General features: G+C 56.7%; 21 protein-coding genes across 21 annotated transcripts in view; 7 read left to right on the forward strand and 14 right to left on the reverse strand.

Moving 5' to 3' along the window:
• Window positions 1-504, forward strand: part of N657DRAFT_676133 (Nop domain-containing protein) — a gene marked incomplete at both ends in the record, with an annotated part of 1,947 nt that extends 1,443 nt beyond the window's left edge. The window contains one exon of the mRNA XM_062795874.1: window positions 1-504. This exon is cut by the window's left edge and continues 993 nt beyond it. Within this exon, the coding sequence (XP_062652102.1) occupies window positions 1-504 (504 nt within the window).
• A 101-nt stretch (window positions 505-605) lies between these two features.
• On the reverse strand, window positions 606-1,423 carry N657DRAFT_14797 (uncharacterized protein). The gene has a single exon (XM_062785952.1). It carries the CDS (start codon window positions 1,259-1,261, stop codon window positions 707-709), a length of 555 nt encoding a protein of 184 aa, XP_062652103.1. The 5' UTR covers window positions 1,262-1,423; the 3' UTR covers window positions 606-706.
• Window positions 1,351-2,202, reverse strand: N657DRAFT_14867 (uncharacterized protein). The gene has a single exon (XM_062785959.1). The coding sequence runs from the start codon at window positions 1,918-1,920 to the stop codon at window positions 1,456-1,458; it is 465 nt and encodes a 154-aa protein (XP_062652104.1). The 5' UTR covers window positions 1,921-2,202; the 3' UTR covers window positions 1,351-1,455.
• A 2,481-nt stretch (window positions 2,203-4,683) lies between these two features.
• Window positions 4,684-5,469, reverse strand: N657DRAFT_14762 (uncharacterized protein). Its single transcript, XM_062785951.1, has one exon. It carries the CDS (start codon window positions 5,275-5,277, stop codon window positions 4,738-4,740), a length of 540 nt encoding a protein of 179 aa, XP_062652105.1. The 5' UTR covers window positions 5,278-5,469; the 3' UTR covers window positions 4,684-4,737.
• Window positions 5,470-5,994: 525 nt separating this feature from the next.
• Window positions 5,995-6,501, forward strand: N657DRAFT_543490 (uncharacterized protein; the record flags this gene model as incomplete). The annotated part of the gene is made up of 1 exon (XM_062787838.1): window positions 5,995-6,501. A coding segment is annotated over one exon (507 nt), but the record flags the coding sequence as incomplete, so codon positions are not given.
• A 1,767-nt stretch (window positions 6,502-8,268) lies between these two features.
• Window positions 8,269-9,549, reverse strand: N657DRAFT_676135 (acetate kinase; the record flags this gene model as incomplete). Its single annotated transcript, XM_062795875.1, has 1 exon — window positions 8,269-9,549. One exon carries the CDS (start codon window positions 9,547-9,549, stop codon window positions 8,269-8,271), a length of 1,281 nt encoding a protein of 426 aa, XP_062652107.1.
• Window positions 9,550-10,306: 757 nt separating this feature from the next.
• Window positions 10,307-11,789, reverse strand: N657DRAFT_560654 (uncharacterized protein; the record flags this gene model as incomplete). Its single annotated transcript, XM_062787989.1, has 4 exons — window positions 10,307-10,539; window positions 10,611-11,303; window positions 11,368-11,492; window positions 11,581-11,789. 4 exons carry the CDS (start codon window positions 11,787-11,789, stop codon window positions 10,307-10,309), a joined length of 1,260 nt encoding a protein of 419 aa, XP_062652108.1.
• Window positions 11,790-13,093: 1,304 nt separating this feature from the next.
• N657DRAFT_562561 (MFS general substrate transporter) lies at window positions 13,094-17,961 on the forward strand (the record flags this gene model as incomplete). The annotated part of the gene is made up of 12 exons (XM_062788147.1): window positions 13,094-13,306; window positions 13,394-13,622; window positions 13,707-13,873; window positions 15,367-15,455; window positions 15,524-15,628; window positions 15,689-15,848; window positions 15,915-15,936; window positions 15,998-16,024; window positions 16,174-16,697; window positions 16,846-17,290; window positions 17,387-17,702; window positions 17,775-17,961. The coding sequence occupies 12 exons, from the start codon at window positions 13,094-13,096 to the stop codon at window positions 17,959-17,961; spliced, it is 2,484 nt and encodes an 827-aa protein (XP_062652109.1).
• A 915-nt stretch (window positions 17,962-18,876) lies between these two features.
• Window positions 18,877-21,986, reverse strand: N657DRAFT_564118 (uncharacterized protein; the record flags this gene model as incomplete). Its single annotated transcript, XM_062788257.1, has 6 exons — window positions 18,877-19,803; window positions 19,855-20,761; window positions 20,813-21,082; window positions 21,137-21,214; window positions 21,278-21,611; window positions 21,692-21,986. 6 exons carry the CDS (start codon window positions 21,984-21,986, stop codon window positions 18,877-18,879), a joined length of 2,811 nt encoding a protein of 936 aa, XP_062652110.1.
• A 1,881-nt stretch (window positions 21,987-23,867) lies between these two features.
• Window positions 23,868-25,257, reverse strand: N657DRAFT_562325 (WD40 repeat-like protein; the record flags this gene model as incomplete). The annotated part of the gene is made up of 6 exons (XM_062788131.1): window positions 23,868-24,025; window positions 24,093-24,137; window positions 24,191-24,566; window positions 24,628-24,866; window positions 24,962-25,035; window positions 25,130-25,257. 6 exons carry the CDS (start codon window positions 25,255-25,257, stop codon window positions 23,868-23,870), a joined length of 1,020 nt encoding a protein of 339 aa, XP_062652111.1.
• A 638-nt stretch (window positions 25,258-25,895) lies between these two features.
• N657DRAFT_563713 (RIC1-domain-containing protein) lies at window positions 25,896-29,402 on the forward strand (the record flags this gene model as incomplete). Its single annotated transcript, XM_062788234.1, has 3 exons — window positions 25,896-26,321; window positions 26,395-28,569; window positions 28,632-29,402. The coding sequence occupies 3 exons, from the start codon at window positions 25,896-25,898 to the stop codon at window positions 29,400-29,402; spliced, it is 3,372 nt and encodes a 1,123-aa protein (XP_062652112.1).
• A 956-nt stretch (window positions 29,403-30,358) lies between these two features.
• Window positions 30,359-33,265, reverse strand: N657DRAFT_638793 (uncharacterized protein). Its single transcript, XM_062791656.1, has 2 exons — window positions 31,461-33,265; window positions 30,359-30,496 (listed from the first exon to the last, which is right to left on the reverse strand). The coding sequence occupies exons 1-2, from the start codon at window positions 33,115-33,117 to the stop codon at window positions 30,477-30,479; spliced, it is 1,677 nt and encodes a 558-aa protein (XP_062652113.1). The 5' UTR covers window positions 33,118-33,265; the 3' UTR covers window positions 30,359-30,476.
• Window positions 33,266-33,288: 23 nt separating this feature from the next.
• On the reverse strand, window positions 33,289-33,872 carry N657DRAFT_15846 (uncharacterized protein). The gene has a single exon (XM_062786005.1). The coding sequence runs from the start codon at window positions 33,766-33,768 to the stop codon at window positions 33,460-33,462; it is 309 nt and encodes a 102-aa protein (XP_062652114.1). The 5' UTR covers window positions 33,769-33,872; the 3' UTR covers window positions 33,289-33,459.
• Window positions 33,873-34,453: 581 nt separating this feature from the next.
• Window positions 34,454-35,614, reverse strand: N657DRAFT_638794 (uncharacterized protein). The gene is made up of 3 exons (XM_062791657.1): window positions 35,042-35,614; window positions 34,743-34,941; window positions 34,454-34,663 (listed from the first exon to the last, which is right to left on the reverse strand). Exons 1-3 carry the CDS (start codon window positions 35,157-35,159, stop codon window positions 34,537-34,539), a joined length of 444 nt encoding a protein of 147 aa, XP_062652115.1. The 5' UTR covers window positions 35,160-35,614; the 3' UTR covers window positions 34,454-34,536.
• A 1,423-nt stretch (window positions 35,615-37,037) lies between these two features.
• On the reverse strand, window positions 37,038-40,245 carry N657DRAFT_561936 (uncharacterized protein; the record flags this gene model as incomplete). The annotated part of the gene is made up of 3 exons (XM_062788095.1): window positions 37,038-37,524; window positions 37,586-38,826; window positions 38,908-40,245. The coding sequence occupies 3 exons, from the start codon at window positions 40,243-40,245 to the stop codon at window positions 37,038-37,040; spliced, it is 3,066 nt and encodes a 1,021-aa protein (XP_062652116.1).
• Window positions 40,246-43,183: 2,938 nt separating this feature from the next.
• N657DRAFT_15868 (SFT2-domain-containing protein) lies at window positions 43,184-44,753 on the reverse strand. The gene is made up of 4 exons (XM_062786007.1): window positions 44,196-44,753; window positions 43,828-43,951; window positions 43,442-43,592; window positions 43,184-43,384 (listed from the first exon to the last, which is right to left on the reverse strand). The coding sequence occupies exons 1-4, from the start codon at window positions 44,416-44,418 to the stop codon at window positions 43,232-43,234; spliced, it is 651 nt and encodes a 216-aa protein (XP_062652117.1). The 5' UTR covers window positions 44,419-44,753; the 3' UTR covers window positions 43,184-43,231.
• Window positions 44,754-48,012: 3,259 nt separating this feature from the next.
• N657DRAFT_16325 (uncharacterized protein) lies at window positions 48,013-50,067 on the forward strand. The gene is made up of 2 exons (XM_062786041.1): window positions 48,013-48,151; window positions 48,297-50,067. Exon 2 carries the CDS (start codon window positions 48,432-48,434, stop codon window positions 49,980-49,982), a length of 1,551 nt encoding a protein of 516 aa, XP_062652118.1. The 5' UTR covers window positions 48,013-48,151; window positions 48,297-48,431; the 3' UTR covers window positions 49,983-50,067.
• Window positions 50,068-50,172: 105 nt separating this feature from the next.
• On the reverse strand, window positions 50,173-53,433 carry N657DRAFT_695516 (uncharacterized protein; the record flags this gene model as incomplete). The annotated part of the gene is made up of 4 exons (XM_062797315.1): window positions 50,173-50,917; window positions 50,960-52,053; window positions 52,116-52,512; window positions 52,575-53,433. The coding sequence occupies 4 exons, from the start codon at window positions 53,431-53,433 to the stop codon at window positions 50,583-50,585; spliced, it is 2,685 nt and encodes an 894-aa protein (XP_062652119.1). The 3' UTR covers window positions 50,173-50,582.
• A 1,143-nt stretch (window positions 53,434-54,576) lies between these two features.
• On the forward strand, window positions 54,577-55,949 carry N657DRAFT_563306 (kinase-like protein; the record flags this gene model as incomplete). The annotated part of the gene is made up of 2 exons (XM_062788203.1): window positions 54,577-55,359; window positions 55,413-55,949. 2 exons carry the CDS (start codon window positions 54,577-54,579, stop codon window positions 55,947-55,949), a joined length of 1,320 nt encoding a protein of 439 aa, XP_062652120.1.
• Window positions 55,950-56,554: 605 nt separating this feature from the next.
• On the reverse strand, window positions 56,555-58,006 carry N657DRAFT_652055 (glycine cleavage system T protein; the record flags this gene model as incomplete). The annotated part of the gene is made up of 1 exon (XM_062794255.1): window positions 56,555-58,006. The coding sequence occupies one exon, from the start codon at window positions 58,004-58,006 to the stop codon at window positions 56,555-56,557; it is 1,452 nt and encodes a 483-aa protein (XP_062652121.1).
• Window positions 58,007-61,825: 3,819 nt separating this feature from the next.
• Window positions 61,826-63,980, forward strand: N657DRAFT_685907 (WD40 repeat-like protein). Its single transcript, XM_062796804.1, has 2 exons — window positions 61,826-62,127; window positions 62,180-63,980. The coding sequence occupies exons 1-2, from the start codon at window positions 61,910-61,912 to the stop codon at window positions 63,594-63,596; spliced, it is 1,635 nt and encodes a 544-aa protein (XP_062652122.1). The 5' UTR covers window positions 61,826-61,909; the 3' UTR covers window positions 63,597-63,980.
• Window positions 63,981-64,382: the final 402 nt, after the last annotated feature.

Consider the following 64,382-nt stretch of genomic DNA (forward strand, 5'->3'; position numbering starts at 1 on the left):
CAGGAGGTCGGCTACGGCGTGGGCGACAGCACCAAGGGCCTGGGCATGATTGGACAGCGCGACGACGGGCGCCTGCGCGTCGCTCAGATCGACAATCGCACGAGGGCCAAGCTCAGCGCTAAGAGCAAGGGCTGGGGCGGCGCCAGCTCGCTCGTCAGCGGAGGTGCGTCGTCGCTCCGGGCCCTTACCGGCGGCGGCGTGGGCAACCTCAGCCTGGCCAGCAGCAAGGGCCTGCGGACGTCGGGCGTGGGAACGACGCTCGGCTCCGCCACGGCCGGCACCGTGTCCTCGCTGGCGTTCACGGCGACACACGGCCTGGAGCTGGTCGATCCCAAGGTGCAGGCCGAGCTGAGCCGCAAGCGCAAGGCGGACGAGGACAGGTGGTTTAAGAGCGGTGCGTTCACGCAGGTTGGAGGTGGGTCGGGGAGCAGCAGCAATGGTGGTTTTAAGAAGCCGGAGCTGCCCCCGAGCAAAAGGCTTGACACTGGCTCGACCAAGTCATAGCTACGGATTGTAAAAGCTCGGTGCAAAAACTCGCGGATTGTGCGCGATACAGACTCCATGGCAGTGCGAATCTGGGTGGTTGGCGGGGGTTTTGCTTGGTGATGCACTCATGATTACGGAGTACATGGCGTCTAGTGGAGGTTTAGTCTACGGAACGTCCTTAGAGTGCTGCGAGTTTCTTCCATCCGACGTGCGCTCATAGCTATACGGAGGAGGTATGTCCGCAGTTTCTGACATTCGAATACGAGACACAGCACTCAACCTTGATCCCATGCTCAAACCCTGACGATCGACACAAGCGGAGTCGAATCCCGAGCGTCCTCCGTCTCCAAAATGGTGAGTTATGCTTGATCGCTGACAAAACGCCGTTGCACAAATTGGAAACGCTGAGCAGCTGTCGGATAATGACCAAATGAGAGCTGAGGTCCACGTTTTGGGCGGGAAATGGGCGAGCAAAGAACATCCACGAAATTTCCCAATGGGAGCGAGAACCCCGCACCTGCCGTAGGATGGCATTCTTGCAAATGCCATGTTTCACCAGCAGAATGCCATGGCGGTCCAGAGACAAAACGTGAATGAACATCGTTTTTTGTGACGCAGCAACACAGCATCGAGGTACCGCCCAAAGTCCTATCCATGTCACCCGTTTGGAAGGACCTATTCTCGGCTTTGTGGGTTCGACGGCACCTGAATAGTTTCGAGCTCCTCCAATTGATAGTCTGCTCCCTACCATCATCCATGCCTTCGCTTCATTCATTCGCTCTGTGGACCGACACACAGGGCGCTCTCTCGCAACGCACCTATTTTTGACGCTAATGTTATCTCGTCACTGCCCATCTTTGCCGGATTGATGGTTTGACGAAGCCGATCGCTTGCGCACTCTTCCCCTGGTTAAACTCGTCGTAGACGGTCCCGGCGAAAGGATTGGTCGGAACATCAAAAACTTCGGGGTCAGCCGGCCGGGGCATCCGCGGTCTTGTCTCTTGTCTCTTTATCTTGGTGTGATATGATGGGCGCGCTTTTGTTTTTGCTCTTCATTCTCGGAGATGGGCGGGCAGGGAGAGAAACGGTGTGGTTGCCATGCATTGTGGCTGTGGCCTGGTATTGGCCGCCACAACTGGCACGTCTGGCTTCCGCAAGTGGTATGCTGTTGGATGGGTTAGTGCAGAATCCGGCCCCGCTACGGATAGAATTGTTGATGATTGTGATGGCGGTTGGTTCCTCAGGTCCATGTAGCGGCTGGGATGGGTGCATCGCAACGGGCGGTGTCGACGACGGACGGCATCCGAGCGGCCCGAAATTTCTCGGCAGTCCGCTGCCGCTCAAGCGTGTTGAACGCGACCAGAGAATGGGTGAACCTCCTGCCGCCTTTGAAAGGTATATGGTTTCTGCGATGTGCTCATCAATGCGATGCATGCAGACCGTCCAGCACGGTTGAGGGAAAGAGGATAAGGAGGATCCGCCGAACTGACGGGGCTTTCCGGGCCTCAGGTTCTTCGAACTGCATGGCTTTGGCAGGCCGGGCGCCAGTGACTAGAGTGAGACTCCCCGGGCATTGCGGCGGACGCAGGGATTGAAGTGTTTCCACGGAACTGCGGCCTCGACCCCACCAATCGATCGATCGAGCCTCGAGGCAGCCGATTTTGAGAAAGAGGTTCGGGCCAAATCAACACGAAAGATCCAACTTCCCTGTTCTTGAATCCTTAGGTGTTTGAGCAGTCATTCAGAAGGACCTGCCAGTGTGAGATACATACCGGATTGCTCGACTTCAGTGTCTACGTGTCCCTCTCAAACTTCGAGAGATGGTGTGACCAGGTCGGACTGGACAGGAGAGATCAAGGTGCTTATCCCTTGGCGCCGGCACCTGGCTGCGAGCTTGAAGACTGCGATGTGAATGGGAAGTCATAATGATGGAAGGTCAAGAGTGACGCTACTACTCTCTCACGATCCACAGACTTCCATGCGTCGGGCCCTTAGTTTTTTGTGGTCAGAGTGGGATGGATTCTGAACCGGGATCTAGTACTTGCGTTTTTGAGGTGCTACTTGCCGGAGCACCTTCTCCGGTCGTGTGTTCCCCAGGGCCCCACACAGCCAAGCCTGTCGAGCCGAACAACAAACTTGAACCCACAAGCTGGTGTTGACATCCTGAAACCGCGCGCACAAGTGACTTGATGTCGTCACCTGCGCAATGCTGAAACTGCGTCTTGTAAGGGCTCAGACCGCAGCATTCCATCGTTGTTCGTCCGGCGACGACTCCGGGCAATTAGGATCTAACCTGGAGCTGTGCCCTCAAGACGTCAGAAACGGTGCCTAGACAAACCGAGTCCCAGAACAATGGCGGTAGAGGCTCTAGGCCGGGCTGAGGACAGCGGCGAAAAGACGCCAAGTGGGGCCGTTCCGCATTGCTCTTCGAAGCGGGCCCACGAGCTTCTCGATCGCCGCCCAAAAGTTCGATCCTGCAACAGAGCAGGCTTGATGGGGAACAAGGCCAATCACCCCTGTCAGACGCCTTATGCATGGCCATGTTGCAAAGACCCTGAAATTCGATTCTGAGTGGCTTTCAGCCACACCTCCCCTCTTCACTTTCCTATCTCGCGGAAGATTAGCATCGCAGGCCTACGAATACCACAGTCACAAGATCCAGGATTTTAGCATTTCCAGCCGCCATTGACATGTCCAATGACTCTGTGTCTTAAGCTGGTTTGTGTATGTACAGTGAGGGTAGTAAGCTACGTAGGCAAATTCGAGTGCAGTATCTCATCCTTTCGAGTTCGAACCCTTCTCGGAGCATATGTCCCTGATGAAGCCGAGGAAATTGTAGCTGTACCAACTTCCTTGAATTCCAACCAGTTCCAGTTGTTGGTCCAGGAAAGGGCATTGGAACGCGAAAGACCCTCAGGGTCCAGGCAATGGTCAAATCCAGCACTCCTCCACCTCTTTCGGGGTCCAAGTTCGCGGCCGTCACAACCCACCTGACCGAAGATCAACCAAGGCACCGGGAGGGTATCTGCGGTATCCGCGGTGTACATACACTACTCGGGTAATGATCGCGTCGGAAATACGGCATCGTCCAACAAGGGTGCTTAAAGGCTCCCGCGAATTAAAGTTGGTTGAAGAAGTTCCGCCTTGTCCCACAGAAGTTTCGGGTCTCCGACGGACTTGCTCGAAACTCATGGAAGCTGGTGGTGATTTGCTTACGGAGTAGCAAAGTCTTGGTTCATTGCAGTGTACTCGTAATGAGTACTCTGTACGGTTAAGGTACTTTGACTATCGTAAATCGGATCTTGGGCAGATGGATATGCCAGAATATTTCACACCGAGCCAGTTGCCGAGAAAGCAGTTGCTGGAGTCTGCTTTGCATGCTTACCATTATCCGCATTGCAGTTTCAGATGTTAAGAGTCTGCCTTGGCCCTTGTACGAAGCAGACACTGCTGCTCGAAGCGCCGATGAACAGGTGTAATGATAAGTTACCCGCCGTCATGTGCAAATCCACACGACCATGCAGCCACACGAAACCGGCGGAGCGAAGGCGGCTTGACCCTGGCGAGCGCCTCACGGTGGACTCCGTTGTTGACATTCTGGTGTGCCTAGATTATCTGGGCCCATGCAAGCGCCTACGTCATAATCAAGGTAAACATTTGCCGAGACCATGCGCAACGATGAAAGAGCGCAACTACCGGTGACAAAGTTGCATGGAGGCAGCGAAGCAACACGGCTCAATGCTGTGTAGAAAAGAAGACCGTAAGGCGGATGTAGCGAGCCACCAATTGACACACAAAGGAGCTGGATTGCCAGCGAACGCAAGGAAGGGACCAAATGACCGGCAGCCACCATTCCCATCCATAAAAGAGCCCCCCGAGAGGGCTTCGGGTGAGCTCCCCGCAACACGCAAGCAGACCCTTGTCACATCATGCCCTCGTGCCCCTGAACTGCCCCGCTGGGGTCCCAGTGGAATGCAGAAGCGAGAGCCGCGAGGATCGAAGATCATCGGAGCAGCATCGCCCAGCACGCCGGTAAAACCCATGGCACAACAAATTCGGATTCCATCGCAGAGCGTCATGGTGAGAGAGTACGCATTTGAATTTTCGGCATCCGCCTTGAGAGAGTCGAGCGTGCACCGCTAACCTTATCAACAGCCTGTGCGGCAGCAAAGCGTGCACATCAGCAATTGAAAGAGATATCGTCATAGAGCCCACCCGTTCTGGAGCTGGATCCTGGATGACTCGCGGGGATCACAGGTTTCTAAAACGGTTGCGGAGAAAACAAGGGACAACGTCGCCAAGGACGGCCGGAGATTGCGTCCTGGGTAAGGTACCTACCAAAGTGCGTATCCTGCAAATACAGGAAAAGACGTGCATGATCAGAGTGCAATGAATCAAGGCACTAAGTGTTGTGCAGTTGATACCTAGCAATGAAAATGGTCTGAGGGAGCTTGGGGAGATAGTGGTCCTGCCGCAGAAACGCCGTGACGGTGACTCGGCTCGCCAGATTTCCACAGTGATTACCAGGTAACCAAGCGGCAGGCACTCAGACAAAGCAAAGACGACTTGAAAGTGACTTCGACACTGCAAGGCTGGACAACCAAGACAAGTCGAGCAGATGGAGCCCCACCACACCCTTGAACGATGCGCCAGGGGGTCAGGGTCACAGACACTTCCGCAGGGCTCCCCCACTCGAGCAAACTGCCCTGCTACACAGTAGAGTTGCGGGGCGTTGCGCTTTGGGATTCCCGGTCCTAACACATAGGCATTCACTCGCAATCGCAGTGTCATGCATCAAGGATACGGTTGCCGCTGCCAGGTATTTATTCCTCCCGGGGCTCCGTCCCCAAGGCGCACGCTGCCTTATGCTTCTGATTTTCATCCTTCCGGCCTTACCCATCCACACCTCACGATATTCTCCGTCCAAACCCGACCCTTCGTTTGGATGCAACCGTCGCTCGTTACCCCCCCAAAGACGAAGGAAACGACCATAACCAAGCCGGCACATGCCCTTAGTCAGGACCATAGTCACGACCCCCCGACCCCTTCGCCTCCGTTGAGAAGTTGTGTGCATCCGGCAACGAGTCCAGCTCGATCACTACAACGCAGACCGACTTCCATTCTGTTTTCCTGTTGAGCAGCACATTTCCGTGACCAGCTCCTACACTGTCAACCATGGGTGGTGGCCCGGTTGTAAGACGCTCCACCGGGGAGGTCATCACGCTGCTAAACGACGACGGCGACACGCCGCCTCCTATCGCAACCCATACCCGTCCTACTCTCTCACGGCCAGGCCGGCTCTCCACTAGTCCAGAACTTCGGGTTTGCCGTCCGGAAGCACCAACTTATGGTTCGAAGGCCTCCGTATACGGATCGCCTGTCCTGGGCTCCAGCTCCCAGGTTTGGGCGAATGGTCCGCCAGCCGCGGCATATAGCCCGCAAGATCCGGCGTATGGCCTTCGAGTCCCGGGTCATTGTTATCAAAGCTCCGATCATGGCCACAAAACACCCAGCGCCTGGTCGATACCGCCTACTCCGGAGCTGTCACGCTCGGATTCTTATGACTCCCGCATGACGGCTGAGCCTATCTCTCCCATGACGCCCGTCTACGAGTTCTCGGCGCGGTACCAGCCCCTAGCGAAGGATCCACGGTCCTATCCCGACGAGCACCCCACCGACGCCCAGTTCTTCCATCCGACCAACAAACGGAAGGCAAGCGCCCTGAACGATGGCCCATCCGTCAAATATGAGGACGAACGTACCGCCATCCCCGCCTCTCCTTCCGGTAGCACCTTGGGTGCTGAAAAGCCGCCGCAGAAGCGCTTCCCGTGCCGCTTCCGTGACGAGCTCGGCTGCGACAAGACCTTCACCACGTCCGGGCACGCCTCACGGCACTCCAAAATCCACACGGCCGAGAAGGGTGTTCCCTGCTCCTACCCGGGCTGCCCCAAGAAGTTCACGCGCTCCGACAACATGAAGCAGCACCTCGATACGCACTTCAAGGACAGGTCGCGCATGAACGGCACCAGCTCGCGACCCACCGCACTCTCTCAGGAGCGGGGGGGGCGACCCACCCCTCCGCTTGCTTCCGAGCTGCGGCAGAAGCGCTCCGGGTCATCCCTCGCACCCTCGTCATCCCCGGCACACCCGCGGCACAGCGAATCCTGGTCCAAGGCGACCGACGCCAGCAGCAGACGCAGCAGTGTAGCAAGTCTAGAACCCCTTGGTGCTCCATCAGCTACCCCGCCATCACCAGGCAGTACGGCTGCAACGTCCGCGTCGCCGGGCGATCTACCCTCGCCCGGCGCTATCGCCTGGGACATGCGTGAGTTGCACGGCCACCTTGATCATTATCAGCCGCCAGACCGCCATTCCGGTGCCGCCGCCGCGGCGGTGGGCAGTTCGGGCACAACAAGGCTCGATACCCTCGTCATGGTGGCTGAGAGGAAGCGCCAGGAAATGGAATGAGCAAGATGCCATTCCCTTGAAAGCACCGTCGTTTTTCTTTCTTCTCTTTCTCTTCCTTCACTCTTTACTTGCTTTTTTTTTTTTTTTCTGGCAGAGATTGAAAATCGCAAGCTGGTACCGAGTTCAAAGGCAGGCACCTGTGCTGAATGGCTGCGAAACACACTGGATTTGATTTGCTTTTCTTTTCCTTGATCCTTTGGTGGCATATGTTTCTCATTTCTCAACCCATTTGGATGATTTTTACACACGGAATGGGGTGGCGCAAAAAGTACACGGTTTGGGCGCCATTGGTCCGGTTTGATACACCGTCACGGTAAGGGGACAGCATTACCAGGAGCAAGGGCGTCTCGCGTGGGGGAGTGGACGGTCTGTTTCAGTTTATCCACGGCGTTTGGGGGGGGCTACAGTGTACAAATTTGAGGTGGAAGGGACGGCGTTGTGGGGGGGTTTGTCTACATCCATATAACCGGGGTGTATTGGAGGGCTGGAGTTTGGTTGTGGTCTCCTCCTTTTGAAAAACGGTACCCGTAATGTCTTTTCTTTCTGGGGATCGTGGGCCCGGCGAGGCAACAGATGGGGCGGGAAAATGGACTGTGGGAGGGAGCTTGAGGATCTCCCTGTACACCGAGGACACGACGTGCTCCGGCAGCGAAGGGGAAACCCTGTATGGGCCTTGAAGTTGGTTATTTGCTGGTCTGGCTACTTGGGATCCGGACCGGCGGATGAATTCATTGAACCTGGGCGGAAAAGGGGGCCACGCCTAGGACGGCTTTCCGTCGATGACCGGCGGTGGGTGGGAATCCCGGAGCCATACGCAGCGCCTTCTAGTATGACTTGTATATACGACAGCAGGCTTATGGCGTCGCTTTAGCCGGCCTCGAGCAGCGTCTCGTGGAGTAATTGGTAGCGCGCACGAGGATATATATGTAAGACAGCAATAGGAGTATAGTTATGCTCAAGGCTTGCCTTTTCGGGATCGAATTGGTTGTAGTAGTTGGCACTGTAATACTCATTCACGATCCCGGAAATACTTATGTGACCACCGCGACGTCAAGGTCGTTCTGAGACTTAGATGGGGAGGGAACAATGACGCCCCTATGCGGTGCACATACTGTGGCAAGATCAAATCTGCATCATGAAAGATGCTCAGGAGTCTATATTCATGTATTCGTGTGGAAGCACGCGTCTCAAGTTATCCCGCCTCGTAGTCCTGAGTATCATCACATCCGTCAAGGCAACCCCTGCAGCAGCGCTCGTCTTCTGAGCCCATTCTCCTCCCTCCCCATAACAGTGAGGAAATCTATCTATCCGCGCTCACCAGAACTCCTCAGACTCGGCACAAGTTCTCGCCATCTCAAACTGCTCGTCCGTCTGGCAGACCAGCACCTTCGGCAAAACCCCTTCCTTCCCGACGTCCTGCACCACCGCCTCGATCTTGGCCTTGTTAGCCTCGTCGTCCAGCGCGAAACCAAGGCACTTAACCTGCTCGACAACGGCCGCCCTTAGCAGGTCGCTCTTCTCACCAATGCCGCCGGCAAAAACCAGCGCGTCGACCTGGCCGCGTAGCTTGACAAAATACGAGCCGACGAAGCCGCATATGCGGTCAACGAACAAGTCGAATGCCAGGCGCATCTTCTTCTTGTCTTCGTCGTTGTCGTTTGAGGTGGTTGAACCCTTGGCAGCGGCGATGGCGCCAAAGTTGGTGGTTCCCGTGAGCGCCTTCCAGCCGGCCTCCTTGTTGAGTATCTCCTTGGCGCGCGAGATGTGGAGCTCTTTGGTCGAGGCGGGCGAGAGACGGCCGACGTCGCTCGCGTAGTGAAAGACGAGGCTGGGGTCGACGCTGCCGCTGCGTGTGGCGCCCGGCAGGCCCGCGAGCGGCGTTAGGCCCATGCTGGTATCCCAGCTCTTGCCGCCGCGGATGGCGCACACGCTGGCGCCGGAGCCCAGGTGGAGCGCGATGATTGTGAGGTCGTCGGGTTTTTTGCCCAAGAACCCGGCTGTCGCGCGCGTAATGAAGGAGTAGCTGATGCCGTGGAAGCCGTACTTGCGCAGGCGGTTTTTGCGCGCGATGTCCTGGTTGATGGGGTACGTACGGATGTGCTCGGGGATGGTGGAGTGGAACTGGCTGTCGAAGCAGGCGACGTTGCGCGCGGCGGGCAGCTCTTGGATGCACAGGTGCACGATGCCCAGGCTGTTGGCATTGTGTAAGGGCGCTAGGTCATTCAGGTCTTCCAGGTGGTGCATTGTGCCGTCAGATATCAGCTGCGGTTTGGCGTAGTCGCCGCCATGGACGATGCGATGGCAGATGATGCCAATATCATCCTTGTTCTTGATGTTGGGCAGGTCGTGGTCCCCGACGAGCGTATCCAGAATGTGACTGAAAGCATCTCGCTGTCCGTTGACCTTGTCGTCCACCTCTTGCTTCTCGATAACCGTTTCGTTGCCGCGCTCGTACCTGAGCGTTGCCGGAGGTGCTGTCAAGCCGCTGACTTGGGCCTGTGCCAACTGTGTGGGAGATTGCCCCTTCTCGGCGCTGTACACCGACACCTTGACCGACGAGGAGCCGGCATTGACAGCCAAGATAATCTTGCTCATCTTCTGCCGCTTGATTGCTGAATAGACCAGCTGCAAAAGCGGGATCGCAGAATCTCTGAGGTATAGTGAAGTCGCGAAGCTATGGTGTGGGGTGAAACCGGACTGGCCTTGAATGTGTAGGAAGAGCGAAGCGAGACGGGAGTATATGTCACTGTCTTATAGAGGGACAAATCTCTCCCACCCTCTCGATTGACTGTGGGTCAGTCCACTGTTCAGCATTTCAAACCCCTAGCTGATGAACCCAAGATGGCCGACGTTATTCTATACCCGCAGCCACATCAGACCAGACGATCTTGCTGTACTGCGGATGCGGCCGGATGGCGTCCCGAAAGTGGTATGATGACAGCGCCGGGAGTATGACGTCGTGCCGGCTTGGCTGTTCAGGCAGGGGCGGGGCTCTCCGCAGTCTCGGCCACCCGCCTGCCGCCGTCCCAGCTGCTGACAGGGCCCCACCAACACCTGTGCTTCAAGACTAGAAATTTGGGATGCCGGGGCAATTATACAGCAGCTTGCTCATGTGCCTATCCGCCCCGGGATGTTGTGGCTTTGGTAGGCCGCTTACCACTGAGAACGTTCTCACATCCTGGGGTCCATTGGCTTTCGGTCCCGCTCCGAGTTTCACGGGGTAGAAAAAAGCAGGGTGAACGGATGCCGCCGCCAATTGGGGTATCTATTGCAAAACCTGAGCAAAACGCCGCCGTCCATGTCCGCCCCCTTCTAACACGTAAATAGCGGCCGCGCACGTTGAGGGTCGCTTTCATGGAGTCTCATCAGAATCGATATCATAGGCCGGTTCGGCCACCGGCGGAAGGGTCCCACGCAACTCGGGCGAGGGTAGTTCAGCCATCCCATTCACATGGGGCGGGGCGCGCGTGTGGTAGCCGTTGACGTAAGGTGACGGCAGTTCGACACGATTTGTCGGGAACGTGGCCTCGAATTGGGCGTCTGCAGCGTGGGCAGCATTCCATCGCTGAATGAACCGGTTGTAATCTTTGCGATTGTGTCAGCTTTTGCTGCCCAGACAGACTGCCCGGCCCCATGGAGCGTGAGTCGAGGCTTACCATCACTCCCAGCTTGGATGTTAGGGTTCCTGGAGAATTGGATGCCGAGATAACGTATGTCAAGGTTGTTTTGGGCTGATGAGGAGGAGGCAGCAGCGTTTCCGTTGGAGGATGCGTTGCTGTGTCTGGACCGAAATATTGACGTAGCGGAAAAGCGCCGTTCGCGGCCGTGACCGTGATTTGAACTGCTCTCGGATGCGCTGCCTCTCCTGGCACCGCGTGCGTTAAGCTGAACTCGCCGGCGTTGGTCGTCCCGCTGGCGCAGTTCCGTGTCGAAGTCGTCGAGGAGATACTCTTTCCAGCGCCGGCGATGGTTAGCATAGAATGTCAGATAGTGGAATGTCGAGTATCGATCCCGCCAGAGCTTGATCCTCTGGATGGTGCCCAAACCCCTGACGTTGCCGTACGAGTCGGTCCTGCGGTGCGTGTCGGACCAGACGACGTCAGCGTCGAACCAATCAACCAGGTCTCTTGTCCTGATGTCGCTCTGAAGTTGAATGGAGCCCTCGATGGTGGTGAACTCATACTTGACTTCGACGTATTCATCATGCACGATGCCGTTTCTTGTGATGTACCGGATCCGGTGCGGTTCAAGAAAGGTTAGGTAGAGCTCCATTTCTCGCGGATCGCCGAATCGACGATGCTGAGCATGGAGCGTGTGGGGGAAGAGCTCGTTGGGATTGTCTGAAGGGACTGAGCTGTTTGTCTCAGCGATGTGAACCGTCAACTGAGAAATTGGAATAGGCAGGGTACGTACGGAAATGCTCCAGTACCTCGCCCGCGTAACTGCATTGCCACAGCAAGCGCCGTGGGCTGGCACCTACAATCTCCCAGGGGCCGAGGTACACGGTCGTCTCATTCGGGGTGCGCTCGAATAACTTTCTAGACAGCCGGTGTTGTCAGAAGACAGAGTGCTGCGCAGTCGGGGCTGGGAAGAAGTAGGCCATGGCGGCTACTAGGTAGGTATTACATTGTCGCATGGTAGCCAGGGGGCCCGAGGTCGAGAGGCGCCGGGGGTGTTTGTGGGGCCGAAGACTCGGTGGTTAAGGCGGAAATAGCGGCTGAGGTAGGAGTGAAGGTCGAGTCGACGGGGCTGGCATGTTGGGCATGGGATGGCGGGGCGCTCAGAGCTGACGAGGCGAAGGAGGAAGAGGAACCGGACCGCCATGATGTAGCCATGGTCGCCTCCGGCAGGGTTGCTGGTGCTCTTTCCGGAATGTCGAGCACACCGCCGTTCTGTGAAAGCTGCGGCGTAACCGGAACCCGGAGAGCCACAACACGGCTTTCAGGGGGTTGGCGATGCAGCCGATGACCATCTCAATAAAGGGAGCTGACAAGCCCAACCCTGTCGTATAACCGGCCTAACCTTAAGACTGCCAGCCGGGGAAAGGCCCAATGGGGGCTTCAAAAGCAAGAGGATGAGAGAGGCGCAGGTTTGGGCAGCCGAGCAGTCGTCCACAACGACATGATTATCCGGGCAGGTGACGGCGATGTTGATGGCGAGGGGAGTGCTGAGGACTGCTGAGGGGCGTCGATGGCGTAGGAGGCTGTTGTCCCGCGGTTCAATGTCAGCCTCAGCTCTCTGCGTTGTCGTGGAGCAGCAGCCGGGAGCTAGCTTTGCAGTTGGCTACCACCTTGCGTCTGAACTGGGTAGCACCGTAGCAGCAGGACCTGAACTGAGGTGGCTCCGGACCAGACATGCGCGGGGGAAATGTCGCCGGATCCAGTGCCCCACCTACTGAGAGCATCACCCGGGGACCACAGCGCTGGTCCCCGGCAGCCGCGGTGCGGTTCAATGGTTTTCAGTTTGCGTGTGGGGGCAGCGTGAGCCAGCGCCTGAGAAGGACTGTGATGGTGTTGCGGGCTGGGCAGTCGCCGCAAGCCGAATGCCCACGAGCAGCAGTCTCGTTCTGCCATTTGCGCGATGCACCATGTGGTTTGTGGTTTAGCGGGCAGGGGCCCTGCAGTCGCGCATTAGCCCGGATTCCCCTGCTGCCGTGCGTGTCTGCGTGTGACCCCAACGCACAGCCAGTGAACGGCCAGTTATGGCGCCGTAGCGCGTAGGCGGCGTAGCCACTGCGGAGGAGGCTGAAATTTCCATTATCGGATGTCATGGACTTCAAGGATTGGGCACTCGCGCAATCATGTCTCTGCTTTCTTGGATACGAACGGAATTTTGACTTCGATCTCGGGACGCCGTTGTGCATAGCATCGGATTCTGGAAGTTTTAGAACGGCTTTGTCCACCTCAGTGGGGGGCGCTGAGAGGCACAAGTGGGAACCTGAACACCGCCCAACGCCCCTAACCCTGGAGCACCTCTCCAAACACCCTGCCGAGACCAGCCAGCAAAATCCGGGCGTTGCCTGGAAGCGACGGGAGTCTCCGTTGCTGCCCCACTCTGAGCCTACACGTGTTGTCCTCGACGACAACCCCGGTGACAACAACAACACGTGCAAAATGCAATATCATGGCCGCACTCCACCATGACTGGCAAGCAGCTCTCCGAAGACCATAGAGCCATCCTGGCGAAATTGCTACAGATCCCAAAGCTCAACAACCACGATATCGCCTTTGTGCTCAACGTCGACGAGAGGACTGTCCGGCGCCGGCGCTACGAGTTCGAAGCCACGGGCCAGATCAAGAAGCACAAAGATGTCAGCAAAAATGCCGAAAAGCTAAAGCCGCATCATCTAGAGGTAAGGCGAATATACAGAGTACCAATAAGCGGTTCGGCAGAGTCATTTGCAATCGGCTAATCATACATCATGTCTGACATGTTTTAGAAGCTGGTGGAATGGCACAAGGACCACCCCGACGCCCTCCTCGACGACATGCAGCTCTTCCTTCGGACGCAGTGTGGCCTCGAAGTGAGCGTGCCAACAATCAGCCGCCAAATGAGGAAAGCATACGGTGGTAACTTTCTGAGGACCGGCCGCTGTGCGCGGATACGGTCGAGGAGGCAGAGGGAGGCAGAAGGCCGCTCCATCGCCGTCGAGCTCCAGCAGAGCGCTGGTGACAGCCCAGGCATCGGTGGCGAGGCAGCTGCTCAGGGTCTGTATCACGACCAGCGTCAGTTGGCTCCGCTGCAGCAAAGAGCTGCTGACAGCCCAGACAACGGTAGTCAAGCAGCTGCTCACCAGGAGCTATATCACGACCAGCTTGACATGGCTCCGCCCCAGTATATATTGACCCCGCCGAGCAAGCCGCAGCGCCCGGAACAGGCGTCGGCTGTGTACAACGCTGCCGGCGAGCACCAGTATCAAGTTGACGGCTTCAGCTAGCCAAATGCGCGGCGTCAGGCGTATGTTGAAGTACTGCGTTTGGGCAGTATGGGCTTGGACTAGTCCAACGGGTAGGGACTGCACCTGGGCGACACGGATATTTGACTGTTAGGATGTTTTTACGCTTTTACAGATACGAACAACACATCAGCAGACTCCAGCAAACTGTGCCTCTCAATCGCCAGTGAGGTGCTTCGAGCTTGACAATGAAGCTTCAAGCCCAAGTTGGATGAGGACATTGCTTTCTCGAATTACACCTGGCGCCATTCTTTCCCGTCGCCACGCTTTTTGGCCGTGTCTTGGGAAGTCAGACCTGTGGCCAATGGCAGGTTTGAGCTTGGGAGGAGGGTCACGTCTGCGGGTATGATTGGCTGTTGTTGGCTTCGCTAACAAGCGGCCATTCAGCATTCAACAGTGAGATAATGGTCGATGCAGTGGGCCGTGCGAGCCTTGAAGGCTCCACGAACCCAAGTTACCGGGCCAGTTGTTACATAAGGAGCCAGCCCCTTGGATGTGGTTGTGCAGCATTAAGAGATTCCCGATCGACGCCAGTCGTGATGGGCAGAAGCAACAAATTTGGGCCTTTCATCGATGCTGGTTTGAGAGCCCTGCCGTCATCAGCACGGTTAAATCGACGCATAGTTAGGACAAGAAACCGCCAAGGCTGCCCCGCTGCTGATGCTCCTTGGCGACAAGGAAGCCTCAGCTCGAGCAAACACCATGCCGCAGGTCGCCCTCTTGCTCTCAAGACGGGCGGGCTGGCGGGCGGACTTCAAGCCGCGAGCACCCAAATAGCACTAGAGGGTCGCGTGCTTACGTAGTACGGCGTCTCGATAACGCTGTCTGCTCTGGGCGGGGACAACATGAATATGCAGGAAATATACGGACGTATTGTCCACAGATGCGGCTTGGAGGTCCGGCAAGGCTGCCTCGAAAGGTTAGGCACTGCCAACCCCTGCACAGCTCCCCCACACACACGAATACTGGATGGCTATGGGATTCTGCTGGCGCTGAATTGGGGCTTGGGGTGCTTCTGGACTGTAGTGGATCGGGGAAGGATTTGGTTAGTTATCTCTCTTGGTTCTGCTACGAACAAGATGAACCTCGAGTGGAATCAAGCTCGACCTTTACTTTTGAACCTCAACTTCCGGTGCTCACCGATCCTCATCTTTCAGGAAATCTACCTTGACAACTTCTGGCGTGCGGTGGCCCACCTGCAGGCGTAAGGTGCGCACCGTGTCGTCGCCATGTCCGACAGGTAACTCGACGCCCTCATCTCATACGACATACGACTCGCACGCCGCCCCAATGGCAACCGAGATGTATCCCGACCCCGAGAAGAAGCGCAACCGCGGCTATCTGGGGTACGACAGCTCCGCGCTTCCCCCACGCGACCGCCAGGCACGTTACTCCGCGTTGTTGATCGTCTGCTTGGAGGAGATGCGGCATGGCTGACTGAAATTGGGGAATGACAGGACCGCCATCAACTGCGCTATGAACTGGATCTCAATTCATGGAACCTCAGGATTTGGGGAGTCGCCGCCTCCGGGTTCCTCACGGACTCGTGCGTTGCTCACAGCCTCTCTCTGATGGTACCAGGACATGTTCCCATTGACTGAACCATTTGCGTAGATACAACCTCTTCGCCACCAATGTCATCCTCTCTACCGTCTCGTTTGTTTACTTTCCCCACACCAAGTGGGTTGGCTTGGTCATAAACCTTCTCACTCTCTTTGGGTATGCCAACGTCAGACTCCCAAAAGTCACGGTCCTTTGGTTGCTGATGGCTTCTCGCAGCTCAGTACTGGGCCAACTGCTCTTCGGCTACCTCGCCGATAGGTACGGGAGAACCCGTCTCTATGGCATTGAGCTTGTCCTGGTCATTGTGTCCACCATCGGAGTGGCCACTACGAGTGACGGCTACAGCGACATGTCGTTTCTAGCACTCTTCACATTTGTAAGGCCAAGCAACCCCGTTTCCCCGTGCCTCGCTGTCTCGTTTCTCTGACCGAAATATCCTAAGTGGCGTTTTGTGATGGGGATAGGTAAGCCATCAGACGATATGACCTCTTGAATGCGAACCGCAGCCTGACCTCGACCTACCAGGCATTGGCGCCGAATATCCTTTATCAGGTACAAGCATTCTCTTTGTTCGTGGACTGTTCATACGTTACGCCTTTATCGCTGTCTCCAGAGCCGTCATGCTCCCGAGATTGACTATTTGCTCCTGAAACTTCCAGGCACATTCAGAATAAGGAGATCAAGGCTGACATTGTTGATAGCTGTCATTACTTCAGAATGGGCCAGCACGTCCTCGAGGGCGACCATGATCTCGTCCGTGTTCCTGATGCAGCCTGTCGGGCAAGCTCTAGCCCAGATTGTCGGCGTCTTGGTTCTCCTGGGAGAGGACGCCGCGCATGGGCTCCATGACAAGCAGTGCGGTCTCGACTTGCTCCACGAGGAAGAATGCAAGAGGATCATTGACGGGACCTGGCGCATTGTCATCGGCTCCGGGGCTGTGCCGGCCCTGTTGGCCATCATCTTCCGCTTCTTTCTCTACGACTGCGGCCTCTACACGCTCGAGGTCAAGAACAAACCCGGAAACGCCTTCAGGGATACACAGCGAGTCTACGGTGCGCCTCCCACCAACAACGAATTTGCCATGTCGCCGACGGGCGGTGGAAACTTTTACGAGGCCGAAACGACGCCCCGTCAGTTCTCCCTCGAGGACTTGCACAACTACTTCATCAGGGACAAGAACTGGTACTATCTACTCGGCACAGCCATGACATGGTTCTTCCTGGATGTAAGAAACACTGCTCTTCTGTGTGTGGACTGTGTATAGCGCCTTATGGCTGTTCCACGGGCCATCCTGCTCCCCAGAGAGCGCATTTGCTCCCGAAAACCCTCGGACCTTTCCACAATGGGAGATTCACAGCTGACATTGTTGGCAGGTTTCCTTCTACGGCTTCAGCCTCGACAACCGCGGCACCCTCTCCGATCTATGGACCACGACCGAGAGAATTCCCATCAACTCAGACCTCTGGTGCTGGAACTCGACCTTGCCCGGCGGGACATCGCTCGTGCAGTCCTGGGCGACCGACGGCTTGCCGACCTGGCAAACCGACCGCACCCGGCCGTGCAACACCATCTTCGAGACCATCATCGACCAGACCAAGCAGTACCTGCTTACCGTATCCCTCGCCTCCATCGCGGGCAGCGCCTGCTTCATTTTTTTCGCCAACCGCATCCACCGCCGGCGGTGGCTGACGACCTCCTTCATCATTTTAACAGTGCTCTTCCTCGTCACTGGCGGCGTCTACTACGGCGTAGCCCACCGGCCAGGCGCACCCGCCACCGTAGTGTGCGTGGCCATCTGCCATTTCATGTTCAACTTTGGTACAGTCGAGCCCCCCAGCCTTCCCCCCTTCCCTACTCCTTCAAATGTTTGCAACACGGAACATTGACAAATGTATCCCGTCTCTGGCTGAACAGGAGCCAACACGCTCACCTTCATCATCCCCGCTGAGATCTTCCCGACGGCCTACCGCTGCACCTGCCACGGCATCTCGGCGGCCGCGGGGAAGCTCGGCAGCATCGTCGCCGTGCTCGTCGTCTATGGCATCAACTCGGGCTACGCGTCCACGATGCGGCAGGGCCTGATTTTCCTGCTGTTTGCCACCTTCATGGCGCTTGGCGCCGTCTACTCGTGGGCCTACCTGCCCGACGTGCAGCGGACCGTGTACGACGACGATGGCAAGAAGAGGCTCGAAAATCGGAACCTCGAGGAGCTTGGCGAGGGTTATATGCGGTGAGTGCTGTTTTTCTCAATCTTTTATTCTGTAACGATTGTGGTAGCGCTGACGTTGGTGGTTTGCTTTAGTGCGCAGCAGGAGGGGCAGGTTATTGGGGCGCGAGAGAAGTGGAGGGATATGAAAGGGAGATTGAGGAATAGGAGGATGATTCGGAATTCCGAGATGGAGAGGACAGGGGAGGTGCCGTCGCCACCACCATCACTTCCCCCACCGCCAATGGAGCCTGTCGAGGCGGATGGGAGGGCCATTGTTTGAGGTTTGGGAAATGCACACCCCCTTGTTTATCCAGTGTTTCCTTTTCCTCCACCCTTCTTTCGTTCGCCTCACCCCTGCCATCCTTCATATCGCGTTTCTTGTTTTATCTTTCCGGCTTGGTCTTTCCTGTTGTATATCACCCTGCTATCTGTCGGTAATCAATGTTCTAAATATGGGATGCAGCGGGATATGAGGCGGTACTGAAGCGGGCGGGATGTTACATAGCTTCCTCTTTTCTTGTTACATTGGAGGCTTCTTAGGCTGCAGTCCAGCTGGACGCACGGCGGAACGGTCGTCTATTTATGTTTTTGTTTTCACAGCCTTGGAGATGCTACGTTTGGCGAATACTGTGTAAATCGAAACATCAGGGATGACTCTGGGAGAGCATATTTGGTTGATCAACGGCGTACTAGGGTTCGGCTTTTGTCAAGACCATTTGCCCGCACATACCGTACTTTAGCTTTATTTACGTTTCATGATATGTCTCTGCACGGGTCAGGTCTTCCCTGCAGTAATTGGAGTGGAAATTGACTATCTACTCGTATTCCCAAACCGTTCATCCAAATTGCCTGCCTTGCTCGACATTCGTACATTATAACCCGGGCCCGGTCTTAGAAAACGTCCCAGCGAGCGTAGTGTGCAGGAGACCAAGAAAAAAAGGAAAGACGTAAAGTCATGAACCGCCAACCGACGCTCTGTTTTCGCCACTCGCCTATAGAATAACCAAGATAGACCGCAGCCGATGCCCCTAACAAGACTCGACAATCCACCGAAAAAACACCATCCGCCAACCAAGTGAGCGCCGCGACAAGCGCACTTGCAGGTATCTTTTTGCTGTATCCAAGAGTATCTCTTCCCCTCCCTCCCCTCCCCCAGGGGCCCATAAAAGAAAAAGAACACCCACAACCCAACAACCTACGCACTCGGCTCCCAACCCCCCATATCCATTCCCTCCATACTTCCCATCGCCATAATCGACCTCAGCATACCGTCCGGCACAGCCGCCATTCCCCCCTGATGCTGCCCATGCCCTGCCATCTCGGCCGCCCAGGTAGGATGCACTCCTCCTCCTCCCCCGCCCGACGTGTCGTCAGCGCCTGCGCCAGCGGACATGCTGTAGCGCGAATGATGCGAATGCGAATCGGGCGTCAACCCCGTCGAGGGGATCCCAAAGGACGAAACTGTAGGGTCCGCGAAAGAGAAGGCACTGATGCCCGGCAAGGAGGAGGGCTCCACGACGCCGTCGCTGACGGGCGTCGTGCCCGTTGCACCCGACATGCTGCTGCTCCCGCCGCCACCCGTGAGGTTTTGGTGTGACGAGACGGGGCTTGTCTCGAACGAGTTGCGCCCGGAACCGTTGCCGCCGGAGCCAGCAAGGTTCTGGCGCTGGTGTTGTTGTTGTGCTTGTTCTGACGACGACGCGCCTGTTGTGCTCGAGTTTGGCGTCGGGCGGTTGGAGGGCCCCGGTGAGGTGCCGGACAGGTCGTTGTTGTTGTTGCTGCTGCTGGCTGCGTCCATGTCCGGGGAAGGGACGTAGGTTGAGAAGGCAGAAACGGGCGGTGGTACGAGGCCGTGGCTGGGAATGTACGGGCCGGTGTGGCTGCGCTCGCGGGTTGGGAGGGCAGTGGGCTGTTGTTCGGGCGGCGAGAAACCCTGAACGCCTGGGTTGGGGTCGATGTCGATGATGTCAGGGCCATTGGCGGGGTTGCCGTCGTCGCCGGAGACCTTCATGAAGTGGCATTCGTTCGTGTAATTCATGATGCCGTGCCCCTTTGGACGCCCATAGGTGGCGTTGCGGGAGTGTGGCGAGAAGCCCTGAGGAAGAAGTCCCGGGGAGCCCGGCTGTTTAGGTCAGCAAGAGATTGTAGTGAGGGTTTAGGTGTCACAACTCACGGTATCACTGCTGCGAGGGAATGCGCTTCTCAGCCTGGGAATGCGCACGCCCAGCGCTTCAAGATCCACGTCGAGCTGGACCAGGAAGGATTCGGTGAGAGGATTCCGCCGCTTCAGCGCGTTCATTGCCGATAGGAGGAACCGCAGGGAATCGGCTGTTTGGCTGTCGTCTGGCCTGCTCTTGAGGTACTGCACAAATACCCGGGCTGATACGTAAAGGCAGAACGAGATGAACGGGTTCATGGCGGAAAGGTCCAGATGCGAGATCATCCTCATGATGCTCGCAATCTCGTTTGCCGCCGTAATGCACCGCACCTTGCTCTCTGAGCTCACTGAAGCCGGGAGCCGGTTCTTGTCGGCCTTGAAGATGGCTGCTTGGTGCAGGCAGATGGTAGATGTGTGGATACACATGTTGGTAAACACAACATTGGCGTTTCCGAGGCCATTGGGGAGTTTCAACGCCGACGGAAGACAGAGGGACGTGTTGAGAAGGATGTTGTCCAGCTGTCGGTGGCGCTTCCAGAACTCACCATTCAGGTCGTGGTCTCGGTCGTCGACGTCTGGGCGGTGAAGGTGGACGAGGTTGCGGCCGAAGAGGCAGGCCATGAGGACCACGCCAGCAAAGGGCGAGAGCTTCCCTGCTCCCGCGGGCCCGAGGGCGTCCTGAAGCGTGGGCGTCTGCTCTGGGCGGCTCAGCTCAAAGGCCTCGTCCGATGCGGGCAGATTCGTCAATATGTCCTTCTCGTCGACAACCATAGGCCAGCCAGTGCCAATGCTGGCAAACCGGTCCAAACAGAACGCCATCCAAAAGGTTCTTCTCCTTTCTTCCCTCTCTGTCCAATCTCGAGGTGGTGGCAAGCACTGCTTGACATCCAACCCTGCCCCGTCGAGGCGATGAACACCGATCCTGCACGTAATGTAAGCTAAGCTTTGCCCATTGTCGGCAAAGGGGACTTACATCTGAGCCAATCGGACGGCGGAGCCCGTGCTCATCCACGCTCTGGGGAAGTACATCCACTTAAACTCATACGAGGCAAGTAGCACATGGGTCTGGGCGTGGGCGACCGAGATGATGTGCTCGCCGTAGCCCTTGATGTAGTCTGACTCGAGGTACTTCCTCGAACGCGCGTAGAATAAGTCCTTGAGGGTCTGAAACTTATCTGACACAGAGCAGGCTAGTGTCCACATGGCGTACCGGAGGCAGACGGGGGGGCGCTGGGCCGGAGCACTATCAAGAGTTTAAATATGAGACTCTAAGTCGACAGTAAGAGATGGGACATACAGGTTCATTGCCGCCAAATATCGGTATTTGTGGATCATGGGCACTGATGGGTGAATCTTCTCGAAGTAGATGTGATGCCTGGATGGCGTCGATCAGTTGGCCTTCCGCCATCGTTCGCTCTGCGTTCCTAGAGACACTTACAACTCATCGATTATGGCTTGGGAGGGCAACGGCTCCTCCAAGCCTAAGCCTATCATTTCCCATGTGAAGTTGTTATCCACCCCGCTCATACCAATGTTCATGCCGCCGCTGAAGTTGAAGTCCTCAAGGGGCGCATTGGGCGAGTCGGCGTTGAATTGCCAGTCGCGACCACTGGTGATTCCGATGGATGGGTCTGTGACATTGAAGTTTGCCGTGGCAGCGGCGCGCTGATTCAGGGGCTGCTTTGTGGCTCCATCGAGAGAAATGGAAATCCCCTTGGCTCCATCGGAACTTGATGAGAGCTCCTGGGTTTTCAGCAGCGTCTCGACTTGTTCTGCACACGGACGGCAGTTAGCTGTGATGGTTCCTGACGTGCCCAATTCTATCACCGATTGGGACGAGACATGTGCGCACTTAGCCGTTCCTCAAGAGCCTTGACGTAACCTCTCTTGGGCCCGCTCTTTCTCCTGACCTCGTCGTAGGCGCAATGGTGGCCGAGCCGCGAACATGTGCTGCAGCTCGGTTTGATGCCGTCGCACTTCAATTTTCTCTTTCTGCAGATCATGCATGCTAGACGCTTCGGCTTGGGCACGCTCGAGTTGCCTCCCGGAGGAGCTTCTACCGCAATGTGATCCTCGTCGGCGAGCCTGTCGGAATTGGAAACCCCCACCATGATGGTGTCGGGTGGCGTCTCGGAGGATGTCGACATGGCGGGCAACGACGCGGAGAAGGCGGGAGACCGTTTGTTTCGTGGGGGTAGCTGGAACGCAGCCCGGCCTGCTCTCTCGCGGGGTTGAGCACGGTTGAACAGAGTCAGGCGTTGATGGTTCCGAGCGGATCTGGAAGCCGTCCAGAGAGAGGCTGCAGCGCAGCTCGGTGTTCGGAATCCAGAGCTGAATTCGGGGTCGGGATCAAGCTCAATCTACGGCTGGGGGCATTCTTGGGATCCCGGAGATCGATGGGGTTTAGACGGAACCGTGAATGACCCTCTGTACCACACCGACTCACTAGCGCTGACACGATAGTAGGCGTGGTTGAGTAAATCTCTGGCAATACGCGATAAAGTGTAGCCTCGTCGAGGGAACGGTTGCTGGCGATAGAATCGACGAACGCGGTGTCTAGAGATGAATGTACGGATGATACCTTGCAGATACGGATACAGGCGTGAGAGACGGGGCGGGGACACGCGGTTTACAAATGCCTGTTGAGCCGCCCTACGAGGCTTGTCGAGGGGTCAAATTTGGCGGGCTCGATTGACTGGACCCCTGTCCGGGCCCGGCGCCCCGTCCCTTGAATTTGCTCCCACAGTGCAACACAAAAGAAGTGTTCTGGATACCCAGCTTTTGGAAATGGAACGCTGGAAGATATCGGGCAGTGCCGCGAGCCCTCACAAGGTCACACATCCACACAAGCGAGCCAAAGTGGACCAATGGGCAGAAAAGCGTCGTCGTTCCAGGCTCAGAATGTGCAGTGACTTGAGACGTTGAGCAGGGTTCATCTTCCCTCACATTGCCAAAATCCCCAGCCTTCATCTCAAACCCTGGTTCCACTTAAACCATTTGGCGTGGTGAATGGCCTATCCACGATCTTGATGGCATCGTTATGGAGCTGTTTGAGCTTGCTGAGCTTAATATCCTGGCTTTCCGGCTGGTAGGGTACGCTTTTAGAAACGTGGGCAAGGCTACAAGGAGCTTGCTCAAGGCCGGGTGTTAAGGGACAGGCACCTACACAGTAGATAGGTCACCACTTTCCATGTTGACGTTCATGAGTGTCCGCTGCAGGCTGCGACGGACGCGCACGTCCACCTGTCGTTGTTCAGGTTGCAGGAGTGCGGTACATTACTGGAGCTCCAAGCTGTCTATCTATTGGTTAGATTTGGCACGTAGCTCACATTATTAATAGCACAGCCCCACCCCGTTTCCACATGCTTCCCCCACCGTTGGAGATGATCGACGGCTGATCGGACAGCAGTCCGCGGGGCGCGAGGTTGCACAAGCTGGCACTGACACACTGTGACAGAGCTGGTTGAACCATTGATGGGTTTCGGCATCCATAGAAGTATGGAAAGGCCGACGAGGGATACCAATGAGGTAAATTATCTGATGATGTTGTTAACTCGAGCAGCTCGAGTCTTCCGAGTGTTGCTTGTGGTGCGGGCTTTCGTTTTGGGTTGGGGTTATCCTGCAGTAAATACCTTTACAGAAACCTCCAGGCACGCTCTCAAACATATGCCTCGGTGCCCGTTCCCACGTGGTTTTCCGCAAACCTGATATAGCATGGCCCGGGTCGAGCCGCACAGCCACAAATCTATGGCTGATCTTTGCGATCTTGCTGGAGAGGTGACTGGCAGGTCGGAGTGAAGTTACGCCGTGCTTATAGCTGCCGTCACGGCCACCGAGGTATCAGTATCCCCGTTTCCCCTGGAGAGTACATGCTCTCGGTAACTGGCGGTCTTGAGGCCACGGGCCATGTATAGCACAGTAGGGCGTTCTGAGAGAGTCCCTGGCTTTGGTGTCGCATGACACATGCGTCCACTCTCCATCTCAAAACGGGGCGGATATAATGGTTATTGAGTACGCGAACTGCCGGCTCACTTCCTGTCTGCATCGATGATGCGCAGTACGCCGAGGTCACTGTAAGCAAGGCAGTATCTCGTGGGTGCCCATGCGACAGCTTCGCAGGGCCCGGCCGTCTTGAACGTGTGGACGTGCTCCCCAGTCTCGGTATGGGTCACCTCCAATCCGGGACCTGTCATGTGGAGGGGCAAATCAGCAGATTGCGCTTGTTTCAGGGGATCGTCCATGGGTCGCCTTACCTTCTTCGCACCCCCCGACCACGTAACTGCCGTCGAAGCTGAAGCCTATAATTAGATCAGCATTAGGCTTATCGCGCCGTGCCGGAATGGCGCCGCACTTATGCTTTTTACTGGGCCCGAGATGCGGGAGACGGTCCGCTGGCATATCCAATCCTTGGTGTCGAAGAGGGCAATGATAGAGTCAGCGCCTCCGGTTGCGAGGTATCTCCCCGTGGGCGAGAGTTCAGTGGTAAGGCACGAGGCGGTATGCCCTTTAAGCATGAATTCTGTCGACTCTCCCTTTTTGACAGCATGGTTCACGTGAAGGACAGGCTCTAGCTCCGGGTATGAGAGGATGCGTATCGTGCCCTCGGTTGTCGGGAGGAAGACTTTCTCTCCGCTCCAGCAGAAGGCCATCTGGTTGGTGTCAATGGACAGCTGGTGGGACGTGGTAACAGCAGACTTGGCTGGTGATATCCGGAAGAGTTCACCACGCTGTGATGCCAATCAGGTCAATGCGCCGTGCCAACCTCAATGTGTGAGTCGGAGAACCTACCTTGTTTCCTACGAGCAGCGAGATGCCGTCAGGGGCCCAAGCAAGCGTGTGAGCACTTCCCAGGCCCTTGACCTCGTTGACACAAGCTTTTGTCCTCACGTCCCAGAACTTGACAACTCCATCGTTGCTGACGCTGCAGAGCTCTGCATCCTTGACCGGATTAAAGGCGATCTTCTCAATCCCGGCCAAGTGCCCCTTGAGTTCGGTTGAGAAACGCACATTGGGTTTCTCAGGATTCCCTGCGGCGCGTCTCGGTCAGCTGGCATCGCCCGAGTCAACGAAGCTCCTTAATGAGGAGAGACGATGTTCATAGGACACTAAACAATTTACTCACAAACACGGAGTGTTTTGTCGGAAGAACCTGTGGCGACAAGGCTACCCAATGGGTTCCAGGCAATAGAACGTAAACTAGACGGGCAATTGCCGTCAGCAAAGGCTTTGCTCAGCGAGATGAAGTACACAACATCATGAGAACATGCGAGCTCTCAGGACACAGACGTACCTATGGTGCGATCCGACCCCGCGGCCCGACGTTGACTCGTTGTACGGCTGACTTTTGAGACTGCCAAAGTAGAGTGGGAACTTTTCTTTTGGAATGCGACTGTGTCTAGGCCGGACTGGCGGCGCCATGATGAGAATGGGGGAACTTCAGTTCTGCCAGATCCTGTGGGGGTGCAGAGTGAGGTCGACACCCAGTTTGTAGGACTTTGATGTTTTGCAGCAGCGTGTCAGATTTCGGAATCAGGTCGTCTCAAGATAGGTATGTATGGCCTTGTTTGGAAGCAAATCAAGAACAAGATGCTGGAGCCGTTCACTCCCGTCGTGCTATGAGTTACTTTGAGGTTGGCGCCGGGTGAAATTCCATGAGTTGCCATGCAGCTGAGGTGATCCCGAAATGGACGCCGGTCGCTACAGCTATTGCTGAGCACGGGCCATGCAGTAAGATTGGTGCCAACTTTTGGCTGCCAAGGTCCGATGCTGGACAGGTCAGGGGGCTGGAGATTTCAATTGCGGCGGCACCTTCCACTGCCTGGCTCAGGACGGGAAGGTCTCTCACGAGGCTTAGATGTCATACATGCAGCAGACAGTTGCTATTGGGATACTGCACCGGCTACCCGACACCACCTTGATATCAATGCGGCTACGTCAACGACACTTGAACGAGAGCGAAACATCGACATGAATTGACACCGAAAATTGAGCAATTTCAAGCAGCTTGCCGATGCGCGCATGAAGCCGCCTTGAAGGAACCGGGTTCAGAGAGAGCCATGTACTGGCCGCTTGGGACTCCGCGAATCTATGCGACAAGCAGCTCCCACCAACCAGGCCCGCTACAAATCGCCTTCCACGATGACCTCCCTCCCTCCGTTGCCGCTGGGCCACGCGAGCCAACACTCGACAGGAATTCGCTTCTGTCTCCGACCTCCGCTGCGCTCCAAGACGGCCCGCGCTCCTCGTCGGCAGCCCCTCCCCCAACAGCCCCTCTCACTCCGGTGACACCGATAACTCCCGTGACTCCTGGCATCAAACCTGTCGAACAAGACTATTTCGATGAGGACACCCCCAAACACTCGCCGGGCCCTGCTCCTGCCAGCATCCCACTCCACGAACCCATCCTTGCGCTTCGTGTGATTCGCGCTGGCCACATCTTTGCCGTTATCACAGCAACATCCATGACCATCTGGCAGGCAAAGGTGTGCTAGCACTTCCCCCTTCCCCTACGCTTCATCGTCGTGTCCATTCTTTGTCTTCTGACCTGTCTCCTAGCCGACCGTTGTCCTTTCCGTCGTCGTCCGTTCCGATGCGTCCCTCGAGACTTACGGCACCAATAGCAACCTGCTGCTCCGGCCCGACTCGGCGATCCTCGTCCTTCATACGAGTTTGGGCTATCTGATAACATACTCCCTTGCCACCGATCCAGAAGCTCGTGTCTACCGTCCGCACTTCGCCAACCACACCAACGTCCAGCGGAGACGCCAGAGCCATGCCGGAGACCCTGGCCACGCTGCTCCCGACCAGATCATGTGGGGACCCGGCGAAGGTCCGGGGGTGAGGGATGTCAGTGTCCGCTTCCGGATGGTGATCAAGGTGGATGCGGGCATCGAAAGTGCATTGGCCCTGGACGACGAATTGGTCGTGGCCACCCGCAAGCCGGCTGCTGTCCAGTGCATTCGCTGGGCTCCCGACAGCTTGGGCAGCCAGACGAGCACTGAATTGCTTAGTCGGATGAGCTGGGTCGAGAAGAAGGTCACGGTCAAGGAGATGACCCACGACAGGCCCATGAATCTCTCAACCTGGATTACGAGCGATGGGAGAGCTTATGCGGTACAGCGATTGATGCCTGGCCACCACGGCAGCGGCTCGAATGAGCCAGCTGGCCCCAAGAAGCTCTTCAAGGGTCACTGCTTCCACACGCCTCAAGGCGACTACGACCGAGCTATTCGGTGCGTGATCAACGCCCGATTCTCGCTCATCGCGGTTGGGTGCGCCGACGGCAGCGTTCGCGTCTACTCAGCAAGGGACTACTCGGGCAATATCCCTGCCTCCCACGTCCACAGCTTGCCCGTCTCCATCGCCGCGTCTGGGAATATCAGCACGCTCAGCTATTCCCCTGACGGCTACTGCCTCTTCGCAGGGTTTGAGAAGGGATGGGCGATTTGGAGCGTTTATGGGAAGCCACTGAGCAACACCTTCCAGACGGACCCTACGAGCTCGTCTGCTAATGGCGAAGAATGGCTCTCGGGCGTGCTTGATGCCGCCTGGCTGGGAGGGACATGCGATCTTCTCCTGGTCAGCAGAGCTCATGAAGCAGTGTGGCTGCTCGAGATGGCGCGGAGTGCCGTCACAGGGTGCTACAACTCGGCGAATTTGTTCCGGACCGTGCTCCAGAGCTCGTCGAGCGTAATGGTGTACAGGGGCTACGACCTACCGGATCTCACATCCATCTCAGCCGAGCCCTCGCTCTGGCATACAACCCGCATTCCCGCCGTTTACCTCTGGAACCAGTGGCCCGTACGATGTACCGCGATATCAGCAGATGGCAGATACGTGGCCGTGGCTGGCAAGAGGGGCCTGGCTCATTACAGCGTCAATAGCGGCCGTTGGAAGACGTTCGCCAACGACGCCCTGGAGAACGAGTTTCAGGTCAAAGGGGGTATGTGCTGGTACCAGAATATTCTGGTAGCCGCCGTGGAAGCTAATAGGTCGTTTGAGTTGCGGCTATACTCCCGTGAGGCAGCGCTCGACGGTACTGTAGCATACACACAGCCCATGACGGCGCCAGTTGTCTTGGTCACCTCGACTGGCGAAGACTCGTTGCTGGTGTACACCTACGACAACCTCCTTTATCATTACATTTTTGCCTCCGTGACAGGCTCCATCAAGCTGATCGAGGTGGGCCACATAGCTTTCCATGGCATCGTCAGGTCTCCTGCAAGGGTGAGGGGCCTCAGTTGGATCCTGCCAGACCAACAACTTTTGGAGGGCGATCCGTCTCAAGACGTAGCCCATGCATCTGTTCTGTTCTTGGTGGACGGGAAACTGGTCCTCCTCCGACCCTCGGTCAGCGAAGGTAATCTGAAATACGACATGCGTGTCATCGCCAATAACGTCGAGTATTATCTCAGCATGAGAGACCGGCCACAAACCCTGGAATCTACGACACAACAGCTCCTCCAGGCGGCCACCGGCACGGGAAGCGGGAACCTGGAAGACTCGCTCTGGTTATTTGATGGAGGCGAGCTGAAGGCATGGCCAGACGTTGAGCCTGTCATGAGGGCAATCTCGGGAGAACATTCACGGGAGTTGCCTGCCATGGTCCCCGTTCCTCTAGACTTCTACCCCCTCTCCGTCCTGCTGCCAAAAGCCATCGTGCTCGGCGTGGAGCCGGACCTCATACAACGCCGCGACATTAGCTTTTCTTTTTTCCGATTTTCCATCAGGGTAAGCCAGAATGATACCCCTTCTGCAGTCGTATTGTCGGGATACTAACAAGTGTGTTGCAGACCCACCTCTTCTTCCCCGATATATTGCGCTTCTATCTCGGTGCGAACAGATCCGCCGAGGCTTTGCGACTCGCGCAGGAGTACGAACATCTGGAGTATTTTGCCCATGGCCTTGAGATCCTTCTGCACCACGTCTTGGACGAGGAGGTAGATGCGAATCCAACCCCTGCGCCCGAGCACGCCATCCTCCCACGCGTGCTGTCCCTCCTCTCATCCTTCAGACAGTACCTCGACATCGTCGTTCAGTGCACGCGCAAAACCGAGGTCCGCTCCTGGCGCACCCTGTTTGCCTATCTCCCTCCGCCGCAAGAACTGTTTGAGGAAAGCCTGCAGCGTGGTAGCCTCAAGACGGCAGGGGGCTATCTCTTGATTCTCCACACGTTTGACGAGCTAGCGACGGCGAGCGAGCAGAGCGTGCGGCTCCTGAGCCGTGCCATGCGCGAGGAGCATTGGGACTTGTGCAAGGAGTTGGCGCGGTTCCTGGCGGCGCTCGATGAGAGCGGAGATACTCTGCGCGAAGCCATGGACATGGTAAAGGCCCGAGGAGCGAATCTAGGCCGTGATGCCGATGAAGGGTCCGTCAGGAATGGATTCATGACGAGACTCGAGATTCCGTTGCCAGGCGGCTACCCGTGCCTTGGCAATGGCTCAGCGGGAGGCGGCCTCGGGCGGATAGCGGGGAGCGATTCGGAGGCGGAGGGACGGACGGCTAGTGAGGCGGGTAGCTTTACCAGCAATGCCCGCTCGGAAACCAAAGAGGACTATTCATAGCGGGCTTGTCTACCACAGGAAGAGATGGACTAAGTGGAAAATGATCGTTTGGATGATATGGACGTGTTGGATTGAGAGCCACAGAGCACGCCATTTACCATCCATCCGCGTTGAGGGATGCCCATGCAAGAGCAAGCCCACAGGGGAACAACAGAACGTCAAGGGAGAAGGCATGTTGAAATCCCGCTGTATCTGTGATAAACCCTTTGGACCGTGTTACGTACTGTACCCAGGAGAAGTAGATCCTGCTCTCTAACTTTGGGGTCTTCCCTGCCAGGAATTGCTTCAATGGAGTTGAGTTCTTCTTCATTTGCTTGAAGGTCAAAGTGAGCAAGTACAAAAAGCTCATGGCTCTGTGACGAAGTACTTCCAGGTTGTACGCCGAGGCACCCTTATCCTATGTACTAGCTTGCGAGACTGGATTAAGATTGTGATTTATCCAAAGAAACCAGAAACCATCAATTGTCATTGCTGCTACATAACATCATCACAGATCTTCCCACCAAGGTCGTATCCTCGTCCAAGGGAAAAAAAAAGGAGAAACATGAGCAGGAGGATGTAAACGAGAAGAACAAGTCATCAAAATCAATGAATCAGCCCAGCATAAACTGACCGAACCACGCCCGACTGCCGATATCCCCATTCCCATCATCAATCGCTAGATGCTGCTTGCTTGCTGCGCGAGATCCAAGTACATCGAATGAACGTGAGACCGAGGTATCATCCAACTTTGCGTTTGCCTAGCCGCTGGAGTGGTAGAACAACCAAAAGAACCCAGATAAGCGAAACCAAAGAAGCCGTGGAACGACAAATCAGCTGAATGAAGGGAGAGGCTGACAGCGGAGATCAAAGGCCAGGGACGGTTTCTTGCGCTTCAATCCAGTAGGTTTGCCGTGTCCGCTTCTCGTTCAAATATGAGCCTTGTTTTGCCGTGGTCGGGCTCACTCAGCTCGCGGCGCCTGAGTAAGCTTCCCGGCGGATGTCCTCGCCCTTGTCCGTCTGCAGAGGTTGATCATGTTGGTCGATTGCGAAGCCCCTTTTGCCCGTTGGCTTCCCTCAATCAGTTCCTTGATTTTAATGGCGGCGTCGGTCGTCTATCACGTGCGAAAAAGATTAATTAGGATGAGATTCGTTCAAAGGAAGGAGAAGCCTATGAGGGTAGTGTGAACGGATAAGGGGAGGGGAGAAAAGCCGGGCAGCGCCAGGACCAAGAACATGGAGCGCGTCGGGAGCCGGGAACATAATGCTGAGCCATCCGAGCGAGCTCGAGACGCACAACGACCTCGAGTCCCACCAGCTGCCATCTGAGTAGGAGTTCATTTGTCCCATCTGAGTGTGTTGGCAACAAGTAATCCCAGTATGCGGAGTGGTGGTGTCGAGTGTCGGTACAGCTGACTCCGGCCATGCTGGCGGTTGGGAGTGTTTGTGCTTATGTGCATGGCACAGCGGATAGATGCAGTGGTGCTGAAAGTGCAGTGGGTATCTTAATCGGAAGAGGTGCGATCTCTTGTGCAACGTCGTGATCTGGTTGCACATGGCTCGGTGGATTGCGAGGTTGATGGGATATTTACCCTTTGCTACCTCCTGTCGATGACCCGGCAGGTAGTATAGCGGCGTATGGGTTCCCATCGACGTAACGGGGCCCATCGTCGTACCGGTCGGCCCCTGGTGGAGCTGCCGAGGACCAAGTGTCAGCCCTGCGTCTGCCGAGCTGATCGGTGCCATGATCACCACTGCCTATGCCCAAGAGCTTCTGTCTCTCAAGACGCCGTCTGTGTCTCTCCTCCTTTTCAAGCTTCCACTGACGCATCTCGTGCCTCAGCTCGTTTGCTTCCTTGACCTCGGAGATGGCGCCCTTGATCCCGAGCGCCGCGATGCCAACGGCAGCGGCGTCCTGAAGAAGAGCCTTCTTTTTGAGCTTCTCGGCTTGATCGGTACTTATCTTCCCTTCTCGAAGGGCCTTTTGCCGCAGCTGGCGCTTCTCCATGCTCTGGTAGACACTGTGGGCCGCGTGGATGGTCGCCACGGCAGCCAAACCCGTGGTGATGATTTGCTTACCTCTCAGTTTCTTGCCTCGCTTCTTGTCATCTTCTGAATCGCCCAAGTCGTCCGAGGACACCGAGCCTCGTCTGTGGCGAGAACGGTCCCGTCCGCCGCCGCCGCGGTGCGAGCGGTCATCATCATAGTCGTCCCGCCTGTGTCGGTCGCGAGAACGGTCCCTGCTGTCGTAGTCATCGTAATCGTCGCGGTGTCGGCGAGAACGGCCAGAGTCTTCGTAGTCATCATAGTCGCGCCTACGGTCGCGGCGATCCCGATCATCGTCTTCGGGGCCGTTGCCGATGCCCACCTTGGCGAGACGCCTGCGGGCAGAGTCCACAACGCTCCGGCTCCGGCTGCGGTGATGATGGTCGGGTGAATGATCACGGCTGTCGCGCGAGTCTACGCTTCGGCGCCGGGACCTAGACCGCTCGCGGTTGTCCAAAATCTTCTTTCCTGCAAACGCGCCCAGGCCAGCGGTCGCAAGGGCGGCCAGCCCGCTCGCACCACCGCCGCCATCCTTGGAGCGAGCGCGAGACCGGGACCGGGACCGGCCTGTCTTCTCGTCCATCTCGATATTCTTTTTGGAGCCGTTGATGACACGGTTTCCAAGGAGACCACCGACGACGGCCTCGGCCAGGCCAAGCTTGCTGCCCGCCTTCTCCGTGTCCTGGGCTGCGTCGAGGGTAGCGGCACCGGCAGCGGCGGTCAGAATGCGCTTGGCCTTTTCGCCTTTCCACGAGCCTGGCTGTTTGGAGATGCGGAAGGCCTCAGTAGCGCCAGCAATGAGGGAGGCCATGGCAGCCTTCTGGACCTTACCGGCTCCATCACTCTTGCCGCCCCTGTCTCTAGCCCTGTCTCGAGACCGGGAGGTAGAACGGGACCTGGAACGGGAGCGAGAGCGGCTGCTGCGGCGGCTCCTGGTGTCGGACCTGTCGTCCTTGCCACCCGTCAAAGCCTTGACAGCGCCGCCAAGACCGGCGGCAGCGAGAGCGCTTTCCAGGAAGTTCTTGTGGCCCTTCTTCTCCTTGGGGGTCTCATCGTCGTCCGAGTAGTAGCCGTACTTGGCAATGGCCTTCTTCTCCTCCTTTTCCTTGTGCTTGTTGTAAAACTCTGTGCCCTGGTAGCCGGCAAAGGCGCCAGCGGCCCCGAGCGCTGCTGAGGCCAAAAGGTTCCGTTCAACCTCAGATCCATGTTCCTTAGCCGCGCGGCGGTCGTAGAGCTCCTTTCCACCGATGGCAAGGGCTGCGCCGGTCACAGCGGCGATGATCTGCTCTTGCTTGGACAGCATGCGGGCCTTCTTCTTGCGCTCTTCTTCGTAGATGGCGGCCGCGGCCTTCCCGCGCGGCTTGTGGTCGTAGTCGTCATAGTCACGGTCCCGGCTGTAGTGGGAGCGGCGGTCATCGTAGTAGTCGTCGTGATACCCGGGGTCGGAAGACCGGGCGCGGCGCATATCCCTGGGCGAGTAGCCCGGGGGCAGGAAATCGCGGCGGATCTCCTCGACCGAGAGGTCGCTATCCTCGCGGGGCCTGGGGACGAGATCGCGCGACGGCAAGACATGGAGCGTCTCGCGCGATTCGTAGTAGCGCGGATCGCGTTCCTCGCGGCGCTCTTCCCGGTAGTAGCGCTTGGTGGTGCGCTCCCGGTGGGGTGCGTCATAGGGGTCGTACGACGCCATCACCGGATGGCCTTGGGATAGACGGCGATCGATCAAACCAAGTCTTTGGTGTGACTGATCTGTTCTCTTCCTTTTTTCTCTCGAGTTGGTTGTTTGGTTTTGCGACGCTGACTAGGCACTTCTTGGCCTTCGGCTTTCTGAAAACAGGGGAAAGGTCAAGGAAAGAGCCGGGTGAGAAGTGAGGTCAGCAGGCTTTGGCAAAGTTGGGGTGCTGCCTGGGAACGGAGGGCTCAGAGCGGGGCCGAATCCTAATGGCAAGCAGGGGTCTTGGAGGGGGAGGGGCAAGGTGAGCAGGCCTGGTGAGAGTGAAGTGGGCACCTGCAGTACCTGGCTCATCTGATGTCAACAGCACTGCCCACTACCTGAATGATGAGACGAACGATGTGCATTCCACTCTAATGGAACGAGCTGAACAGCGCATAATGAAGCATCAACAAAAAATGAGCACACAATGCGTCCCCCAGATCGTGGAGGCCTGACTGACTGACTGTTTTCTCTTTCGCGCGGAAGCTGGGTCATCCTGGAACTCGACAAGGCTGTTGGGCCGGGCGGCCGCTGCGGTTGCAAGCTGAGACGTTCGGGAGGACGCTGCCCACAAGCGGCGGCCTTGGGAAGCTTCGTCATACGGCGTTGGGCACAACATCTGGCCATCGCATGCCGTAATGTACGCTTAAATAGGGCACATTTCGCTTCCAAAGTTTGTTGGGTGAAGCCAAGGGCAGGTAGGCAGCAGGCTCGGCCTCAAATCACAGAACAAAACCCACTTTCAACGGTGAGGTCTCATAGCATCAAGACTCGAATTCTTCGTAGTATTGCACACCTTTGCTGTGGGTGAGGAAATGCGGAAAATGCCACCCACTCAAAATGCTTGGGAGACCGGGAACCGGCGTGACCGCGCCCATGCGCCGACTGTGAGACAGTCTTGCCGGCGAGGCCGGGCACAGGGCGGACATGGTGTGCGACGCCCACAGGCCCCCTCAGAGCGTACAGGATTACGGGCAAGGCCACTAGCCACAGCATCCCATGCTCCCGATGATGTCATCAACGCACGCCAGCCACACAACTCCCCTCCCCCCTGGACTCAAGGCTTCGACATCTCGAAACTATTCAGAGACAAGAGGCAAATAACAGAGTGAGCACAGCTGATTACATTGCAGGCTTTTGTATAAAGCACCTGGATTACTATTGTGGACTACGACATGTAGTCATCACGCTGGCAGTCCGGGAACCGCGACACACCATGAGTAAGCAACGGGAACTGGGCTTCCTCTCTATTCAGGCGACATTGTGCAAAACTCCGATAACATAGTCATGTAGAAGATGTGGGTATCCGAAACCAGCCAATATTTCCTAGCATTCCATGCTCCCGTCTCTTCCGCGCGAACCGTGAACGACAGAGCCGTACTCCATAATCAGCTATCACCCGCCATCGGCAGGCTCGCTGCCCTCCGGAGGCTCGCTGCCTTCGGGCACCTCACTGCCCTCGGCACCGCTCTTCTCCATAAGCAAGCCATCTATCCATTCCCAGGGGAACTTGTCTATCGCCCTACATGACTCAAAGAAATGAAAATACAATCAGACATACTACACAAATTTATTGAAGGGAGGAAGAGTGCTCAACTCACTTTCTCATCTCGTCGTCGACCGCGACGCCGTTCGCGTCGCACGCCTCGAGCAGCTCGCGCCGCTCCTGCGCCAGCTTGCGGATGTACTCGGCCGTGCCGTTGAGCACGAGGCCCTCGGACCGGGCCTGGCCCCGATACCCGGGCACGATCTCGCTCAGCCGGTCGAAGCCCAGCCGGATGGCCTGGCGCCGCTTCTGTTCTGTAAAGTTTTAGCACAAAGTCAGCAAGGGAACCCACCAACTTCGAGGATTGTTTTGGTAACGTGGACTGGAGCTGCAGAAGCAGCTGCTGTTGCTCACCAGAGGCGATATGGTTCCTCTTCTTTTCTGCGTCCGTGAGCCGCGGCTTGTCTCGCTCCTCTGACAGTGGGTTCGCTGGCGGTCTGGGAACCTTGGACCCGGTTGTAGGGGTTACCATCTTGCCTCCACGTAAAGAGGTGTTAGGTAAATTGGAGAAAATCAAAGCAGAAGTCCAGGTGGGTGTGTACGTGTTGAACACGGTCCAGGGACAAAAATTGATGACTTCCTCGATCCAGACAGCACAATAAACCGACGGCCGGGGGTTGTTGTGGTTGAAGATCTAGTATATCCTCAATTTTCAAAAGCCTCTAGCAGTAGATCAACCATGAAATGCTGCCGGACAGTGAATGTTGCCGAGCAGATTGCGGTCGTGGTCCCTCCGTACCTCTCCGGTGTCTAAGGCCAGAAATCGTTATCGGCATGTGACTGTGGCTCGGATGTAGGCCTTGTCCATCTCACTCTCTTCCGACATAATGCTGCTGTCACACGCCCCTAAGTCGTGATTGAGAACAAGTCGGTCAGAGTACCCACGGCATGTCGGCGCTGAGACAAAGGGAGCCGTCAGGGAGTAGTAAGATTGGGAATGTGTGCAGGATGGAGAAAACCTGTTCGAGGGGGGAAAGCGACTCAAAACGTCGGTTGTCGAGCTGAAGTGTGTGTTGGTGCCAAGCGGCCCCATTATTACATGGAGTGAGACCCCCAATGGGTAACTTACGTTATCCGTACAGTACTTTACGTGGACCAGTGAAGCTGGCTATAAGGTACCTTTAATATGACAGCAGTACAACGCAAAGCAACGGGTTTCCTTTTTGGTTTTTTGTTGACTATTTATACACTTTACAAAACCCAAACGCTTTTATCTTCCGCAAAGACAACCGAAATTCGGCACTGCCTACGGTGGACCGAGGTTCCGGAGAGCAGAGTATCAGGTCTAAAACGTCGTCGAGTGAACGCTCATGTCGCCACCCCTTTTGTCCCTCGACACCGTCATTCATGAAATAAAAGAGCAGCGACTTTCGTCCTCGTCCACCCCAGTAGATGCAACAGCAATCGCTAAGCCGTCGCGTCCAGCCGCTCTTCCGCCCTGGGCGAACCTTAGACCTGCTCGTAACCCGACATTTGTTTTCTCCCGTAGATGTGAACTGGCGCAACATCCTCCGCAAGGATATGGCAACTCATGACTCCGGCATGCCATGAGCCAGGCGTTTCGGCCCAAGGGAGGTAGCACAACGATCCTTGCCGAATTCTCCCCCTGCCTGCGCAATGGCCGAAGAGATGGTGGGAGGGTGCTGGTCGCAAATCGATGAACGCCGCGGTGTCATGCAAGGGGAATATGTCGAGCTTATGGAACCCAAGATCGGTGACAAAATCGCAAGAAGCCAGAAAAAAAATTATCGCCTCCAGAACAGGTCGTGCAATAGACTTCGTCGACGTCCAAGCAGTCGCTCCTCCCGCGACCCATCATCCTTCAATTCTCGCTGCTGTTCATAAACGCCGTCCCATCTGTCCTTCTGCCCTCCTTAATGATGCAAACCGACTCCGAAGAAAAGGAAACTCGAAAAATTGGCGCCCAATAGCACAAATTCAAGTAGCGCTGCTAAAGCGCACCCGACCATCAAATAGATGGAAGACGAAGGCCAGCCGGCAGCAAACAGAACTCCGACACAGCAACCCGCCGTTGTCGCACCGATTTGTTCTTCAGTTAGCCCCTGGAAGCTTGGTTGTCGAGTGTTGTCCCTCATGATATGCAACCGCTCGCCGAAAACAGATCCGAGACCAAAACGGAGATAAATAAGGGTATTGTCGGCTATCTCCAGATCCCGGGTTAATAGCCATTTCGTGTAGTAAAGGGTATGCCTCAGACTTTCGGCGGATCAAGAAGGAAGTCGCCTCGTCGGCTGGGAAAGACGTCCAAACAGAGTGTGATGCTTGGTGTTGCCACTGGCATCATGAGCAGTCTGAAACCACTGGTCATGCCATGACAAGCTCGCCAAGTTCAAATGGCGGCTACCTCCTTCCCGTCAAGCTTGTTGTTCAGCTCGACGGCCTCATTCAAGTGAGCCGTGAAGATCTCAGGCACCGCGCGGTCCTGAGGCCAGGGCTTGCGAGTGTTCGTTTTGAGCAGAAGCCGGTCGTAGAACTCGAGGAGGTATTTCAACCCATACTTGGAAGGTGCCTCGCGCGACGCGTCTTCAAGAGCGAAATTCCTGAACTCCTGGTAGACCTTGGCGTTGAAGTCGTTGAGGAGCATCTGCGACCAGAACTTGTAGAGCTTCTGCATTTCTCGGGGAGTCTCGCCAGCCTTCGCATTCTGGCGTTGCTCAAGAGCCGCCTGGCGGATCTCGCTATATGGCCTGCGCAGCTTTTGTTCCTTGGTGGACGCAGATGCTTGTCCATCAACCCAAACGATCCCGCGTTCAGATCGATCCGAATGGCTGGAGGGTTCAGCGCTGGCAGAATCGGTTGCTGGCTCCGTATTGACGCTGCCGCAATGTTAGACCTGTCCATTGTGAGGCGGTGAATCAAAATTGACATGGTAATTACCTTTCGGCCTCGGGTGAGCCGGCGACGCCATTTTGGCCGGTATGGGAAACATAGCCTGCCACACCGGCAGCATCAGACGATCCGGCATCGCCCTTGTCGTCGTAGCTCAAGACTACCATCAGATTCTCCACCAGTGAGTCTGGGAAATTGGTCATGCTCTCCAGAGTTACAGGAGACTGGGGCGGCGCGTATTCCGGAACGCCCGCAGACAGCCTGGTCTCATGGCCATGGTGGACGCCATTCACGGCGACACCGTTGACTGCGGGGTCGTAGACAGCCCCGTTGACGTAAGGCGGCGGGAACATCTGCTCATCGGCAAACGCCGGGAAGCCAGCAGCGGCAGGGGGGTACTGCTGGGGGACAATGGGACCAGGAAATGGGGCGACGTATTGTGTCTCAGGCCTGGCGTATGGAGTCCAGTTCGCCGGACCATCGTTGCGATAAGGCTCAGCCCGCTCGCTGACAGGCAGGACAAAGGGCTGCCACTTCTCGCGGGGCCGCAGCCGCTCGATGCCGTCATCGCCAACACCAAACTCGATTTGATCAGAAAGTGAGCAGGCCAGACGAACCAGTTCCATATCCTCAGTGACAGCCTTGATGCGCTTAAATCCAGCAATGGTCGCAAGGTGAACAAAGCCCTGGCCGTCCATGTGCTGGCGGAGATAATAATCCTTGCAAAGGTTCTCCACGGACAGGTAGTACTCGACCTGGGACCTGAGCATGGGGATCGAGGCATCGAAGACTGGCGAATACATGAACGGAGGATATTGACCGACCGCGAAGTCGTTCACGGGGGTGATTTTAGGGGGGTACCCCGTGGCACCGGCGTTATTACGTCCGGCTGACTGGCCAGAGCCAGCCCACTTGTTTCCCCTGCCTCTTGATGGGTGACCAAAAGACGTCGGGAACTGGCTGGAGAAAGCCGGGGGGCTGTGGGCACTGGGGCCTTGACGGGACTGGAAGCCGTTGGGGGCGTAGTGACCGTTGAGACCGTACGATGAAGACGGAAGAGAGGAGCTGTTGTGGCCCCCACGGCCACGATAACCGCCACCGCGACCACGCTCGGGACGGCCGTCGCGTGCAGAATACTGCTGCTGACCGTGCGCGACATCTTTGGCGAAGTCGCCCCGGGTCTGGAAGTTGCTCCGCTCCTGGATCCGGCTTGCAGCTTGGCCGCTCTCAACCCCCAGAGTGCCGTTCTCCATCCGGATGTCTCTTGTCGCGCTGGCCCTCTTCGACGACTGCATCCTTGTTAGTATTTGATCATGGGATAGCCAATGCGGAAAAGGGCGCATGGCAGCATGTTTGACCGTCAGACTTACAGAAGAAGCATCGAGGCTCGTATCCCGACCCTGTTCTGCTGTGCTCGCCGGCACAAATGGCTTGCGCTGGTCGCGCGAGACTGCATCAATTGAGGCGCGCTTCGAAGGATGGGGTGGCTGAGGGTGAGGAGCTCCGCGAGAAGGAACGCTACTCTCACGGGGGCGAGTGGTTGTGTTCTTCGGACCAGTGGACCCTCCAGGAGAAGGTGCTTTGTCGCTCACCGGGGCGGCCGCGGGTTGCGGACCAGCAGCAGGTTGGTTGCCTCTCATTGAGCCCGAATCACGTCCGCCGCGCGGAGCACCAGTTCGAGGCTTCGATGTACGAAGCGGCGGTAGTTGGGTCTCGAAGACGACAGTGTGAACAATCTCAAGCTTCTCCCACGTCTTCTTACGTGTCGGCCCAGCCTCATCATGGCTGTCCTTTTCGGTCGTATCGGCCTTCTCATGCGGTTTCCGGGCCGGCTGCTCCAGCTCGGCGGCAGACTTGGGATCCGGCCATGACGTGGGATCCGCAACTGGTGGTAGGGTCACCGGTTTCTTCTCGTCCTTGTCCCCTGCACGGCTGCCACGGGGAGCACTACGGCGCGGCGCTTGATCGGCTGACTTCTTCTCCGCCAACTTGTCCCCGTCGACGCCATTGGGTATTGCTGTGCGCGGGTTTGTCGCTTCCTGAGAGAAGTTCTGCCTCAACTCGCTGTCTGCTGCCGCTCCATCCGTAGCAACCTTGGTCTGGACTGCCGCTTTCTGGGCCTCCATCCGTTTGGCCCAGGGGTTGACAGCCGGCGGAGGGGCCTCTGTGAGAATGACCGGCTTTGGGGGCTCTTTCACCTTTTCCGCATCCTCTTCTTGATTTTGGTCGCTGTGGGCATCCTTCTCGCCTGTGCGGCTCTTCTTGCCCTTTCGGCCTTTCCTGCCTTCTGCGCCGTCATTCAATCGGGAGGTTCGGCTGGCCGAGCGAGATGCCTTATCCTCACTTCGTGTCTGGGGTCGGGTCCGAGTCCGAACATCTGCCGCCTTCGTGCTACCCTCCTCAGCCGTCTTGCTAGGCTGCTCTGTGACAGACACAGCAGAAGAACCAGCACCAGCAACGGAGATCTCCGAGTCTTGCTTTACCAACCCACCCTCGGTTTGAGTCTGGGCCACCTGCTCAGCTTCGCGAGTTTCAGGGATGGTGGAGGCAACTGATGGTGCTGTGACGGATGTGGCGCCGGTGGAGGTGTCGTCTTTTCCTTGCGAACCTGCCGTCGAAGGAGCAGGGCTCGATGTCTCTTGAGGGCTGGGCTGGGACATGGTCCGGCCTCGCGCGGCTTGCGCGTAGGAGAAAGTTGGGGCAGACATTTTTGTGGTCGGGGTTGATGTAACTGCTGTGGAGACGACGCTGCGTGCACGACGGGGACAGAGCAGTCTCGCCGTCCGCGGGTACGAGCCCTAATCGATCAGGAATCGAGAAGCAGTGAATGGCTTGCTGACCTTCGTATCCTTGGCCAATATCAGGCGAAGTCCGGAGAGGCCAACGCAACCTCCCCGCACTGACGGAATGCTGAAGGCGTCGAAGCCTAGGAGAAGGGCACGGGAGTGAGCTTCAGCTTGGGTTGAGCGATTGTCGGCTAGTTGGATCGGTCGGTACTATCAACTGGACAAATAACCTATCTGCAACCAGAGCAAGCCCTGTCGGTATGTCGGTGTATCGCGGGGGACAAGTCAGGTGAGAACCCACTTGATCCGGCGAGGTCCGGGCGTGTTTCCTTGGAGTTCGACGAATCGCGCGTATGCCAAAGGCTCGAGCGGGCAATATCGTGAAAGGGACGAGATCTGAGAAATCGGAGGGTGAGGAAGGCAAACGGCGAGGGCAGAAACCAGTGCAACTAAGTTATCGACTGGCAATGGCAGCAGAACGCTCTGCAGTAGCCCAAATGAAGCCTCCCGTCGTCGAACAACCGAAGACAGCACCCTAGCGACCGATCTCTAGAAAGAGCGTCTGTGGTACACGGAGGGCAGAAAGCGGTGTTGGCAGTGAAGGATGGGAAGAGGGGAAAAAAAGGGAAAAAAATGTGTGCCCGAGATATGCACAAGTGCTTCCAGGAAGGGTCGACGAGATTTGTGTGTGGGTTGAATAAATTTTTCTCAGTCGGACGCTGCGAAAAAAAAAAAAAAAAATGGTGGAGTTAACGTTAGAGCCCGGTACCTAACGTTAAAAACATTTAACAGCGTTGCCCCGAGCGGTGCCAGTGCTGGTTCTGGACGGAGGGGAAGACCCGACTCTGACTGACTGAGAGAAGTGTGGGGTGTGCGCGAATATGTACAGTACCTTATGGTCACCTACCATTCCGCATTGAGGTGCAATTGATTGCAGTGGGCAACATGAAGGAAGGGAATGAGAGGAGATTCAAGGTCCGAGTGCCACCGAGTCGCCGTGAGGAAGAGGAAGAGCTTATGGTTCGGGTCGGATGTCACGCCGAATTTCTTTGATGTTCAAGCTGTTGACGTGAGTTTACTGACCTCCTCCCAGAGAGCCCCGATGCTGAACCTGCATTCGTTCAGCTTGTGAACATGACAACACAACAGCTGTGGAAACTCCCACCTGCCACCGGGAGTATCGCTGACTTGTTCAGTACCTGCCTCCGGGTCAACAAGCTGTTACTTTCAATGTCAAAAAAGCAACCTAAGGCTTCAATGGATTGCCAAACTCCTGCTTTCACAGTTGTCGTTTTCGCTCACTCGCTAACTGTAGCACATGATATGCTGGATCACTACTGTTTGCGTTCGCAGCACTGGGCCCATCCTCATTTGCAGGCGAACTGATTCTCCGCCATTGTTGCATTGGCCTCACTGCCTAGGCAATGCGGACCTTGACACACCGTAGCAGAAATTCAGCGAATTTCCGTCTGGTAGCATTCTCCTGGCAAAATCTGGGGTCTTACTTGATGGACGGTAACTACGGAGTGACCCCAGGTGTGAGCGGACAGGAACCCCGCTATTATCCTCGCTCCTCTGTCGACGTTCCGAGTCTGCAGAGGTCACAACCGCCCTAATTCTCTTACATACCTACCTTAGCATACCCGACAAAGTTAAGAGACAGGTCGGTCCCCGGCCTTGATCTCCATCCCTGTTTCGGAATATTTTGAGATCTGGGGTTATCTATGTTATGGTCCAAATGCGATCCCCGATGTTGTGCCGACTCCAATGGAATGCCTCGAATCTACGGCAACGGTGCGTGTGGAAGATGGATGATGACCCGGCGTATGAAACCCCTCATTGAGCACCATATATCGTAGATGAGGCCGCATCAACCCTGCCTGCAACGCTTGGCCCTTTCTTGGGACGATGATGCATCGATGTTCTTCTGCAGTGTGATGCATCTTACCGGATCGGTCAGCGCATGTAAGCGGGCGATCGGAAATGCCCGCCCGCAGCGCCGACCCGAGGTCCTGTCTATGGTAACTTACCTTACGAGGCGATATTGATACCTTACCGGTACCTTACCTTGCCTGAGTTCGTACCGTACTTGCAATTGGGCAGTCTAAATGCTTCCATTTCGTCGTTTAACTATGCGGACTGCCAGTATTTCTAGGAGTCCACTACGATGTCCCAAACACCTCTCAGTATGCCAGATGGACTTTGAACTTGTCTGCCAGACAATGTTAGCAAAGAAGCGACCTCATTTACTTTATTAATCGTATGACGGAGGCGTCGGTGACGGAGGCGTTTGTGACGGAGGCATGGGAGTTGCCTCGGGCGGAAGGGGTTCCCATATTGGTTCCGTTTGAGCCGGGGCAGTCTTTCGGGTGGCTAGCCGTTGTAGGCTCCTGAGCAAGCTGGAACTCCAGGCTGGGTAAGCCGCTCTTGACATCTCCAATGCCATGCCCTGCCCTACCCTACCCTACGTACTTGAGCGCCACAGCCTGTGTCTTTGAGTGGCTAGGATGCTCGACATTCTGGAACGTTTCCAGCTCCACGAATGTTGAAACAATTGGAAATTACCGACGTACCAAAGATGTCGCCGGCTAAAAGCCCCGGTTTGAAGTACGATATTGAAGTCGTCGGGGGTATGCCCTTCGTCTTCTTTCAAAGTGATCGGGCATTTCCTTCTGCCGTGATGACAAGATTGATCACAATGCGAGAAACCAGCCGCGCCGGAAACACCGCAGGCAATGCCATACTAGGAGGCAACAGCTTTGCAAACAGAAACGCTCTCCTCCGCCAGGAAGTTTCACAGTTCGCGTGCTGAAACGATGTGTTCTTACAGAATGTACAGTATAATGTTGGCAAGAGAAATACTCGGCACCGGCTTCGGAAACCACGTGCCACAGCTCATACACTTTCTTCAACTAGTCATCCAGGCTGCTGCCCTGCGGGCGCCAAAAGTGCTTACAAGGCGCAGCCCGCTCGAACCCATAGGGAAATAGCTCACCAGATACCATATGAGGGACGCAAGTTGGATGAGGCCCGCAAACAGTGTGAGAATCGTGCTTTGAAGCTAGAAGAACATCAGCATCCGCGGGCCAATAGGAACTTAAGGGCAGGCCTGACTTACGCCGATGGAAAAGTACAGCGTCAGCCCGAGAGACCCAAAGTAGGCAGCTGTAAAAGGCAGCCTTGGCGTAGAGGCGAGGTGTTGGACGTAAGCCCATGGACCCATGATGGCGGCAAAGGACGACAAGAACAGTATTGAGCCGAGTGTCCATCTGTGGAGAGGCGAGTAAGCCTAGTGGCAACCTAACCTGGTTCACATAGGAAGCTTGATGCCGCCACCTGAAGACAGCTTCGGTAACTCGTATTCACCGAACTCCCAGTAACAGAAGGCCCGGCAACCGAATCAGTTGAATCCGAGAGAACAGAGCTCTCGGGTGGATTACCCGTGGCAGTATCCAATAGGACGCCGTGGCAGTGTAGGAATAAACTCTTAGAGGAGCAACTTACAGAACGACGAGCTTGCGCGGTCTGCCGAGCGCGATGGCCGGGAAGAGGGCGAAGCAGATGACGAAGCAGGCAAGGGCCCCGAGATTGCAGGCGCCAAAAATGAGCAGGCGATCCCACCGACTCACTATGTTACCTAAGTTAGTCCTTGATGACGGATCAAGCCATCCGGCGCGGGATATCAAATTGATAATGATAGAGGCACAAAGACATATGCAGCCACGGGGCGACCCAAGACATGGCCATGCAGAGCCGGCACATGTCCTGCATCCGTGGGGCGGCCTGCAGGGGCAACAGGAAATCTTGGAAGGGACGCCAGAAACAGGGCAAGGGGGCGTGGGGGAGGCAGCATCGAAACGCGCTTGACTCACAGGCAAACCACGCGTCCTCCTCTTCGCGGCGGCTCGGCGCCGGTAAGGGGGCACCTGGGCCCTCGGTCGTCGGAAGTTGGACATAGCCACGATTGCCGAAAGGGTTGAAAGATTGCAGCGAGGACAGGAAGCCGCCTTGTCGCGATGTGTTCACCGGGAGATCCTCATTGCGGCGCGACCAGCCGAGCGAGTTGAGTGAATCTCGAAAGGATGCTGAAGCCATGGTCCACCTAAGCGCCGTTACCTTTGCCCTATTTGGCCCTCGATCCAAATCTTGAGAAGGTTCAGCAAAGCTCTTGAATGGGGGGCGCGTTCCGGGCGTCGGGCAACTCGATCGGGGACTTTGCAGGTGGAAGCAAATGCGAAAGTCCGGCAAGGCTGACGAGGTCCCGGTGACCGACACTAGAGGCCTGCCTGGTTTGGTGTGTGAGCAAGGACGAGGCAGAGCGAGCTCGGAATGACGTAGACAAGGACAGAGGTTGGAGCGACCGGCGTAGTACACGACCGGGAATGGTGGGAGGTGTAGTCGGTTGTTTGACACCCATCAACGGGCACAAAGTCAGGCGGCGAGCTCACGTACAAGTGGGAACGAGGATGTGCCGGAGCGTGCTCAGATGATTCGGATGTTGCGGGAGGAGTGGAGGTGTGTTTATTTCGTTCCAAGGCTTGTTGCAAGCGGTTTCCTGGTTTCTCTATCGCGGTGGGTTTCAACAGCTGGCTCAACGTGGATATATGTGACAAACGCGAGATCGCGGATGGTGCTGTAACGGTGGAATTCTCGGTAATGTCGAGCGTCGTTTGCGGTCGGTGCCTTCGCTGGAAATGGAGGCAACGAATGTTGGCTGCGGTTCACGGCTTGCGCAACCCTGGAGGAAACGCTCCTGATCCCTGCAGATGGAGGCTCGGGAGAGCACCCACTTCGCCGATCCTGCACAGGTGATTGGCCCTTCTGATCAAGCTAGCCACAGCAGGTGGTCACGGACCACCTGTGGAGGGTGTCATCCAGTCTTGGAGGGTTGTCTATTTTCACCATATTCTGATTCTTAAGTTACTTCTACTTTCTGAAGGCTTATTTTCGCGCTCCTCTGGAACTAAGGGGTCCGTATCAGCACGTGGAGACTCACTTGACCACACCCCCGATGGACGGATGCCACGAGATGCGGAATGCCTTCCAGGTTCTCTCTCGGTTGATCACGGACAGCAGGGCGAATCCGGGGGGAAAGCAAAATCCCTGGACATTGCCACAGCGGCCGCACTCCTCGACCGCATCGGTGTGGAGGCCGGATCTCCAGGCAGTGGGAATGGAGAATGGAAACCTTCAGTGGCCCATATCACCTAAACCATGTCTTGAAGGGTAAAGTGCCCAGGTGGGCTAGGTGCTTGAGGCTATCGATCAGCTAGCCCGGAACTGTTGGACAATATTTGTGGTGGATGGCGGCCACTTACATCTCCAGGGCTACAAGTCTCCAGACCCGGACATACCTATACCCGGCAATCGACGAGCGAGCCATGTTTTGTGTATCACACGGGCCGATCCCTCTCTGCATGTGCGGTGGAGCTCGATGTCGGCATTGCTGCTGCAGCCTGTGGCAGGACGAAGCACCGCCGTCAGTCCGTTGGTCTGGGGTGTGGCAGCTCACCTCCGTCCGGCATTTCTTGGTAACTCCGAACTTGTATATCTCCAAACACCACTTCCGTATTGCCTGCCCAGGCTAGTGTGCAGGATGGCTGCTCTTCTCTGTTTGGTGTGCCTTGATGTCTCAGTTGCGAGTCACACTGGTGGCTGGGCTGATTGAGCACGCCCATATCTTCGGCCAAGTTTCGGTGAAGCCCACGGGAGCAAGGTGGGAAAGCTAATGCACCATGGGAGAAAGAGTCATTTGCAATAATGCCTTTATGCGGGCCATGTCTCCATTTCTCAGCACACCATTTTCTGGCTGGGCTTGTCCAAATGTCAGGCGACTTGGTTCGATCCAAGACACGGTGTACGGTGGGTCGGCGATGTGGTGAGAGAAGCTCGCAATATATAACATCCTCACCGTCGCCACATGCATGCAGCATGCCGGAAATGTTGATAGTCTCGTTCTATTACCTTTTTCACGCGCAAATCGTGGCTCGCCGTAGCCTTTCTCGATTCTTGAGTTGGAACTCTCGCTTTGGCGCCCTCACTCACAAGGCATCATCTATTCAACCCACTCTTGGGAGCCAACCCGAAACCTGAACACGCCATATCGCTTCAGAACAACATTGGCCTTGCATCTGCCATCTCTGGAATGACTTCGAGGTCAACATAAACACAACTGCCCAGTTCAACTTGTTAGCAAAGCAGTCTTGACAATTTAACTAACTCCACTTGGTGCATCCAACACACAGAGGGGCGACACGTTAGCCTCTTCTTCTCCCAGCTTGGATACCGATGGACCTTGATCTCCGCGAAGCATTTGAGCAGAGCAAGATCTCCCATCATCACTTTCCATCAAAACGTGGAGTTGTTCGCGCTCCAGGAGCAACAATAAGAGCCAGGACCGTGTGAAGTGACAGTGTCACATCGAAGCCCAAACTGTTGCCGTCCGGTACTCAGCCAACCCAATCAGCGGCACAAGCCGAATCACGGCCATCTTGGGAAGGAGGGGCACCTTGAAACCTTGCCGCATCTTACGGCATACTGGAGCCCTGAATATCATCGCCGAGGAAAGCACAAGGTACATCTCAGTTCCAAGAAAAAGAGGGGATGAGATAAGTCAAATCCTTTGTGTTGAGCGCTCATAAATCCAGACCAGAAGCATACCCTCGCTCCGTTTCCCCCATTCTCACAGTCACACACCATTTCCTGCCTCTCCAAAGTAGGCACTCCGAGAAAAGCGAGGTTCTACTCAGCCCCAGCCGCCGTTCCGCATTTCCCGTCCTCGATACGGAGTGGAAGTACCTTATATTCCCATCTTACCCTCCACACCGCGCGCGTGTGCTTGGCGCCTTGCCTTTGGCTCTCTTCATCCCAACTCTTTTCTGTGCTCCACGAGTCACAGGTGGCGTTTGTTGACCTTTGCAATTTACTTGTATTGAACCTCCACGTTCGTCCTAACCTCAAGACCTCGCCGTTCCACCCGGTCAAAGCCCGCGATCTTACGAGGTACCGGCTCTACATAATTAGGGGAACCCCACCAGAAAACCCCCATCTCTTCCCCCGCAATCGCCTTCTTTCCCCGCCCATTCCATTCACCAAGCGGAATTCCAGGTTGCATTCACTGTTACCGTATCTTGGTCGCCTCACTCTTTCCCCCATTCGAGAGCTTTTGAATCCGAGCCATTCCCGGTGCACGTTTGTGTGCCCCGAGATCGACTTTGACCTCTTCTCCAACTTCATTGGCAGTCTCAGACACGCCTGCTGCTGGTCATCTCTCGGTTGGAGCCGGCGGACCAAAGAGAAGAAAGGCTTTTTCATTTTCTAGTCCGGGTTTCTCCTGGCTGCTTTGTGGGGAGCCCCTTGTTGCGACCTGGCTCGCTGGCAACAGGTGCGATCTGAAGAAGCCACTTCTCAAGCAGGTTAGCCGAGCGCGTTGTTAAGCCCAGGCCTCCCCACTTTTCACACAGTCTCAAGTCTCGACTCTCCCACACTCGTCCGCAACGTTGACTCCTCACACAAGTCGCCCACCCGAACGCTCGACCTGTCGCATCGGACACATAAACACAAGCTGCCTTCAGCAATCGTCATCGTGCATCCTGCCAAGCACAGCGAAAGACCTTGCCGGGGCCCTTGTCGACCTGCAAACCGCCCTCTCTTCAGCGCTCACTGTCTTCGGACCGCGACCGATTCCGCCTTCGACACCGAATCTCCGATCTGCGATATCGCTCCGCCTCAACGCTCTGCACTCGATCGATCGCTTCACCAGCTTTTTCTTCCGTGCCTGATGGCGAGCAGTCCGACACCGGCGGAACACAAGACAATTTGCATTTAGGTACGTGCGCCACGCAGTCGGCGCTCAGCATCTCACCGCTTCCCGCTGGCCGGACACTTTCCCGGCCTGCTTCGGCAGTTACTGAGTAACACCGACGGCGGCGGTCTCTGTACTACGCAAGCTGACATCCATCTTTACTCTCCAGGAGACCACCTGCTATATATTAAACCGAACATTCCGTTTTCGCCTTCTGCATTGGTATTAAACAACGCTGCGCCAGTATATGCAGACTTCGACCACACGCGCACATTGATAACCCTCTGAATCAGAGACCAGGAAGATGGCACAGCATGGATTTTCGATGAACGGCCATGGTGCCATCGACCCAAACGATCTGGCCATGGCAGGCAACTATCAGCCATCTTTTCAGCACGGCTTCAACCCCGCCAATTCGTCCAACACTTTCTCGAGTGGCTCGGCGTTGTTTGGAGACGATGAGCTTCGTGACGGGCTAAACGGCTCAATAGACACCGGCATGCAGGATTTTGATAACAGCATGGGTGACATGAACATCAGTTATTCCCATGGGGTTTACGGGTCACATCACGGGCTGCCGATGGATCAGCGCGCCCTGAACGGGTATTCCAGCACACCAGATGGCGATCCCATCCAAAGCCCGTTCGCGTCCAACTTTGGGCGCTACCAACAGATTCAGCACGCACATTCTTTGGGCGGCCTCAAGTCGCCGCTATCGTACGCGGGCTCTCCCCTTGCCGCTTCGGATCTGAACGACAACGCGCCCGATCCGAACTTTCTCAACGCCCAGGCACAGGCTCGTGCGCACCTTGCCGGGAACATGCAACGCAAGCCATCGAGCACCAGAGGCTCTCTTACTCCCAAGACTGCGGCCATGGTTGGGCTGTCGGTAAATGCCGACTCGGGCTTACCGATCAGGACAACCGGCCCACATCACGAGAAATCGCACTCTGGACAGTGGATTCAGACGCCCAACAGCATGTCATCATTCCCTGGCTCGGGCTTTTCGTCACCCCTCCAGGCAGGCCTCCAAAGCAACCAAATCAACGATATGATCTTGAAAGGTGGCGTTTCGATGCCTGCCAAGCTCGGCACACCGTCCTCTGCTGCGACATCTCAGGAAGCGAGGCGAAAGCGCCGGCGTGAGTCACACAACCTTGTTGAGCGCCGTAGGCGCGACAACATCAATGAGCGCATCCAAGATCTCAGCAAGCTTGTGCCATTGCATCGTCTCGAGGACGAGAAGATCAAGAAGGCGATCCAAAACGGCACGCCGTTATCGCCAACACTTTCTGGCATCGGAGCGCCTTCGCAAGCAACCTCGGCTCTTGCCGGTCCAGGTGCCCGACGGGCTGCGGGCGGAAGCACAGGCAACATCACAACAGGTTTGCCAGTGGAGGAGAAGGACAAGGGGCCCAACAAGGGCGACATACTTAACGGTGCCGTGAGCTGGACACGGGATCTGATGTGGATGCTTAAAGTCAAGCTACAGCAGCAAGAAGAGCTTGTCAACGCTCTGTATGAGCGGGGCGGCCAGTTGCCTTTCGAGATTACGGACGACGAAAGGCGGATGCAAAGTGAGCTCTTGGACGCCATCAACCGGATCGACGAGGCGACGGGACAGCCAAAATCTTTTTCGTACTCGCGCACTGCGGGTTCCGGCCTTCGAGTGCCGCACCACACCGACTACAAGGGCGAGCCTCTCAATGGCAACGGTAACGGAATGGATCATGGCTCCCTTAGCCCTGACGACGGCGCTGAACCATTGAGCCTAGATCATGGTGATTTGGTCCGCTTCGACGACGACGTCGACGTGTTCAATGAGGCGGACGAGTACGGCATGGACGAGGATTAGGGGCTTCGTCCATCCGATGGCGTCAGGGACATCTCTTCTTCTTCCCTCTTGTCCTATCTACTCCCTCTCCGGACCCCTTTCATAGCACCGGTCTCTGGGTTTGCATCTACATCTGAGCTGCAGTAATTCGGGGTTATTCTGCATGTCAAGGTCATTCGGGCGCGGTCAGGTCACGGCGCAGCGGGGTGGACTGGGGTCAACAGCCGGGAACAGATATACTGGGCTTCGGTTTTCGGGACATCAGTTTTCGCGTTTCCATTTATTCTTGCTGACTTTCTAGCTGCTCCTTGCTTACTTATGGATGATACCTGGAGAATGTGGCACAGGAATGGCCCCTTTTGGTTCATGGGGCTCTCTTATTACCTATTTATTAGCATTTCATGCTTTTTGTTTTTTCGCTTACACTGGCGGCGAGACACGATTCACACGGGATTCATGATAATACCCCCTTTCACACACCAATACGCTTCATTACCATCTGTGCTCTATTGTGGTCGTATGTCCGAGTCACTGTGAGGCTATCTCCTTGTCTGGCGTTCATCCCGCTGTACGCTGGCAATCCAACCCAAGTACGTTACAAGAGCGCAGGCCCCCTGTTCTCTACCAGTGACGAACGCAAAGTAGATACTCGCTCATGGCCGTCAGCAAGTTCCACACGTCCTTGCGCTTCATGTCCTCCTGCAGCGCGATGCGCTCCAGCGCCGACCGCCCGTTGAAGTACTTGCAGAACACGGGCCACGCGTTGGCCACCCGCTCCTCCCATTCCCCCCAGTCGCGTACCCCTCCTATCCCACCACCATCACCGCCAACCCCATCCCGATGACCCCTAGTATCCCTATTACCATTGTTGTTGTTGTTGTTATTGTTGATGTTGTTGTTGTTCTTCGTATTCCCACCCTGCCCCTGCCCTGGATGATGTTGTTGTTGTTGTCCTCCTGGCCCCGGTTGCGCAGTAGCATTCTTATTCACATCACCACCATTTCCTCCTCCTCCTCTCTCTCTTTCAATAACGAGCCCGCGAAATCGCTTCCCAATGGCGCTCAGATACAAACTCTCTTTGCCCGTCGCCTTGTTGGCGTCGAGAATAACGTGCGGCGCGATGCCGTCCAGGTGGCGCGCGTGGTTCACGCTGGGGTGGGCTGTCGGTTGGGGCGGCGCCTTGCGTGCGTGGGCTGTCGCCCGCTCGGCTAGCTCGCGCGCGGCCTTGTCGGCTATGCGGGCTAGGCGGGCTTGTTCGGCGGCTTGTTCGGCTGGTGTTCGTGTCGGCTCCTCCGGGTCGGGGTCGTTGTGATGATGGTGATGATGGTGGTGCTGCTGGTGGTGGTGGTACCGGTGGGATGGGGGTAGGGTGTGTGGTGGTGGAGAAGGGGGGTGGTTGTTGTTCTTGGTGGTGCTGGTGTGGTTTCGGGTGGAGATGGGTGAGGTGGGCTGGGAGGCGCCGCTGTATGAAGGGATGAGGGAGGAGTGGGAAAGTGACAGATCGCGGAGGCTGGTCGTGGATTGAGTGAGGGGGAGGAAGCCTGCGCCGAAAGCGGCCACGGCGGTGTCGCCTAGGGCTGCTAGGCCAGGGCCTGTCGCCGCGCTGAGGGTGGCGGCATCCTCGCTGGAAACACTGCCCGGTTCGTGACCCATGCTTTGGGGGTGTTTTTCGCGGGTGATCTCCTCAGCCTCGAGGGCGTGCTCCACCTCGTAGATGATCTCGGGCCAGACCACAACGTAGGCAAAGGTACACAACTGCGTGACCCAGCCACCACGCATCAGCCAAGCCAGCATGGCCATGTAGACGGGCCGGTGAGCCTTGCTGGGACAGTGGAGCTTGTAGGGCCGCGGGGCAACGCTAAGCTCGGCGAGGAAATTGGGCAAGCTCGGGGAGAGGGGAAATTGGCGCGCCCACCTAGCGGCTGCTTGTGGCAGCTTACTCAGGTCGCAGTTGGGGCTCACGATGTACATGTCCCTGGCGTGTAGGGGCGGGATGGCGATGGCGCGACGCCAGAAGATGAAGTGCTGGGCAAACTTGCGCACCTGGGCCGGGATGAGGATATTGCTCGACTGCTGGCAAACTTGATAGAAGCTGTGGGCGTGCGCGTGTTAGCCGCTGCAGCGGAGCCTAGGTTTGAGGTGAAGGGCACTTACGAGAGCGTCGGCTTGCAATGGCGCACAAACTCTATCATAGCAAGCGTCGTCTCGTCAGGGTCACTCTGCAACTCGGCCGTGACCCTCTTTTCGTCCATCATGAGCAGCAGAGCAAAGTTCCTGTCCAGAAAGCCCGGCGTCTCGGCCGCCTCCTCGGCCATGAGCGAGTTCGCTGTGGTCAGCCAAAGACCCGGCTGGCCTTGTTCACCATCTTGCGGGAGGTCGGACACGTGGAACGGGACTGGGATCTGGACGGAATGCGTAACAGCGCCCTCGATCGTGTCCAGCTGTAGCGCAGCGATCCTGTTCTGGGAGACGGCCTCGTAGATGTCCTGCATGGATGCCGCCAAGGAGGAGGCAGACAGTATCTCGTCCCACAGAACGCTCATCTTGCTCTCTATGGCAGGCCTCGTCAGTCGGTCGGCTACCTGGGCAGCCGGGGCAAATGGTGTCACCTACTGTCCTCGCGGCCCTTTTCCTTGAGGGCCAGAATTCGCTTCGACTCCTTCCAAACAAAGTCACTCCGTTGCTGGCAGTACTTGTAGGCCTTGTTGATCTTTCTGATTATGTGGGTAAACATGACGTCGACGAGGGCCCTGACCTCGTGCTTCTTGGGTTTCAGAAAGAAGACTAAGTTGAACATGGTCATGGAGCTCTTCTTGTCTTCGGCCTCGTCGGCCGGTTTGGTCATTGGCTCCAACATGTCCCTCACCTCGATGCCCTCCGCATCGCTTAGACCCTTCTCACCGGCACTCCTGGCCGATCCTCCGGGGTCGATCGGCAGCGGGTCTTCGTCCTCTTTCTTGGCCACCCGGAATTCTCGCTGCGGCTGGCGCTGCTTTTGCGCGTTCTTCGTCTTCTTCTTCCGCCACACGCCGTTGTCAGGCACGTAGATCGGGTAGGACACGCAATATATCGGGTCCAGGGACACCTGAAAGAGCCTCTTGTGGTAAGCCTTGGCTGGCGTCAGGAGGTTTGCGAGGTCCTTGGTCGGGAAGCCAGCCACATGCTCCCAGGGGACGATCTGGGTGCCACTCTCAGTGATGAGATGGTCGTCATGGTTCCACTGGGCCAGCTCGGCGGCAAGCACAGCGGACGAAGAGGCACCCTCTAAGCGGGCCTCGCGCGAGGGGCGGCCGAGCAGGATGTCGTCGTCCTCGTCGACGTCGTCTCCCCCGTCGGCATTCCTCCCGGCGTTCTCTGTCGGGAGCAATAAGGGTGGGTAGTGGAAGACGAATCTCGGGCCCTCGCGCGAGCGGTTTATGACGAGAGCGACGCCCAAGAAGTTGTCCGAGCTTGGAAGGACGGGAAGTGCCATGCCTGCTAAATGGGTGCTTCACCCTACAGGCGACATGACCATTTGCATCCGCCTCGGTGTACCGACCGTGTGCATGGAATACACACCAAACCTCGAAAATCACCCAAGAGACCTGTCGGCAAAGCCAGGCATGAGGTCGCGGCAACAATCGGCTGTTATGTGTCACGGGTGCTGCAAGCAGTTCGGGTGCAGTTCAAATCAATGATCAATCAAATCACCGTGCATCAAGCGACACCGATGACAAGGGCTCACTCCCGGTACCGTAATGTGTAGTGTTCCAGTACCGTATAGTGCCCTTGTATTCGAGCTCGACCAAAGAGGGGCAGTTGAGGGGACAGTAGCGTTACGGATTGAAATTTACAAATTGCGAAATTTCAGCACACTTCAAAAAAATAAAATTCATTCATGACTCCCTTGAAATGGGTTGGCGAAATGGAAACATGGGTCGAAGCTAGGGTTACTGGCAAATCGAAGGGTAAGCTAGCATTAGGGGAATACATAAAGACTTAACTAGGGTAGCAGAAAGGGAAAGCAATGTACATATTCCTTACCCTGAGCTGTACCGCCTGCCGTATTGAATATGGCTGTAAATTCGGAAATTTCAATGCCGTGATTTCAATTCATGATTCTTGTGATTTTCCCAAGATTCTGTAACCCTAGGGGACAAAGTTTCGATGACGCTTCTCCATTATCACAAGCGCATGACAGGAAACCCTGGAACCAGTCGACAGGGGCATCAATGCCACGAGGGTTCCGCTCAGGCTCTGGTCAAAAAGAGACCAGACTCGGAGGGCAACTGATCGTGTGAGCGACACTTCAAAACACGAAACAGCGACACCCCCTCGGCCAGTCCACGCAAGCCTTGCGCAAGCGACGCCGTCCTGTCCTTTTGTTCGCTCATTCGATCGTTTCATCGTGCCTCGCATTTTACGTTTCCGCAACGGCTGAGCAGCATTCCAGCCATCTCCGTCCTCGTGCATCCGAACTCGCTCCACCGCTTTCTCTAACTTCCTCGACCAGTTTGCTCTCTTTTCTGGGAATATAGTGTACCAGTCGTTCTGAATACCAGCATTGTCTTGCGATACGCCCGTGAAAACCGATATCTCGATACCGCCTCTCTGAGCCTTCCTGTGGGCCCCTACCATGGCTGTCGGCCGCGAAAATGGAATTCAAGGCAACGGCGAACTGAACGGAGAGAGCCATCGCATCCGCTATATTTCCCTCTCCTACGACAGTAGCAACTCGGTGGAATCGGCACTTCGCCTCGTGCTATCCATCCGGCCAGAATGGAAGGAACCCGGCTCGAAAGTCGAGTTCGTTCGCTTCACCGACGGCATCACGAACACCTTGTTGAAGGCGGTCAACAAGCGCCCCGGACTGTCCAAGGACGACGTGGACAAGGAGGCCATACTGCTGCGCGCTTACGGCAACGGCACTGATTTGATCATAGACCGACACCGCGAGACCCAGAACCATGAACTGCTCATGAGGCACGGCCTGGCCCCCGAGCTCCTTGCGCGCTTCGAGAATGGCATGATGTACCGCTTCATCCAGGGCAACGTCACCCAACCGGAGGATCTGCGCAAGCCCGCCATTTACAAGGCCGTGGCCCGTCGTCTGGCCGAGTGGCATGCCGCCGTCCCCTGCATCTCTGGGCGAACCGGACACAGCCGCAAGAGCTCCAAGGTGGATGGGGCTGCGCTCCCGGCACTCGACAGCCACCTGGGCGATGCCGAGTTCCAGCTGGCGATTGACGGCGTCGCGCCGGGAAAGCCGCCACCGAACATCTGGACCGTTATCCAAAAGTGGATCTTTGCGCTGCCGACCGAGACCGACGTGCAAAGGGCCCGGCAGGCTTCACTGCAGCGAGAATTGAAGACTCTCATTTCTGAGCTAAGCCAGCGGCCGGGCCTAGGTGCAAACGCGGTAAGTTGTCCTGATGCTCCAGGCCACCGAGAGCATGCTGACGTCTTCTCCAGCTCGTCTTTGCACACTGCGACCTTCTTAGCGGAAACGTCATCGTGCTGCCCAAATCCCAGGTCGCCAATGGCGACAAATCACCCGAGCCCACAGTTACCTTCATCGATTACGAATATGCGACGCCGTCGCCTGCCGCATTTGACATTGCGAACCACTTCGCCGAGTGGGGCGGTTTCGACTGCGACTTCAGCGTCCTCCCGACGCGCGCACAGCGGCGCGAGTTTATCGCCGAGTACATCACCGCATACTTTGGATTCATGGGAAACAAGCGGCCAGGCGCTGCCGCGGTGAACAAAGATGCCGAGGTTGAGAAGCTGCTCGAGGAAGTAGACCACTTCCGGGGCCTGCCCGGTTTCTACTGGGGCATCTGGGCTCTCATCCAAGCAGAGATCTCCGAGATCGACTTCGATTATGCCTCATACGCTGAGACCAGACTGGGAGAGTACTATGCCTGGCGGGCTGAGGTAACTGGGGAGCGGCAAAAGGCCGGAAAGGAAATGCCGCTGCGAGAGAGGCGATGGGCTGAGGAGGAATAGAGTGATGATGGACGTCTGAGAAGATTATTTGTTTTGGCTTAGCATTTCCAGCAGTTGTGGCATCTTGCACACAAGACGGATATGGCGCGTCTCAGGTTCAGCATTTTCTCTTCGGGTCATGGCGGGCATTTAGCGTGGATAAAAGGGCGGTCATTCAACATGGGCTCGGATACGTCCTTTTGGTGGTTATAGATATTTTGAGTTAGTATTGCTTGTCACTGCAGTAGCATAGCAGGCATTGGAGTTAATGGGCGAGAAGCCGGGTTTCTCGGAATGGTAGAGGCGGCGGGGAAAAAAATTACTTTTCAACAACCTGGCGGCCGGGGAGATATCCCCTTGACATGCTCGTTGATGGATCGATCATGATGTTGAATATACGCTCACACAACATACAAGGGCCGGTTTGACCATCCAATTCCCCTGTTCTAATGACCGCCCTGACCTTTCCCAGCGTTGAAGTATCCGTTTCCACCAGAGAAAAATCCTGATATGCCTTGCGCCATTCCACCAATGCGGTGTTGAAAAACCTCATCCCCATTTAATCCTCTCTGCTTGAAGCACCAAAGTAGGACAGCTGATGACATCGGCCTCCTGTCTTTATCTTTTCATGTCTCTCCCTTCCAGTACTTGGTGGGAACGAACGGCATCTTGGCCACGACTGCCTTCCTCGGCCGGCCGCGAACAAGCACATCCACCTCGGTCCCGGCCTTATGGAAGCCGTCCTTGACGTAGCCCATGGCGATGTTCTTGCCCAGGCTCGGGCTGGGGCACCCGCTCGTCACAGCGCCCAGCTTGACCGGCTCCTTCCCCTCCTCGGCGCGGCTAACGATCTCGGCCCCTTCTCTCGCCGGCGCGCCCTCCACAATCAGCCCGACCCGGCGGCGCGCCACACCGGACCCGCCCTTGCTCTTGGCCACCAACTGCTTGGCAATCACGTCGGCGCCGTAAAAGCCAGCGTCCGCCGTGCGCCGTTCCTTGGGGATGATCCAGCTGAGCCCGGCCTCGACCGGCGTGGTTGACTCGTCGAGGTCGTGCCCGTACAGACACATGCCCGCCTCGAGACGCAGGCTGTCCCGCGCCCCCAAGCCCGCCAGTTGAACCTTCCCCGGCCCGGCTGCGAGCAACGCCTCCGTCACTGCAACCGCCTCGTCCCCGGGGATCGAAATCTCAAACCCATCCTCCCCGGTATACCCCCCGCGACTGATCAGCACGGGCCTGCTGACCCGCGCTACGCCCAACTTGAGCCTCGCGTACGCCGACTGTCCAAACAGCAGCTTCCTCAAATCCAGCCCGGCCTCCTCAGCCAACACCCCCGCCAGCACCCCCTCCGCCCCAGGCCCCTGGAGCGCAACCAAGCCCCGCCCATTCAGCCTCTCCTCCCTGACCCCCAAGCCTTTCCCCGTCATCTCCCGATTCCACTTCGCCACCTCCCGATCCAAATACACATCATCCTTCTCCTGACACGCCGCGTTGGTCACGACATAAAACCCCTCCCCTATCTCCCCACCCGCACCACCCAACCTCGTAATAATCGTATCATCAACAATCCCACCGCTCCCGTCCTCCTTGAGCAAACAACTCAGCGTACTCCTGTGCTCCGCCAGCGCCTCGACACCGCTGGGCGTGATACTCTGAAGGAACTGTGCCGCGCCGGGGCCGCGAAACAAGCGCTGCACCATGTGGCTTACGTCAAAGACGGAGGCGTGCGAGCGCGTGAAGAGGTGCGACTGGGCGACGCTGAGCGAGGCGTACTGCACGGGCATGTGGAAGCCGCCGAAGGGGACCATCTTGGCACCGTGAGCGAGGTGGAGCGAGTAGAGGGGGGTTTTCTGCAGGCGGGATTCTGAAGAGGAGGAGGAGGCATAGCGGGTTTGGGTGACCGTGGTGGTGGTGGCGAGGGTGGGTAGTTGGCGGATTGAGATGGATAAGTGTTGCTGGCGACGAGCGGTAGGGTGAGAGAGAGAGGTCGTGAGCGCGCGGACGGCGTAGCGGTTGGCGGTATGTGACGGAGTCACGCCCCGGAGAATGCGGGCGAGCGAGGATGATCTTGATTGCATTGTGCCAATTAAAATGTCAATCGCGCGGAGCGAAGAGTAGATGCGTCTTAGGGATGGTGCAAAACAAGGTTAAGAATGAATGAAAGTGAGAGGATGACGTTGGGTTCACTGCTCTCAGTTTGTTGAGGTGAGTTAAGATTCCAAGGTTGGCGAGGTTGGGTAGCCGACAATGACCGAGGGTGCGGCCCGGGATCGGCGCCGACTTGGCATTGGTGGATCGGCATTCACCAGGCAGGGCCCTAGCTTGGAATCAAAGCGAGTGAAGGCAAAAGATTAACAAGACTTTCTTGGCTCCATGTTGTTGTGTATGGAAGGGAAGATATGAGAAATTGGGTGGAAAATAATAAGAAAAAAAATAAAGAAGCAGGTGCTCGGCTACGGAATCCACCGGGGGCGTTCTCCCCCGGTGGTTTTACTCCGGGGTCCAACGGGTGCCTCTCCGAAGGTAAGGGCCATCCGACCTGCGGAAATGGTGCAAGGGGATTTGTTTATAGACTGAGCCGCAGGGTACTCACCAGTGTAGGGAGGATCACGCGTTCGGATGAAAGCTCGTCATAACCACTGCGGTGACCCAGGTTCCCGTCTTTGATATCTGTCTAAGGAAGTGTCCAACAAGAAACGGGTATTCGCTTGCATTGGCCTTTACTAAAACCCCCTACCGGCGCGCTTCCGGACCGGCTTGACCACCGCCCCCGAGGTGACCGTCTTCTTGTCCTTGGCCGGCCCCGTCTTCTTGACCAGCTTGAGCTCCTCCTCCGCCTGCAGCTGGTCATCAAGCCGCTTCTTGTCCGCCGCCATCTGCGCCTCGATTTCCATCTTACGGTTAAACTCGGTCTCAGTGATGCGCTTCTCCCTCGCCGAGTACCCCTTCTCCTTGATCGAATAGAAGACGCCGCCCAGATCCGCCAGCCAGTGAGGGTCCACCGACGTCACCGTCGACATGTACTCCTTGGACGTCAGGATCAGCTCGTGGTACACGACATAGTCCGGCAGGAACCCCAGCCCGTACAGCGCACTGGTCGGGTGCAGCTGCACCGTGACGCTGGTGCGCAGGTTGATGTACTCGCCGATGCCCTTGACCTTGGCGGCCTGGTGATAGTACCCGGAGCAGATGCACTTGCGGATGATGTCCCAGTCCGTGCCGCAGCTGACCATGGCCATGTTCTGCATCCTCATAATGTCCAGCAGCTGGTCTCGCACTTCCTTGGCTCGCCGCAGGGACTTGGAGTGCAAAAAGTGACGGACACACCACCCGTCGCTGTATCCGTTGGCCTTCCACTGCGTGTACACGTGCAGATAGGTGAGATGGTCCGACTCGGGCACGAAAAACTTCTCTCGCGCCGCGTCGGATTCCTCCTGCCGCTCCTTGGGCCGATAAAAGACATTGGGAACCGAGAGCATCGAGACGATGGTCACCATCTCCTCGCTGCAGCCGTACTCTTCTGACATAATCAGGAGCTTGGCCAGGGATGGGTCCATGGGAAACGCGTTCATCTTGCGCCCGAGCTCCGTCAGCTCACCAAGGTTGTCCAGCGCCCCGAGGGCCCACAGGTCGAAGAGCGACGTCGTGATCGTGTCCTGCGGCGGCGGGTCCATGAAGTCAAAATCGAGCAAGTCCTTGACCCCAAGCGACTTGAGCAGCAAGACAGTGTTGCTCAGATTCGTCCTTTGAATTTCGGGTATCGTCTGGATGTACATCTCATCCCTGAACGCCTTCTCCGTGTAGAGACGGTACGCTTGTCCGGGCCCCGTTCGTCCGGCACGACCAGAGCGTTGGGACGCGTTGGCCTGCGAGATGGGCGTAATCTGCAGAGTATCCATGCCCATTCGGGGGTTGTACACCTTGAGTTTCGAGTACCCCGCGTCGACCACGTACATGATACCGTCAACGGTCAAACTCGTCTCGGCAATGTTGGTCGCGACAATGCATTTCCGCATGCCGGGAGGTGCGCGGTCAAAGATCTTGGCCTGCAAATCAGCCGGCATCTGACTGTAGATGGGGAGGATGCTGAGTTTCGGAGGGTCGTTGAGCGCGTCCAGTCGCTCGCGGATCAGTTCACACGTCACCTCAATATCCTCCTGGCCTGTCATAAAGACAAGGATATCGCCAGCCGGCTTTCCCACGTGGATGGCAAGAACCTGTTGTACGGCCTGGTCGACGTAGTCCTCGACTGGCGACCGGTGAAACATGACATCCACGGGGAACGTGCGCCCGGGAATAGTGAATTCCGGGGCGCCGCCGTAGAAGTCGGAGAAGCGTTTCGAGTTCATGGTGGCAGAAGTGACGATCAGCTTCAGGTCGCGCCGCCTCTGCAGGATCTTTTTGAACAGGCCCATCAAAACATCCGTGTTAAGCGCTCTCTCGTGCGCCTCGTCCATGATGACGCACGAGTACCTGTCGAGGTCTGGTTCGTTGAGCGACTCACGAAGCAAGACGCCGTCAGTCATGTACTTGATGACCGTGTCTTTGCTGGTGCAGTCCTCGAAACGGATGGCGTAGCCGACGGTGCTGCCGAGCTTTACCTCCATCTCCTCGGCGACGCGTTTGGCAACACTCATGGCCGCCACCCTGCGAGGTTGCGTGCAGCCGATCATGCCCGTCTTGCCATAACCGTCCTCGTAGAGAAACTGGGTGAGCTGAGTTGTCTTGCCGGAGCCTGTCTCTCCAATCACTATGACCACCTGGTTGTCTCGGATGACGCGCAGGAGCTCTTCCCGCACAGCAAAGGCTGGGAGGAATTCGCGCTGCTCCTTGAGGGTCTTGCTCTGGCTGAAGCTGCTCGCGCCCTCGGACTTCTTCAGGTGGTCACTGAACTTGTTTGTGTTCTGCGCCTTGGAGTCATCTTCGACAGCGATGGGACGCGCACTATCGGTATCCTCCTCCTTCACGCCCATCAGGTTGCCCAGCGCAGTTCCTGCCACGTTGGTAGCCTCCTGCGCTTGTCGCGCGCGCTCCCGCTGCTGTCTCCGCTCCCTGACGACCCTGCTCCCCTTTCTGCTGAACACGGCCATGTCGCTCTGGGCGTCCCGTACAGCAGGCACCGGGTCGAGCTGTTTGGTGAAGACGGTACGCCCATCCAGAAAAGGGGGCCGCAGATCGTGGACCAGAAGATGCACGCGCGTGCCTTCCTGATCGTCCTCAAAATCAGCGCCTATATCCCTCCTTTGCGCCACGCCCGACGTGAGCATCCGGTTCGTCTCCCAGGTATCGACATCCTTCTGCTTCTGTACTTGACGGGCGCTCATCCCCCGCGCGTACTGGCTGATCTTCTTCTCCACCATTGCCGCCTCTCTCTCCTGCGCGGCCCATCCACTCTCGTCGCCGAACGGGTTGTGTGTCTCGTCGCCAAACGTGTGGCCACCCAGGTCATCGTCGCCGCCGTACCAGTCACGGTCAAGCGCGTTGACGGCATTGTCATCCAGCCCGGGCTCTGGGCCATCAAACTCACGCTGCCGGGGTGTGGCAGCGCCAGCAAGACGCGACCCGGCTCGCGGCGTCGAGCTTCGCGAATTGAAGCTGCCATTGCTCCTGTTTTGAACGCGTGATGGCAAGTCGCCGAACCGGTCGTCGGAGCGGAGCGGGTTGAAGTCAAGCTTTCGCCGCTTGCTGAACCGGTCGTCCTCGTAGTCGCGGACCATAGCGCAAAGAGATGGCACGACTCCCAGTCGGTGTCGGAGGTGGCTGACGGTTGTTGATCCCGGGCGCCAGCAACACGCAGCCAAGAGGAACGAAGCGGCCGTCCTGAGACTGATAAGATAAATAAGCCCCGCTGCGTGCCCCACTAAAAAGTTGAGCTTGTGGGACGAAATCTTCGAAACGAGTTCGAACTTCGGCGAAATCAGAAGCATCTGTCGGGTCTCCCCAGGACCATATCGCGGCCAAGCCTGTTGTTTGTTGCCAAAATGTCTTCCATGATCACAACCACCGCCTGGGTGCCGCGCGGCTTTGCGGCACCCTTCCCGACAAAGTACAACTTTGACGAGGAAGAATTCGAGCGAATCGCAAACCTGGCCAAACTGCAGCTTGACGACGCCAAGGAAGACCTCGAGGAGGCCCAAGAGAAGGAGGCTAAGCCAGGAAAGAAAGAAGACTCTGCAGCAAAGGACGATGACGCCTCAGAGTTGGTGCCCTGTCTCACACCATTCCCGAGTCCGTGTTAACACTGCTCGCAGCATTGAGATTGACGACGATCTGAAGGAATATGATTTAGAGCACTATGACGACGATGACGACCAACAGGGCGAGGGCCAGTCTATGGGCATGTTTGGGAATGTCAAGTCACTAGCCTACTACGAATCCAACAAGGACGACCCGTACATAACCCTCCAAGACGACGCTGAAGACGAGGACGAAGACCGCGAGGACCTGCAGATTCTGGCGACGGACAACCTGCTATTAGCAGCCAAAGTGGAGGACGAGCTTGCCCACCTGGAGGTCTACGTGTACGAGGACTCGGCCGACAACCTTTATGTCCACCACGACATTATGCTGCCCGCGATACCACTCTGCCTCGAGTGGCTCGACATACCCGTCAGCAAGCCTGGCGTCGAGAAAGACGGAGTTGGGAATTTTGTCGCCATTGGCACGTTTGACCCAGACATTGAAATCTGGGACTTGGACACTGTGGACTGCATGTACCCGAACGCCATCCTCGGGCAAGGGGGCAATGCCGAGGAAGACAAGAAGAAAAAGAAGAAAAAGAAGAAGGCAAACGACGAGTACCACGTCGATGCAGTCCTGGCTCTCGCTGCGAACCGGAAACACCGAAATTTGCTTGCCTCGGCGTCGGCAGACAAGACGGTCAAGCTTTGGGACCTGCACACGACCAAGTGCGCCAAGTCGTACAGCTACCACACCGACAAGGTCTGCTCGCTGGCCTGGCACCCGGCCGAGTCGACGATCCTGTTGAGCGGCAGCTACGACCGCACGGCCGCCATCGCCGACATGCGCGCGCCGGGCGAGCAGCCCATGAAGGTGGGCGTCGAGAGCGACATCGAAAACGTCAAGTGGGACCCGCACGACCCCAACTTCTTCTACGTCTCGACAGAGCGCGGCATCATTTACTACTTTGACGCCCGCCACGCCTCTAAGGACCCCGCGGTCAGCAAGACGGTTTGGAAGCTCCAGGCCCACGACGAGTCCGTCTCGTCGTTCGACCTGAACCCCGTGATCCCCGGGTTCATGGCGACGGGCTCGACCGACCGGACGGTAAAGCTCTGGAACATCGGCGCCGAGGGGCCGTCGCTGGTCGTCTCGCGCGACTTTGACGTCGGCAAGGTCTTCTCCACGAGCTTTGGCCCGGATAAGGAGGTTGCGTTCCGACTTGCGGTTGCCGGCAGCAAAGGCACCGTGTCGATCTGGGATACCAGCACGAACCCGGGTGTGCGGAAGGCGTTTGGTCAGAGGGTGCCGGCTAAGGCTGAGCCGGGTGATGGTGCGGTTGAGGATCGCCTGGTTGCCGTGGAGGATGACGAGAGCAGCAGCAGCGAGGAGGAGGAGGAGGAGGAGAATGGGGAGGAGGATGACGAAGATGAGGACGATGATGGCGCTAGGCTAAGTCATGATGGGGACTCAATGGATGAGGATTGAGGATCACACAGCCGGAATCGATGAATCTGTTGTTTCGAACTACCTAGGCACTTGTACCTTGCCATCTTGGAACGAGTTACGTAGATACCCCGCATCGGCATCTCATGCTCCTTTCCTCTGTCTCCGTGGTTTCGGCATGTCGCATACCATGATACATTGTAGCGTCTACTGTGTACTGTGCAGTATACCCAGGTCGATGTTATACTTACGCCGATGAAGAGTTGACAAAGGAATCGGAAGTTGCACATGTGAGTTGAGTTCCTCGCGTTGTGGACTCTTGTATCCAGCTCCGGTCCCAAAACGGGTGCGCATGATGAAAGCTCCGGTAGACAATAGACTAGCGGCGGGCCAGTTTATACGCCAGTCCATGATCGCCTCGTCGGTGCCCAGGTCTCGGGGTCGGGGATTGCGGCCCGTCACCGCCCGAGTCACAAGTGTGGGGGATCATATTGATCTTCACAACTGTGCTGTGCCCTTTTATTCTTTTTTTTTCTTTTTAAGTTGTATCATGAGAAGAAATGGGCAACTTCCTATTCCTTCACTGCCTTGATACCTCGAACTTTGTCGTGGTCCTTACACGTCCACGTTGACGCCAGGCAGCATGTGGAGGCTCGGAGGGTTCAAAAGAGGGCATTGTCTTGGCAGAGTGGGTGTTCGCTGCGGAGTCGAGTCCCTCCACGTGGAGCCGGCGGCTCAGTTTCCCCAGCTAAGGATTATCGCCAGGAGCACGGGCGCTTGTCTCTGGTGTTCAATCGACAAATGCTCATGTTGGGAGTTGGGATGATG

This window comes from Parathielavia appendiculata (assembly GCF_033297405.1).
Source record: "Parathielavia appendiculata strain CBS 731.68 unplaced genomic scaffold N657scaffold_1, whole genome shotgun sequence".
NCBI classification, from domain to species: domain Eukaryota; kingdom Fungi; phylum Ascomycota; class Sordariomycetes; order Sordariales; family Chaetomiaceae; genus Parathielavia; species Parathielavia appendiculata.

Excerpts from the sequence above, each read along its gene's own strand:
- N657DRAFT_14797 (XM_062785952.1), bottom strand. The coding sequence starts at position 1,261 with ATGAATGAAGCGAAGGCATGGATGATGGTAGGGAGCAGACTATCAATT.
- N657DRAFT_14867 (XM_062785959.1), bottom strand. The coding sequence starts at position 1,920 with ATGCATCGCATTGATGAGCACATCGCAGAAACCATATACCTTTCAAAG.
- N657DRAFT_14762 (XM_062785951.1), bottom strand. The coding sequence starts at position 5,277 with ATGACACTGCGATTGCGAGTGAATGCCTATGTGTTAGGACCGGGAATC.
- N657DRAFT_638793 (XM_062791656.1), bottom strand. The coding sequence starts at position 33,117 with ATGGCGTCGTACGACCCCTATGACGCACCCCACCGGGAGCGCACCACC. Across the intron at positions 30,497-31,460 it reads GCGAGGCAAGAAACTGAGAG|ACGACCGACGCCGCCATTAA; the intron begins GTAAGCAAATCA and ends CGCACGTGATAG.
- N657DRAFT_15846 (XM_062786005.1), bottom strand. The coding sequence starts at position 33,768 with ATGGCCAGATGTTGTGCCCAACGCCGTATGACGAAGCTTCCCAAGGCC.
- N657DRAFT_638794 (XM_062791657.1), bottom strand. The coding sequence starts at position 35,159 with ATGGTAACCCCTACAACCGGGTCCAAGGTTCCCAGACCGCCAGCGAAC. Across the intron at positions 34,942-35,041 it reads GAGGAACCATATCGCCTCTG|AACAGAAGCGGCGCCAGGCC; the intron begins GTGAGCAACAGC and ends AAAACTTTACAG. Across the intron at positions 34,664-34,742 it reads GTCGACGACGAGATGAGAAA|GGCGATAGACAAGTTCCCCT; the intron begins GTGAGTTGAGCA and ends TGAGTCATGTAG.
- N657DRAFT_15868 (XM_062786007.1), bottom strand. The coding sequence starts at position 44,418 with ATGGCTTCAGCATCCTTTCGAGATTCACTCAACTCGCTCGGCTGGTCG. Across the intron at positions 43,952-44,195 it reads GGAGGACGCGTGGTTTGCCT|TGAGTCGGTGGGATCGCCTG; the intron begins GTGAGTCAAGCG and ends TAGGTAACATAG. Across the intron at positions 43,385-43,441 it reads CGCTGTACTTTTCCATCGGC|CTTCAAAGCACGATTCTCAC; the intron begins GTAAGTCAGGCC and ends ATGTTCTTCTAG.
- N657DRAFT_16325 (XM_062786041.1), top strand. The coding sequence starts at position 48,432 with ATGGCACAGCATGGATTTTCGATGAACGGCCATGGTGCCATCGACCCA.
- N657DRAFT_685907 (XM_062796804.1), top strand. The coding sequence starts at position 61,910 with ATGTCTTCCATGATCACAACCACCGCCTGGGTGCCGCGCGGCTTTGCG. Across the intron at positions 62,128-62,179 it reads AAGGACGATGACGCCTCAGA|CATTGAGATTGACGACGATC; the intron begins GTTGGTGCCCTG and ends CACTGCTCGCAG.